At 33.3% G+C, this 66,591-nt stretch overlaps 1 protein-coding gene and 2 long non-coding RNA genes across 7 annotated transcripts; 1 reads left to right on the top strand and 2 right to left on the bottom strand.

The window, feature by feature from the left end:
* Positions 1-11,570: 11,570 nt before the first annotated feature.
* On the top strand, positions 11,571-16,275 carry LOC112280993 (tRNA-specific adenosine deaminase TAD1). 4 transcript variants are annotated; one of them, XM_024517022.3, is made up of 11 exons: positions 11,571-11,940; positions 12,330-12,514; positions 12,731-12,853; positions 13,039-13,140; positions 13,531-13,728; positions 13,969-14,267; positions 14,418-14,490; positions 14,711-14,830; positions 15,134-15,221; positions 15,427-15,615; positions 15,804-16,275. In XM_024517022.3, the coding sequence occupies exons 1-8, from the start codon at positions 11,642-11,644 to the stop codon at positions 14,755-14,757; spliced, it is 1,326 nt and encodes a 441-aa protein (XP_024372790.1). In that variant the 5' UTR covers positions 11,571-11,641; the 3' UTR covers positions 14,758-14,830; positions 15,134-15,221; positions 15,427-15,615; positions 15,804-16,275. The 4 variants fall into 4 exon arrangements, with proteins under 4 accessions (XP_024372790.1, XP_024372789.1, XP_024372787.1 ...); XM_024517021.3 differs by having other exon boundaries at positions 11,572-11,940; positions 13,969-14,258; positions 14,418-14,494; XM_024517019.3 differs by having other exon boundaries at positions 11,573-11,940; positions 14,418-14,494.
* Positions 16,276-20,622: 4,347 nt separating this feature from the next.
* LOC149989392 (uncharacterized) lies at positions 20,623-21,512 on the bottom strand. The gene is made up of 2 exons (XR_016502606.1): positions 21,365-21,512; positions 20,623-21,161 (listed from the first exon to the last, which is right to left on the bottom strand). It is a non-coding gene; the product is annotated as an uncharacterized LOC149989392 (long non-coding RNA).
* A 165-nt stretch (positions 21,513-21,677) lies between these two features.
* On the bottom strand, positions 21,678-24,549 carry LOC149989391 (uncharacterized). 2 transcript variants are annotated; one of them, XR_016502605.1, is made up of 4 exons: positions 24,318-24,448; positions 23,554-23,975; positions 22,922-23,379; positions 21,678-22,706 (listed from the first exon to the last, which is right to left on the bottom strand). It is a non-coding gene; the product is annotated as an uncharacterized LOC149989391 (long non-coding RNA). The 2 variants fall into 2 exon arrangements; XR_016502604.1 differs by having other exon boundaries at positions 21,987-23,379; positions 23,554-23,832; positions 24,318-24,549.
* Between the last annotated feature and the right edge of the window lie 42,042 nt (positions 24,550-66,591).

Genomic DNA, 66,591 nt, shown 5'->3' with positions numbered 1-66,591 from the left:
CGATTCCAATATATGCTCCTATTTAGGAAGCTTCTCAAGTAACTTCTATCAACTAAAAAGCTTCTAGAAGGTTCCAGAGACTTGCTTCTAGAAGGTTCTAGAAACTTGTCTCAAGAAGGTTCTAAGGACTATGTTCCTAACATCTTCTACCAACTAACAAGCTTCTAGAAGGTTTTAGAGACTTGCTTTTAGAAGGTTTTAGAAACTTGTTTCTAGAAGATTCTAAGGACTATGTTCCTAATAAGTTTGTCTTTACAAGTCAAATGTGTAAGTAGAGCTATAATTCAAGAAAAGTCCTTGATGAAGATTCGATAGTAATTGGTAAATTCCAAAAAAATATTGGACATCTCAAACCATTTTTAGAATCTTTCAATCCATAATAGTTTGAACTTTTTTAGGATCTATCATAAGTCCATTGTTTGAAATGATGTACCTTAAGAAGTCAACTTTGGTAGTGTGGAATACACACTTTTCTATCTTAGTATAAATTCTTGCATCTCTTAATTTTTGTAATACATGGTGAACATGAAATTCATGTTTTTTTGTATTCTTAGAATAGATTAAGATTTTGTTTAGATAATAGATAACAAAATCGTCAAAAAACTCTCAAAAAACATCACTCATAAGATGCTGAAAAGTTGATGGTGCATTTGTAAGTTCAAAAGGCATGACATTATATTTAAAATGTTCGTACCTAGTTCAAAATATAGTCTTCCATTCATCTCTTTCTTTGATGCATATCAGATTGTATGCTCCTTATAGATCTATTTTTATATAGATCTTAACTTGATTCAATCGATCAAGAAGTCCAAATATTAAAGGTAGTGGGTACCTATTCTTAATGGTGATCTTATTGAGTTCTCGATAATCAACACACATTCATAATGATTCATTTTTTTCTTCATAAATAGAATTGAGGCTCCTACTAGAGATTTGGAATGGCGTATGAAGTTTTTGGCTAAATTCTCTTCAATATATTCCTTGAATTTTACCAACTCATTTTGTGATAAATTGTAGATTGATCCAAATAGCGGTCATGCTTCTTCTTGAAGATCAATTGAGTAGTCATAAAGACGATATTTTAGAAGAGTATCTATATTCTTTTTCTCAAATATATCTTAAAAATCTTGATATTGGCTTAGAATACCACTTGAAGTCTTTATACTATTAGAAATGGGTGTGGCATAAATGACACAAGGTGATTCTTTTTTTGTAGCATGTAAGAAAGTTCTTGCACCTACAAACATAGGTTTAATTGTACTAGACTTATAATTTTTTTCTTGATTAATTACACTCTTTATTATACTTTAAAAAAAAATTAAGAGTATGAGAAATTCAATCTAATTAAAGATTGTATTTTTCTAATCACAATAAACCTAAAATAATTAGATTAGAGAAAGATCTAATGATATTAAATACTACAAAGCTATTATGACCATTAGTTATTACTTTTATAGGAAGGATTTTATAAGTAACATCTTCAAAAGACAACGAACAATCATCCATGCCTTCTACATGAACAAATTTAGTTTTCTTTACTAAAGATATGTTAAGTCTTTTAGCAAATTCTTCATTTAAGAAACACATTGATGCTCTTGAATCTAAGAAGGCAGAAGATTTGTAATGTTTAGGTCTTAAAATAATATTTAATATAAAATAAGAAGATAGTTCTAAGGAGAGAATAAGACCTTCATTAGATATTGTATAAGGTTCTAATTGCATGGTCTCTATTGTAGCTTGAAAAATTTATTTTTTGATATATTTTTTTCTTTGACAATCATACTTCTTATTTTATGATTGCATTACTTTTTTAAATAGCATTGATGAATGTACTTAGGTTCTTCATAATATAAGCACAATCCTTCTTGATGGTAATAAGTTTTTTTTTTTGCTCAATAATAGTTTTTAAATGTACCACATCAATTTGCATATCCTCTACTTCTAAATGTATGTGTTGAAGAAGCATTGGTGTTGCCATTGAATTATAGTAATGTTGAGGCCTACTTATCTGACTCTCTAATCAAAATTTGAAAAGTCAATTGTCACACTTCACAACAAAGTCAATTGCTTGACTCAATGTTTGATAATTAAATAAGTTGAGCATCAATTTCTTTATCTCACATTGTAAACTATAGAAAAATTGGCTAATAAGTGTAGCATCATCTCACTTAATATCAGTTGCAAGTTGTCAAAATTGTAAAGTATTTAATATTACAGATCAATTGTCTTATCGTAAAATATGGATCTTATTGATTGCAACACAAGTTGCATCATGTTTTCTATGGATCAAAATTCTACTTAAAAAACCTTCAAATTATTCAATATTAGATCTCGTCCTTCAAAAAAAAAATAAAAACCATGATAATGTTGAATCTGAAAGAAGAGTACCAATGAATCTAACTTGTGATCCTAGAGTTGGATAGCTTTGGAATTGAAGTTCAATCATAAGTTGTAATTAATTGATAAATCTTCATAATTTGGATCTTCTGCCATCAAACTTCTCAACCAAGGCAACTCTTGGTTCTCTAGTACTGGAAGGATGTTCCACCATAAGAGAAGGGACATGATTGAATGTAGATGTTGAAGCAGCTCTAATCATATCTATATCTTCACTTCCTACCTTTCTTGTTGCTCCTTGTGGTGGTAAACTGAGTTGATGTATTATAAGCATTAACTCCCTCAATTGCTCTTGTATTTGTGCCACTGCACTCTTCATTTCAACAAGCTCTGCCATGATAATATTTAAAAAAAAATGTCTAATATTGCTCAAGAGAAGCAAAAGAGGGGACTTGAAAACAAAGAGGATACTAAGAATAATATTAATTTAGAAGAGGGTAATCTATAACTTCTAATATGCTTATATCTTATTAAAAAAAAGGATAATCCATTCTTAATTAAGAGAAGATAAAGTTCTAATATTATAAGTATATTCTTGTCAATTTGTCAATGATATGAATTAGAAGAAGATGCATAAACATGAAAAATCTATATTAAAAGAAAAGTGACAAAATAGCAGTAAAGTAGTATATATATATCACCTCCTTAAAGTGTGCAAAGAAGAGGTGACTCGCGTGGGGATTCCACCATGAGGGATGGAAGTAAGAAGCGAGTACCAAAAAGGAGAAGTCCTCCATGTAATACAAGGACAGAACTTGGGGACGATGACTTCTCAGGGAGGTCGTGGAAGACTAAGCCTTCAGAAACTCCCTCCGCCCCATCATGTTGCAATAGTGGCGTGGGATAGTCCGTTGGCCCGGGCTATGAAGGGAGACGCCAGCTTGAGGCAAAGGCCACAAGATTGCCTGGCGTTGAGAAGGTAACGAGCGGACTTATTTCTCACCAAAAAGAGGGGAATATAGTCCCGAATGACTAAACCCTGATGCCCCAAGATTTTTGCCGCGGGTTTGGACTGAAGTTGTAGTCTGCGATGGATAAAATAAGAGTTGGTCGGTAACTAATCAGAGGACTGGTTGGGTGCAGGTTGCAAGTGCTGCTGATTCCTGGTGAAGGATTGGAGCATTACATTGATATTAGAGTGGGACTAGTTGGCTTAAGGGGTGGTTAGACCAAGATCGAGTTGTAGTGACAAGACCTAAGCACAGACTTTAGCTATGGCTTGAGAAAAGAGAGCTACTTGGGGATCAAGTCAGCAATAGGTCGAAACCTAAGGAGTTGGAGTCCAAAAGGTGCCGCTTGTTCCTGAGCCACAGAAGACAAGTCATTCTCGTTTCAAAGAGAGTGCAGACTCCATATAATTGGAAGAAAGTGATAAAAGAAATCCAAGAGGGGAAGATTCCTTTAAGGGAGATAAAGTCGAGTCCTGAGGAAGAAACCCTATCAATATAGCCCAAACCTCAAAGGAAGGTGAAGCCAAAGTGATTGTATTACTTTCAGATTTCATGAAGCTTGTGAGGGAGGAAGTGACAAATGAATGGGAACTCTAGATGGAATCATAGGGAGTTGACAAGGGAACCTTACCAAAAATCCCAGCCCCAAAGAAGTGGAACGATGTAGAGGTAAGGCAACCTATGAGGAAATTTCTTAAAGAAGTTAAAGTTTGGTTTGATACAACCGATATTAATGGTGCTAGGAAAGTGAAAACTCTACCTACTCTGCTGAAAAGTACTGTGTTAGAGTGGTACTTGTCAAAAAAGAACAAGACATTTGATGGTATGGAAAATTCATGGAAAGAAGTTAAAGAAATGTCGTTGGCAAGATTTGTGCCAAGACATCAATACTTCATAGATGGCATTGCCATGGTCTACTTAAATTAGGGCTTGGGAAAAGGATCCCTTAAAAATTATGCTCGTGAATTTCAAGCTAAGATGGTGTTTTGTAAGAAAATGAATGAATATTCAAAGCTAGTGATCTTCTATGCAGAGCTAGAAGAAGCCACAAGACAAAAATACTTTGAAAGAGAAAGCATTATTGAAACATTAGATGAAGCATTGGCCTTAGCTAATCAGCTAATGGTAGAAAGCTCCTCAAGTGGAGTGAGCCGTAGTGCATGGAAGGAAAAAAGCTCCAACCAAAGCAAAGGCAAGCCGAACAAAAACAAAACCTTCAAAAGAAAATTTGAAACAGAAGATCACAAAGCCAAGAAAGACTAAAGTCGTAGGGATAAGAAATCTCACTATGATAATGACACTTATTATAGATGTCAACAAAGTGGTCATATGGCCAGAGATTGCATTAATGAACCCAAGGCTAATTCTTCAAAGGATAAGAAGGTATTGAATACCATAAGAGAGGTTATACCTAAAAACCCTATTTTGCCTATAAGGTCTAAGGCCATGTTTAAAGAATTATATGTGCAATCGTCGCTGAAGCAAGGTGTAAAGATTAAGGAGAGTCTTCATCTTCGAGCTAGGGCACTTGAAGGAGGATTCGAAGAAAAGTTAAATGTATTAAGTCATTAGAAAGGGTTAGTCTACTTAAAAGGTAAGTGGAAGGATACTAATATTTCACTGTTGCTTGATTTAGGAGCCACAAACTCGTTCGTGAGTTCAAGATATGTCGCACGCTTAAGGTTGAAGATGGAGCCAACCAAAGAAGTGATGAAGGTGGTGTTTGCACAAAGAAGCAGTCTGGCAACACAAGTAGTTGCAAGCTTAAGTTTTGAAGTAGGAGACATCCAAGTAGTGGAGGATTTCATAGTATGTGACCTCAGTGGTGTTGATTTTATATTAGATAATATGTTTCTTGACTTTTATGGAATTGAGATTAGGAGAAGACCTAAACTAGAAGTTGTGATAGTTGGGATAGATAGAAAGCCAACTATCCTATCCCATATAAGAGAATCTAGTTTAGAAGGTCTAGACATCAACTTGGTTAGTTAGAGAAAATTAAATGGTGATACGTTCTATTTATTGCTTCAAGCATATGTAATGAATAAAGAAAGTTTAACACAAAATTTAAAGTGCCTATCTCAAAATATTCTAAGTGTACTTGAAAAATTCAAGGACGTGGTAACTAATGACTTGCCAAAGGAACTGCTACCAAGAATGGTGGTAGATCATAAGATAGACTTGGTACCAGGCTCAATACCGCCTAGTAAAGCCCCTTATAGACTCAACCAAAGAGAGTTGGAAGAATTGAAGAGAGAACTTACAAAGTTGTTGGCAAAAGGATACATTAGACCAAGCAAGTTATCATTTGGAGCTCCAATTCTGTTTGTAAGCAAAAAAGACGAGAAGTTTCAAATGTGTATAGACTACAAAGCCCTCAACAAGATCACTGTGAAAAACAACTATCCTCTGCCAAGGGTAGACGACCTAATGGATAGGTTGAAAATAGCCAAATTCTCTACAAGAATAGACCTTAAGTCAAGTTACTATCAAATAAGAGTGGCTAGTGAAGATGTAGAGAAACAGCTTGTAGGATAAAGTATGGATCATATGAGTTCGTGGTAATGCCTTTTGGATTATGCAATGCATCTGCCACATTTATGACAATGATGAACTCAATATTCTATAAAGAAACAGATGAATATATAATCATCTATATTGATGATATTTTGATATACTCTAAGACTAAAGAAGAACATGCAAAGCATATAGAAATTGTGCTTGGTAAGCTAAGAGACAATTAGCTTTATGCTAATATAGAAAAAAGTGAATTTGTACTCCGAGAAATTGAGTTCCTGGATCATGTTTGTAAAATGAAGGGATTAAAGCTGATCCTAGAAAGTTGAAGGCAATCAAAGAGTGGAAAGTGCTTCTAACTCAAAGGAGAGTGAGAGCCTTTTTAAGACTAGCAAACTACTATAGAAAGTTTATAAGGAACTTTTCTAAGATTGCTAGACCCCTCTCTGATTTATTGACCAAAGACAATAAGAGATTTCAATAGAATAACAAATGCAAAGAAGCATTTGATACACTCAAAAAGGCCTTAGGTACTTCTGGAGTACTCAAGTATCCAGAATTCAATAAAAAATTTGAGGTGCATATGGATGCAAGTGAATTTGCCATAAGAGGAGTATTAATGCAAGAGAGAAGGTCCATTGCATTTGAAAGCAGAAAACTCATGGAAAGCCAATTGAGATGGCCTACCCACGAAAAAGAATTCTTTGCCATTGTGCATTGCCTCAAGACTTGGAGACATTATTTGGAAAATTTGGAAACAAAGGTTTTCACTGATAACATCTCATTAAAGTATCTTGAGACCAAGGTACAAGCCAGTCCTAAAAAATTGAGGTAGTATGATGTAATCGCTTCCATGAATGTAACCCTCATTCATAAGCATGGATGTGAAAATTGAATGCCAGATGCATTAAGTAGAAGAGAGGAACTCATGACTATATTGACCATGGTGATGAACCAAAACGATACACCGTTGGAGGTGGAAGTTAAGGAAGGTTACAAAGAATATGAAGAAGCTAAGAAATTGAATAAGATCTTTGACTACAAATCGATTCCAAAGAAAGGCTTATCTTCGAAGTTCCCTAGACTTAAGATCGTTAAGAGAGTCAATGGATTAATCTGCTATAAGCAAAATAGACTCTATTTGCCAAAAGGACATTTGAGAAAGAAAATCATGTGTGAGTTCCACAATACGCCAGAAGTGGGACATCGTGAAGTACTAGTGACAATGAAAGAATTGTCCAAGAAATACTACTTGCCTAATCTCAAAGAAGATGTAGAAAAGTATGTCGCTTCTTATGCCAAATGCCAAATAAATAAGGCAAGTATTCAAAAGACAATGGATTTGCTAAATCCCTTGCTCATACCAAAGATACCATATAAAAGTTTGTCAATGGATTTCATGACATCTTTGCCCATGGTGCAAGGTTATGATTCCATTTTTGTAGTGGTGGATAGGTTTAGTAAATATACAAAGTTCATTCCAACTAAGTGGGGTGATGGTGCTGAAAGAACAACACAACTCTTCTATGATCATTGGATTTGCCAAAAACGGTATCCAAAGGATATAGTAAGTGATAGAGATGCACAGTTTTTAACGGCCTTTTGGCAACACTTAATGAGGAGGTCAGGGACCAAATTCACCTTGACTACTATATTTCACCCTCAATGAGATGGTCAAATTGAAAGGATCAATGCAATCCTTAATATGTATTTGAGAAATCATATAGCAGCTGACCATAGTGATTGGATACAAATGTTACCACAAGCTCAGTTTTATTATAACATCAGTCATTCCACAAATATTGGAATAAGCCCATTTAAGGTAGTTCATGGGTTTGATGCATACAAACCTATTGACCTAGTGTTAGCAAAAAAATATGAGGATTCTCCATCCACATTCTTTTATGAGGAAGCAAGAATGTGGATCTCTAGAAGAGAGCACATTTGAAAAATGGCCACCCATTTTCTGGAGCAAGCTCAGAAGAAATACAAAAGAGCGGTTGATAAGCATTGTCGTGAAGTTGTGCATCAAGTTGGATAGTTGGTTTGGGTAGACACCACCAACTTGTCCATTCCCAATTCATTGTCACACAAGTTGATGCAAAGATGGATTGGACCTTACGAAGTTTTAAAGGTAATACATAAAGATGTAAACCTCATTGATATTCCAAAGAAAGGCAAGTTTTACCTTGTATTCTATGTCTCAATATTGAAGAAATTTATTCCAAATGAAAAAGGATTTCACCCTGAACAAATATTGAGGCCAAAGCCTTCATATGGTGTGTGGGATAAGACACTAGGACAAGTAAATGGAATAGTAGGGAAGAAAAGACTAAGCCAAGGCTTAGTGTATCAATGTACTTTTAAAGGATTCCCAATAACAAAATATCAATGGATTTCTGCAAACTATCTAAAGCATGTTAAACCACTCATTGATGCTTATGAAGCAAGAATGGAAAGTGTGAACAAAGAAAAGAGGAGTATCAAGAAAAAGACTCCAAAACGATGAAGACATTGTTCCCTCAAAAGTAAGGGAGGAAACTTGAAAAGCAAATACAAAAAAAATAAAATAAATAAATAAATAAATAACAATGCGAAACTAAAATCCCAGTTAGAAATGAGGGTGAGTAGAAGAGTTAAGTAGTGGACTTACTAGAAAGAGGGGTGCCGCTAAGCTAGCTCTTGAAGCAAAGTAAGAAAAGCTCACTCGAGACGGGGATGAGGCCGTTAATTTGGCCTTGTATAGATTGGTTTTTATTTTTTGCAAAAGAAAAATGTGAGAGTTGCTCCTCATATCCATAAGGGATACAAAAGCTAAGGCAGGGTGAGTCTTAGTATGGATCTAGCAATCAAGCAATCACCCATTGCACACCTGGTTGGAACGCGACTTTGGAAAGGAAACAAAACTATGGAAACTAAAATGAAGGGGAGAGGGGTGACAAAAGAAAACCCTCCCCAAAAATAAGTAATAAGTGCTAGATAAGGAGTAGTGACCTTATCATCTTAAAAAGAAAAAATCCAGTGAGAAGGACTATAAAAGTAGGCACATGACACGAAGGTTAATGCGGACATTAACGCTGAAAGTGGGAGAGAATGTCACCTTCCTAAAGTATGCAAAAAAGAGGTGACTCGTATGGGGATTCCACCATGAAGGATGGAAGAAAGAAGCGAGTACCAAAAGGGAGAAGTTCTCCATGTAATGCAAGGGCAGAACTTGGAGATGATGACTTCTCAGGGAGGTCGCAGAGGACTAAGCCTTCGGGAACTCCCTCAGCCCTATCATGTTGTAATAGTGGCATGGGATAGTCCATTGGCCCGGGCTATGAAGGGGAACACGAGCCTGAGACAAAGGCCATAGGACTGCCTGGCGTTGAGAAGGTAACGGATAGAGTCATTTTTCATCGAAAAGAGGGGAATCTAGTTCTGGGTGACTAAACCTTGATGCCCCAAGATTACCGCCGCGGGTCTGGATTGAAGTTGCAGTCTGGGACGGACAAAGTAAGGATTGGCCGATAACTAAGCAGAGGGCTAGTTGGATGCAGGTAGTGAGTACTACTGATTCTCGGTGAAGAATTAGAGCATTACATGTATATTCAAAAGAAACTGGAATGACTATTGCCAAAAAAAAAGAAAACTATAGACTCTTGAATCTAGACTAAAATCAAGAAAGGAGTTGACAAAAGTGAAGAGGGCTTCACTCTTGCCTTTATATATACCATCTAATTAGGAGCTACATGATGATATTCTATAGGACCTCTAATATGTGTTGATTTTACAAGACACATGTCTTAGCTTTATAAGACAAGTTTTTTATATATGAGCCATATAATTAGCTTGTTCTTCAAGCTATCAACATATGTTGCACATGGCCAACTTGTTGACTACGTTTCTATCCTAAAAAGTCAATTAAAGACACGTGTAAAGTCAAAACAACATCTATAAAGCTTCTAGGAAGATTCTATAGAAGATATTAGAGAATTAACCTATTTTTATTTATATTTATCTAATCATATAGGTAATTATTGGTTTATATGTATATGTCCGTAACACAATCCTAAGTCATGTAATGACTTCATATATGACATAATGTATTGGCTTTATAATTTTTAGTCTTGTTGTAATCATGTGTTTCACTTTTTGACTTTGTTTTGTGAATGTGACCAGTTGAATTTATTCCATTGGTATGAAAAATATGTAAAAAATTAATTAAAATTATTTAAAGAATTATTCCTAAAGTTTAATTAAAAAAAAAAAATTGTGCTAAGTTATTCAAGCATTGTCTTTCTTTCTCCATAGCTAGTTTTTTAGAGTCTTTGGTAGTAAGTAGATGGCAAGAAGTAGACTTATAGCCTCTTTGAAGCTCAAGTTTTTGGGCTTTTGTATAAGAAATTTGTAATTGCAAGTTTTGTAGGATGCTAGAGTTTGCCATTGCTTGGGATACATAACATGAGATTTAGAAGTCATATACGATGTTGTATACTTTGAACTAAGAGGCTTAATTGTCTAATTTTATTACTATTCCAATATAGTCATAATTTGATATCATGTAAGATTCTAATATAGATAACAAAGAATTCGATTAGTATACTTATAAGCTATATAATAGACCTAATTTACTTTCCATGAAATCTCTTTATCTCTTCTTTTATCATATAATCTTCTTTAGAATGTACATACCATGATTGGAGGTGCTTTCAACTTCAACTTATTAATCAATATGACAATTCCTAAAAATTTTCTACATTGAATAAAAAATTATTGCATAGTTATATAATACCAAAAATAAAAAATTATTATTCTCAAAGTAGCTAATTTGGCCCTTGTAGTTGACATAATTGATAAACTCCATTTAAACTCAATTTAAACTCATATTTAATTTCTTATACTAAACTTATTTTAACCTTGAATTGGTTGCATTATTTTCATTAAAACATTCTTTTGATCACAACTTTTACTTTATTATAAAATTTTGATGAAAACAATGATGATTAAGTGATGCAACCAATTAAAAGGCCAATTTATCTCCCTAGTTCATCTCTATGATTAATACTCTCTTTGATATATTTTATAATAGAGATTCCTTAAGATATTACACTAATGTAGAGTAAAATTGTATAGCAATGTATAAAGCCACAACCTCTTCTTCTACTTTTTACCTTCTCTATGTTGTTGTTTCTTAAGGTAATAAATGTATGCAATGTTTTTGTATAGCAATCTACAATCATCAAAGTCATATTGTGTAGAGATGCAACTTTGCTATGATATAACTATTTAACTAAGTGCAATTTAATGTTGCATATATATTACAATTAGCTAATATACTATGATTTGACATTGCAATTAGTCATAAATGACAACTATATTATATATATTTATATTACAATTATTATCATATAAATTTGACTTGCGTTGAAAATACAAAGTCACTTTCTCAATTCTAGAATTTGATGCAAAACCCACTTTTAAGTATATCAACCCTTGCCTTGTGTTCTCTCACATTCCATAATTCTATCCTCTGTGCTTCAAGTCGTAAGAATTAAATCGTGCTCTTTGGACGACAACTCTCCTCTGTCGTCAACGAACGTTCTAATGAACGAGAGAGTAACTTTTTCGTTCGTTCGTTCCTTCACTATCGTCGGCGTCGACGAGCAGCGACGGACGCAGGGCAAGGCGAAGGCAGCGAAGGTGGTGAGAATCGATGACATTGCAGAGTGAGTGCCACTGTGGCGATTTGTGTTCTATTGTGTTGTATTGTGCTGTGCTGGGTTGTTGCAGCGATGGGTGACGCACACGCGAATTGGGGCTATGAGGATGCAATTGGGAGGGACAAGGATTTGTGGGGTCGCAGAATGGCAGAGCTGGTGGAGGCCAAGTACGAGAAGCTGCCCAAGCAAGGAAAGCCACAGGGGCGCGAGAGGACTGTGCTGGCGGGCTTCGTCCTCACCGAAGGCGAGGATGCGAGGGTATTGGCGCTCGGCACTGGCACCAAGTGCATTGGGCGCTCTCGGATGAGCCCCGAAGGCGACGTTGTGAATGACGCACATGCGGAAGTCATTGCGCGAAGGGCTCTTCTCAGGTATGGGGTTGGAATCGGTCTGGGTCCAGGGTTTAGTCTATGACATTTGTATTTGCTAGTGGAAGCTGCATTTCTGCATGTTCTTTGTGAGACGACATAACGTGGCTTGCAGTAACACTTGAGGTTCAGCCAATTTTAGATGAATTGATCCTGGAAAATTGAAAATTTCTTGTTCCAGTACATGATGTTATCTGTTGTCTTATGGTACGCATGATTGCGCATGAATCGAAATGAATTATTTCAGATGATGTCTCTCTAAGTTCAAAGAGTCGGAGCTAGGAAATTTAATGTGCCTTAGTCGTTTTGGCTGTTAAAGTAGAACCATCCATACTTTGCTTCTCGACTTCTTTGGACGCTGTGCAAAGACTCAATTAATCATGGTTCAGCAGATTTTTTTATGCAGAAGTTGGACGTTTATGTGAGAATGCCAGCTCAGAGAAAATGGTGAAACTTAGTAAGGGAGGTCAAGTCCCTCCTGCAATTTTTGAATGGACAGGAGACAGTAGAGAGAAGTGTCGCAGATGCCAATTACGGTCGGGTTTGAAGATCCATTTATACATCAGCCAACCACCGTGTGAATACCTGACACCCTTTCACATCGTTGTTATTCATTTGAGAGCAGCTGTCATAAGGTTATTCGTGCACGCTCAGCCAATCTTGCTACCCACATGTAGTCGAAACCGGAAAGTTATAAAAAATTTATCGACGATTGAGATGTATGATGTGCACATTAATGAATGAATATAGTTGAAAGTGTTGGATCAATGTCGACTTACGTGATGACATTCAGGTGGAGATGCATGCATCTTTCCTTATTCGGTGGCAGCACCTTCCGAAGGCTTGGCACAAGAGAAGGACTCCTCTTCTGTTGTGATGGATGGACAATGTGGGAAGAGACGTGTGAAACGTTCAGGTATTTCTTATGGACTCCAACTGATCTTGTTAATGCGTGTTACTGCTGAGAACTAATTAAGAGTGTTAATGACAATCTTTTGAGAATTGCCGGTGGCAGCGAACGGTTGCTGATTCTCAAATGATTCTCGGGTGGATAAACTGTGAGTTGCCTTGGCCTGAAACTTGATATTCTCGTACGTGCAGGAAAACAAACAGGCGCGAAGCTTGCTAGAATAGATGTCAGCGTTGTTGGCAAAGACGCTCAGCTTGCAGAGCAGGAAGCCAGATTTTTAAGCTGGACTAATGGTGTGATTTCTATCTCTAACGATTTTTTCTTGTGAGTTGGTTCCGTACCTTCAGACCCAGGCAGAAGGTTAGATGTGACGATGTTAAGTGCTTTTCCGGGAAATCTCGGTCAAACCGTCTCTTGTTTCTTGTTGATGTGAATGTGTGGATATCTTCGTTGATTCATGTAGTAGTGATTACTTAGGTGAATCTGAAAGACATTAGAATATATTTGGGACCTCTTATACATATGTAGCATACGTATGAGGAGTTCACGTCTTTTCGCTCTGGGCCACTTAAATAATCACCCACATAGGGACTCAATCACCATCTTTTCTGACAACGCACTTTTAACAAGTAAACTCCTTACATTAGTCAACTTCTTCAATTACTTTTGTTGAATGTGTGCAGCTAGCTCTATTGAAGGTAAAACGACCAATGGTGCCTGTTCCTTGGAACCGGAGACTGGTAAAATCTGCAGTATTGGGGAACTAGGTGGTAATGTTCAAGCACCAGGAGTGGCAAGAAGGAAGCCTGGCCGGGGAGATCCTACCATGTCCATGAGCTGCAGTGATAAAATTGCTCGTTGGAATGTGGTTGGCCTTCAAGGTCGTTGTTCTGCACTTTATATTTACCTTGTTGTTGGCCATCGTAAACCTAGCATAAATTCTTCATAGTTGTCCAGCGTCTACTTAGCTGCGACTGGAGATTCAAGGAAAAGGTGTCTAATGTACTTGCTAGTAATGTTCGTTTACTCTCTATTTTTTTTTCTCTGTACCCTACTAATGATTTATTCTTGTCTTTTCTTTTCGAAATTCTAACATCTTTCCATGCTTTATCTCGTTGCAGGAGCTCTTCTTTCTCACTTTCTTGCAGGTCCAATCTACTTGTCATCCGTCACAGTGGCTAGTGATTCGACTATTTTTGAGAGTTGCAGATTAGGTCAAGATACAACAGATCAACCATCCGCTATCTGGACCGACACGGAGCAGGGCTATGGAGCTCCAGCTTGGACCCCAATGGGTCAATCGCTGACGCCATTTCCGTCAGAGGAGGAAGGCTCCATTTTTGAAGCATTAAAAAGAGCTATCTCTAGCCGGTTGATACCACTTGGCGAGCTTCTTTCTCTACCATATACGGTGAATGAAGTAGGTGGAGGTTCTTATTTTATTTTGGAAGTTGTAAATGGATTGTTCCTATGCCTTTGTTACTCTAGGGCGTTGATTCTGGCCAGCATCACTTTTAGGATACTTGAGAGTGGTACTGAATTTTGACGTCGTATTTTTGTTTGACCACAGCCAGTGATTTTTATTACTTCAGCTCCACCAGAGAGGTTTAGACGTCCCGAGCATAGCTCTGCCCTCTTGGCTTGTGGGTTGTTAATCTGGCCCACCTCTTCACTGTTTCTTAGTATAGACCTGTGAATGCTTGAATGAAATTATTTTATTTTGTGGAAAATGTGTGCTAGCTAATGCTGTGGAGCGGATATCGTGGAGTTTTTTTCTCTGAGAATCAGAATATGACAGAGGAATGTGTTTTGTAAGCTCATGTTTTTAGAAAATCCTCAGTGGGCTTGCGACTGCTATTACAGGTACTCAATTAATTGGGACTCTTCACCATGGCATGAAGTCATCCTAGGCACAATAGGGCGCAAACAGGGTGCATCTGCAAAGGGGCCTCTCTCTCCAGCCACCCAATCCTCTTTATGCAAGTAAGCAAGAGTACATTATAGTCTCTCCATCTTCACATTTTGTTAAGCTTCAAGCAATTGAAATGGTGATTCTTATTTTTCTAAAATTCCTTTCTTAATGAACGCGGGGAGTTTGATTCTTCCCAGTACTTTATTTCTGATGCATTAATTCCTGACTCTATTCGAAGAGACTGTATATCATTTATTTGTCCTTGCTATTGGACTCTAGGATTAAACAAGTTACAGCTTTATCTTGTTTCTTTCACTTCCTATAGCTAAAACGAATATTTTGTGTAACGTTCTGCTCTTTTATCTGTATTGCAGGAGGGCATTATTTTCACGTTTTTTTTCACTCCTTAAACATTTTCCATCGTTGTCATACATGGCGGAACTGCCTTACCTCGACTGTAAGGTAAATCTTTCATACTTGGTATCACCGTGTCATCTCAATATTTCCGAGCATGGCATAAATTTGTCCTTATTTGTGGCAGTTGCAAGCGTAACGAACTCATCATTTCCATGTAAAGCTTTTCTGAACGTGCTGGACTCGGTTGGTGATCTATTGAAAGGTATTGAGGGCCATGTTTTAAAAACGCCGTGGTGTTATTACTGTTCAGATTGCTTCTGAAGTTTACGATAAGTCCAAGCAAATAGTTTTTACTGGTCCCTCGCCTCTACAAGACTGGCTTCAAAAGCCTGTATGTCTGCAAAAATTCGCCTTAGCCACCTGAAATCACTCCCATTGGACAGACGATGCAATTTGCCAACGAGCACTGGATTCTTCATGCTCAGCCTATAGTCGACAGGTAGCTCAACCTCTCTCTTGGTTGTACTGCTGACGGTCCTTGGTATTGGACAGCTGATTTCAATTAATATTTGCAATTTCATCAGTTCTACCTTGGTATTGCTGGTTGATTATGCTAGGATAAGTAGTGGGCAACTGAAATTTGACCGTAACGTGTTGCTAATTGAAAAATTGTTGGGTGATACGCAGGAAGGTCGCTGCCCACCTCGAGTGTTACCTTAATCTATAGGTAGGCACTGATGATGTACTCGTCCTTGCGGACGACAGTACTTGTGGACCTGCAGTCAGTCGACTTTGACCTCTACTGTGTCTAAAAGTGAAACTAGTACAAGTGCAATTTATCATTGTTTCTCTCTCTGGATTTATACATATATATATATATATATATATATATATATAGAGGGAGAGAGAGAGAGAGAGAGAGAGAGAGAGAGAGAGAATCTGCACATGAATTATGTGTTCTATGTGTTTCGTTTATGTGCTCGGGTACCACGTCAAACCACTCCCAATTGACAGATGGTGCTACTGGTTGATATATGACAGCAATTGCTTTCTGACAGACCTGGCTCTGCGATCGTAGCATATGATCAAACTAGTCGATACATTGATCTTTGATGCTCTACGATATTGTTTATTCTGAATACGAACAACAATTGTGCAATTGCTTGCACCAAGCTGTTTGTTTGTTTGTTTTCTTTCTTTTGACGGGGTAGACCCATGGCATTGTTGGAAATGGGTATGTGACAACCATCTTAGGTCCTAATACCCATATTGCTGGACGGGCCTAAGAGGACAAAAATTGGGGAATATTTGTACAACTTACCCATCTAGTATATCTGCATCTGGTGTGTGAATGACTAAGCCGCCATGGGGCACCAAGCTGTTTTAGTCAGCGATTTTGGACCTCTGTGTAATAACTTTTAATCGAGCTACCTGGTTGGACAATAAAATCCCTGAATTTGTACTTGTCATTGCCCAACGCAGATTCTTTACTTTTCCAAATCCTCAAGGGTGATGCCTACTGCATTTTGAAGTGTGTGCTTGTCGGTTGATTTAGTTTGGAGTAAAATAATCTCACCTCTATTTTTAAATGTGAGTATTTTCCCTGCTACTATTTTAATCAAACACGCTTCAACATGTCCTGGCTGCTTTTTTCCTTGCCACAAGTGGAATTTACAATTATTTTGAGCTGACGTATTTTTATTCACTGACTTGTGTGTAAGCCAAGGATAGTTCTTAGTTGAACTCTCATTACATCACAAGATAAAATTTTCATTAGTTGATATCTAAACACTTTCTGGACTGAAAATTGATTGAGCTTGTCTAGCTAATAGTACAAAACCCCTTTTCATACCAACAAATAATTAATGTAGAAACAACAGCTTATCAGTATTGATATATACATCAAAGTAATGCTAATGAAGTTTTATGAGGTGGAAACAAATAGGATGTGTGTATTGAGTGCATTATTCACATGTAACTAATGTAATCTAATGCATACTTGATCATAAGACAAATTTAAACAGATACTATAAAAAGAAAATTAAAATTGTAATGCTAGTTACTAAACTTCATCACATACATGTTCTGGTGTTAATGATATAGAATCTCACTTTCATATGTATCAAACTATTCAAACTGAGATTCAGTTTTAGGATTGTCCAACAAAAGAATGGGTAAGTTGTGCAAATATTCCCAAAAATATAATTAGGTTGATGTAAGGCCCTCTTCTCCAGGTTTTGTTGTAAACTTATATCACTCCTTCAAGCATATGCATCAAGTAGGGTAGCAGTGACTTATTTTTCCCCAAATTGTTGACACAAACTCTTTGACATGAGGTTTCCAGACCAAAAGTTACAGTAGGTTAAAAACCCACAAAACCAAGACAAGAACTGGATCCTAAGATCACAAAACAATGCAGGAGGAAATGTTGGTCACATGCCATTCAGCTGGTTTTGCTGATTGCACAAATAGTGCTCTCAGAATACTATTGTGATGACATGTAATTTCAAGTGCTCAGAACCTGGAAAATACAGTCAATGTGGAAGCCTTTGGTGAAGAGCTTACAGACTCTTGAAGAACCTGTCAATGAGCTGTTTCCAATAAGTAAATAAACCCATGCTGAGAAAAGTACATGATCTTGCATGATGATCCTTACAACACATTCTACAAACACAACCATCAGAGTTTTTAAAAAGATTGATGGATGTTTATGCATTGATAGTTAATTTTGTTGTACAATGCAGGATGATTTCAACACTAGTACTCAAGTATTGCAATTGCACAAAGCATCCAGAAAATTAATGGGTAAATCAAGGGAACCACATTTCTTCTTATAAATGATGGATCACAATTAAAAAAAAAAATAGTTTAGTCCAAAAAGAATAAATTGTTCAAAGAGCCCTTGATTAGATAGTGTAATCATTCATATTTACTTGCAAAAGTACATACAAAACATTTACATGCATGTATACATGTAAATAAATAAATAAAAAAAGGTGCTGCTTATACCACCACAATTTGCCATTTACCACATATCATAGTTTTAGCTAATGTCATCACAAGTTCTTATAAACTTGCATTACACACTATAATGCACTTTAGGGAATATTCTAATGCACTTCACAATGAATAAAGTGAAAATTCTTTATGAATGGAAATTTTAGTATTATATGAAGTGCAATGTGATGTGCAATGTAAGTTTATGGCGATTTGTTGTGACATTAGCAAAAATTGTGATGACATGTGGTGGATGACAAATTGTAACAACAATAGCAAAAATTGTGGTGACATTAGCAACACCATATATATAGGGGAATGTTAAATAGATCCAAGCTTTTACTAAATCAATCCACCCATCCTTACCATCATGAAAGAAAAAAATGACAACTACATTCATTTCTTTGCTATTGAATCTATAACCAACAAAAACCAACCACACTCATTATGATTATAATATTCTTTATCAAGATTGGGTCTATTTAACATTCCCCCATACATACATACATACATTGACAATGTTGTGAAAAGTACCACCTTCAATGGTGATAGCATAATCAATTCCAGCCGTCCCACAAAAATAAATAAATAAATACACTGTAATGTCGACAAGCTTGGCATGTGAAGTCGACCTTGCTGAAGGGGCGTTCATCCATCCATCCATCCATCCTAGGTGGCTTCATCCCTGCTGGAGGATGTCTATTTCCGTGAGGTACATCCGTCGTAAGTAATTTCATCCATAAAAGTTCATACATTACAATGATTTCTTCCAATAAAGGTCACCAATTCGTCCGTCCGTCCGTCGTGGATGACCACACATAAGGCTTTGAAGGGAGGGGGTGAGTGTCACGAAGCGCGGGGACGGGGGGGGGAGTGGGAGAAAGTATGCGAGAAAGGGATGGATGAATTGATGAAAGTAGAGATGGGATGGGATGGATGCAGCTCTCACTTACTTACACACTCACTCTGCGTTGTGTTGGGTTGGGTTGCCCTGTGGTCCAGCTCCGGGCGTGGTGGCCGACCTGGGGGAGGAGATGGAGGAGGGAGGAGGGGTAGTAGTAGGACTGTGGACTGCGTGGCAAGCATATGCGATCATCATCATAACCATCATCCAGTGACCACACACCACACCTGTATTTCTACAGGAGGAGGGAGGAAGACTGAATCGACGATGGACCTGACTGTATCACACCCGTATCTAGTAGTAGCAGTAGTAGTCAGTCAATTGTCGTAGCGCCCCAGACATCGATGCCGTCGCGGCTAGCTCCCCTTTCTCGTAGCCCCCCCCCCCCCTCCCCTTTGGTACGTATAAATGTGTGTCCTGGATCTCCTCTCTCAATAATATGGCCTCCAGAACCTGATGGCCCCTTCATCGCTCCTTTTCCTGTTTGTTGCCCCCCCTCCCCCCGTTCTGTCGCACTGGTGAGAGTTTGGCTGTATCTCCTCCTCGATCTCTTCCTCTCTCGCCAGCGCAGTCTTCCCTGCTGCTTGTGACGACGGCGACGACTCGTCTGCAGGGTGGACTTACCAGGAGTGCGCACAGCTTGTTGTAGCTAGCTGCTGTGCACTTCGGGTCCCTCTTGCGCTATTCTTGTCATCACATGTGGGTGCTGCTAACGAAAGGGAGCTTCATAGCGATGGAATCGAGCAGGTTGATCACACACGACATAGCTGGTTGTTGTGGGCATTCTTGTGCTAGTAAACTCCTTCATGCAGAAGTGCGCTTCTAGCACCTGCTTGAAGGAGTTCATTGGTATATAAATGCCCACAACATGATGACCGATTAACGTGAGCGACGCTACGCGAACTGGTGATCGGTGCTCGATGCGAGTATATTGTGTGTACCTTCTTTGATAGTGAGTTATGGTGTATGCAGCTCGCCTTCCAGCTTTGGATACATTACTGCAATCGTGTCTTTCTGAACCTTATGTTTTTTTCGTTAACACACATCGAACCCATGGTGGTGCTCGTGGTACAGTTGAAGTTTGCAGTATATTTCATCAATCTATGCTTTTGTTCGTTTGGAGGATCTTGACTGCGTGATTTGAAGTTCCCTCTGGCAAACAGCCATGGGATAGACTGTTTAGGTACATCCTTAGGGTTTTCTTGGGAAGTTCTGATGCATGTGCAGTTTCCATTCGAAGTAGTGCTCCAGCTTTAGATTTTCCGGATTACAGAAGAATTAAGTGTCCTCGAAATCTACGGGTCAGTTTGGCAAGGCGACTGCTCTGGATTTTGCATGAATATAGACTGTGAAAGCTATCTTACACATGCTTCTTGTCACTGCAAGCTTACGAATGATATATGCTGCTGCTGCTTCTGTCCCCATTCTGACTCATACTATTTTGTACAGGGAAAGTCACGTGCTCTAACGCGATGTGTCCATCGCAAAGTTGCCAACATGCTACACGCAGCAGCCACGTTGAAATGATTCTTACATATAAAATATGGCAACTCATCGGTGCAGTTGTACTAGGTTTTAAACACTCTCCAGTGAGAAATCTACAAGTTCCTCCCATTCAAACTTCATGTTTGATGTAATCTTTCCAATTAACATGTGTCATCCTCATTCCAATGATTACGTCTATGAGATCAGAAGCTAGCATATTGTCTTTCAGGTTAGTCCTGATGAATTCTGCTCAGTCGTTTAAACCGTTCCAGCTCATGACATTTGAAATACATCTTATTGTTTGATCTGCACGTGCTCACTTTGCAATGCAACACCCAACAAACTGTCATAACTTGTCAATACGGACCAGAATCTCCACATAATGCGTTTGACGATGTTGCAGCTACACGCTTCTCCAGAAAAAAAAAAGTGTGTATGTAGGGATGGGTATTCCCAATACTGATATCTCAGGATAGTCCATAATTGCCGACTTATTAAATGCCGATAAGGACGGAGCGGGAAACTGTTGGTCTTATGGGAGGGGTTTGATTCTGCCCGCATGTCCTCGTCCTAGTCCATCGTTTCTGTGTTGGTCCTCGACTCATGTTTTCCTTCATGATAAATCGTAAGTTGTATCCTCCACGATTAACCGCTTCCACCTGTGACAACTGTAGTTAGTGCCTCTTTACCCACCAATTCTGCGGCCATTGTAATCATGAACCTGTCCTGCATAACACTAACTTGATTCTCCATAGAAATAGTGCTTTTAAAAGTAACTATTTTTTTTGTAGACATAGCTTGCCAGCAATTATTACTCATAGCCAAAGGAAGAGCCAAAAAAACTGTTCACCACATCTCATACTTGGTTTGCTTTCTTATCTGGAAGGTGGTTTGATGGTCCTCTTGAACTTTTTGTACTTGAACAGAATTGTTTGCACTCTTTTCAATGTGTTTCTCGTAATAGAACGATAGATGATTACAATCATGTGGTAGAAGAACGAAATGTTTCACTGAAACAACATTCTAGTTAATTCATGTTCATGTCCATTTTTGATATGACCAACTTTTTCTCACATATTCACTGATTATGATATTCTGTTTTGAAAATGAAATCATTAATGTATATATTTGGTAACTATTATCTCAACAATGAATTATGTTCCAAAATAGAAGTGTCTACAAACGTATCCTCCTTGTTTCAGATAAGAGTTCAACAAATCTACCGGAATTAGTATTCTACTCCGAAACATCTGTCCAACCAGACAGATAAAAGAAAACCGTTAAAAAGTAAACTCGTACTTAATTCTCCCTTTCGCAATCCAATGAGCACTTAACAGAACCCTCATGTCTTGCTCTTGACAAAGAGAAATAAGAACAAGGAATGACTTCAAAAAACATATATCGAAATATGAAACAACGTAATCTTAATATCATACAGAACAACTTCAGCCAACACCACTGATGTCTCAATGCAATTGCATAAATTTGACAAACCTCCACGTGAAATCAAGAGACAAATTATATGACCCGGTACCCAACAGCGTATCGACTTTCTGTGCAGCGTTTGTCGGATTCTGAGATCCACTTGCTTTCGCGCAGCAGTGGTATGCATTCTTTTCCGATCTGATTTTAAGGGAAAAAATAAAAATAAAAATAAAAAATAAAAAGTGTCTGGCGGTGCAAAGCTGCTCCGTGCAATCTCCTGCTGACTCGTGTGGACAATTGGCTGTAGGCCACCGAATTCACTTTCTGCCCCAAATATTCTCACCACAGCTGTCACGAAATTCAACCTTATCGATTTCTGTCGGAAAGGCTGTGAGGTTTGTGCGCTGAGACAGGCACCCGAGGAACCCGAAGCGTCATCTTGTTGCCATAAGGCATGTGTGTTCCTGAAGCTACAGATCCGATAAAGCCCTTCGCCACAAATATTTTGTCGCAAGGGACCCGTAGAGACCAGGTCCATCGTTTTTTAATATTTTATTTCATTTTTTTTCTCGGTGCTCGCTCTCAAAGATCCAGGACCCGAAAAAAATCAAGAATTATCGCCAGGAAAGCCGGGGTAATCATGAACGAGGGTCGTTGGCCAATGTTGGGAAAAAGATTTACGGCGATCTGGGCGTGTGATGTCACCCACATCAAGGTGCCCTGTCTGGTTGCCACTTTCGCAGTTTCACGATTGATCCTCACTCATGCCTCCGGGAGCCCTGAAGAAATTCCACACACAAGGGTGGGGTATTTCCTTCAAAAACAAATCTATGACGGCGATTTTCTTACCGCATCGCCACTGGTGAGCGCACGAGGTTACGACGTGACAGATGTAAAACTTTCGCACTCAATTCCCAAAGAAAAGCAGGAAATAACCCTATTCTGTCTACTTGCATCCGCTGACATTCCCACACATTGTAGATGGGATGAGCACCTGAACCATATTCGCGGTCCGACTGAGACACTGTGTAGTGGGGTCGATGACATAGCACTGACTCGTGAAGTTGCCCAGACGAAGAGGGGATTATAATAAGCTTTCTTTAGTACGACTGTTCAACTGACTGTTCAACGTGCGACTGTAGAGAAATCGTCCCTCCACGATGCTTCTGATGATTGATGCTCTTCACCTGACAGACTATGGGACTGAATCTTGGTTGCAAGTTCTTTCGACTCTTCAGCTTCTGTGACCGACGTGATGAGCTTGGATGTGGTTATCTGCACAGGTGTACCATGATCCCTCTCTCCGATACAACTATAGCTCGTACATTTACCTGACGGCTACGAAAATATTCCTAGGGTTGACGTTTCGACGATGCAACTTGTCGGTGAAGGGTGCGTGAATTCTGGCTCTTACCATCAGGCTCTGATTCCTGTATTTCTTGTCTGCGAAAGCTGCACATATCAACAAGACGCGTAAATATCGAAGGCAGTGAAGTAGCCAGAATTATGTGATTTCGAGTCGTGCACAATCACCCTTTGCAGCATCAGAAATATATATATATATATATATATTCAAGGTGACGCCTGACGCACTGCGGTAGAACTGTTCTAGGATTGCGAACTTACTCTGAGTAGATATGAAATAGCAGCACAGGGCGATTTCAGTCTACTAATCCTTGGCATGCATCCAGAATTTCTCGGAGATAGGTCAAAATTTCACGTCACAGAGAACGGCAGTCTAAGTTCTGCTGAGGAGATCTTCCTCGAAGTGACGTCCTGCAAGTTACGCTCGAGCAAAGATGGATTTCAGAATGGTGGGCGGTTCCGCTTTAGCTATTACCGCGACGGAAAAGACTGAATCTCGTGGGAGCAGCTCATTCTGCTCTCGGAACATGGTCACCTGGCCTGATTGACGACATTGAGTACACGACGGTGAGCAACTGCGTAGAAGGGTTTCGCTGAAGAAGAATTGTGCAAGTACTGCCTCGCCAGAACAAACTTCATTTTTTACCGTCGGACTGGGACAAACATCGATGCAGACGTATAAACTGAGGTAAACAGAGGCCATACCCCAAAGTTAGACACGACCCCACCATGCAGTCCTTGAGCAACAATACTGAAGGTGACAAAGACGGAGAAGCAAAAGCACCAGAACGAGAATACTATCAGAAAGAATACAAGTGAATCGTAAAGCATGCAACATGTTTCTCTTTACAGCACTTTCAAAAACGATCAACAGAGGGGCACGCTCAATGGCAGAAAGCGTCGACCACAATCAACTACGATCCAGGTGAAACTCCCGAGTAATGTAACACCGCACACAGAGCAGGATCCTTGCAACACAACTGATTGACTACTTTAGCAAAACCAAAGCATATGAATTCTCTTACCTATCTGAACAGAACTGGTAAAGTCAGGAAAGCTTGGAAGGGTCGATCCTGCAGACAATTGAGGCTGTGGTGGGGGTTTTAACCCAGATTGGTATGCTATGTTCACAATCCACAACAACATCATGTCTCTCATCTTCTGCTTCTTTCAAGTCATGAATCATCGGGGCCACCAGCATCGACAACAGATTCCTGCGGCCCTCGAGCTGTGTCTATGGAGCCACGTCTGCCCGTAACGATGACACAGAGATCCAAGCATACAAATAAAGAAAGAATCTGAGGTGAAAGCGTTCGGCCTTTTTCTCACTTTTTGTATATGCATAAATATACTTATATATATATATATATATATATATATATAGTGTTCAGTGGGTTTTAAAGTGCATGACTTAAAGCGCATGATTTTTTGCATTCCATTTTGGTCTTGTCCATGAACTTTGTTGTGGACCCTTTGATTGTAGCTCTTCTTGGGTTGTTAAAGTGGCTACTGCAAATTACAAGCTTGCTCAACACAATCTTTTCTCTATTCAGTATGTTTTTTCTTCTTAATTTTGATTCATCTCATATATATTTCAACTTGTGATTTTTATTTAATCTTCTGTATGATACTGTTTCAATATTTCAACATTGACTTCAGAAGTAAGTTCATGTGGTTCTTTTCAGTCACAATCTATCTCATACATATTGTTGGCTATGGATTAACAACTTAATAAATATTTTTGTATCTATTTTATGGCTTGGAGCTTCAAACTGCAATGCAATGCAAACATTTATGTTTTAGTAAATTGTAGCTAATTAACGATACATTCTAATTTTTCCAGTACATGGTGAAATAAAAATAATTCTAATTCAAACTTTTCTAAAGTTAATATTTCTTAAACCTTTGAGTTGCAAAAGCAAGTCAAACTTATAAATTAGATGGTAGATTCAATTTTTTATAGTTTAATTAGAAATATATTACGATTAGAATTAGTTTAGTATTATATTATAGCAACCAATGTTAAATAATTAATGACATGTTCATTCTATGTGACAAATATTTATACTATTTAGGTCAATAGAAGTAAGTAGCAGTTAATAGGAATAAGTAGAAATAAATAAAAATATATTAAGTTGGTAATATGTTTCTTAAAAATTATCAAAGACTACTATTGGAAAATCTAATTGTTTGAACACTTGGCTCTTAAGACTTGTTGTTTTGAACAACACTTTTATGTGACCTTTTTTATTTGCTGTTATGTGCAAAGGCATTTTCAATCTTGTTAACAATCTTTCTTAAGAAAATTGTAGTCATTTTAAATTTATTTAAAAAAAATTATATTAAAGTAATATTAATGTATTTTTAAATTTTAAATATTTTAAATATTTATTTTTTAAAATTTATTTTCTTTTATATAAATATTTATATTATATATATATATATATATATATATATATTTTTTTTTTAAAATAAAAATATTTTTATAATAAAAAATACCTACATATTTTGAAAAAAAAATTAAGATTAAATGATAAATAAATAATTTAAATTCATTAATTTTTTTATAATTACAACTAAAATTTAGCATAATAAGTTGCAAAGAAAATTAAAGATTTTATGAATAATAAAGATTGTATGAGTTTCTTTTGACAATTGTAATACTCCAAGTAATTTTTAATATTAAAAATTATTAAAAGAGTATAGTGAAATTTATTTAAAAATATATTTTTTTTTCTTTTTAAGAATTTGATAATTTTTCAAGGATAAAATTATTAATTGAATTAAACAAAGATCTATATAAAAATGGATTTAAAAAGATTATATACTTTAATATGCATCAAAAAAAGAACTGAATAGAAGATTAAAAATTAAACCAAGTATGGGCATTTTGAATATAATATCATGTTGTTTAACTTAAAAATGTATTGATGTGTTTTTAATATCTAATGAATAATATTTTTTAAGAATTTTTAAATGATTTTATTATTAATTATCTATACTAGATTTTAATCTAATCTAAGAATATAAAAGATGATAAAATTTATGTTTGTTATGTATTATAAAAAATTAGAGATACAAGATTCTATACCAAGATGGAGAAGTGTGTATTTTAGACTACTCAATCTGACTTCTTCAGATATATCATTTGAAATGATCATCTTATGATGGATCTTAAAAAAGCTTATACTATCATAAATTAAAAGATTTCAAATGCAATTGATAATGTTTAATGCTTATTAAAATTTGGTAGTTATTATTTGATTTTTATTTAGAGTTATTTTCAACTTGCAGCTTTACTTATATATTTGGCTTGTAAAGACAAACTTAAGTGTAATAAAAAAATTGAAGCAACATTTGAAGCTTAAAAAAAAGCTTTTATTTTTGCACCAATCTTGTATAATGTTAATTTTTTTGAAGCAATTTTTGTAGAAACAAATGTATTAAAATTTGCTTTGAATACAATATTGTTTCAAAAAGAAATAAATAAAAATTTTCATTTAATAGCTTTTTATTCAAGAAATTTTTTACCACCCAAAATTAATTATCAGATCTATAAGAAAGAACTTGCAATAATAGATTTATTTTAAAAATAGAGCCATTATCTAGATAGTACTTAGGATCTATTGATAATTTATATAAATAATAAGAATAACAAATATTTTATATTAGCACATATTTTGAATTATTACAAAGCATATTAGAGCATGTTTTTGTTAATATTTAAATTAAAAAATACATATCAACCAAAAGAGTAAGAAGATGTATCAAACATCATTTCTAAATAATCTTATCTTGTGCTAAAAAATAAAAATATAAATTTTGATGAATAAAATATAATTCTTTTGAATCAAGAAAAATTTATAGCTATAAAATCAATATTAGTTATTGATTCAACTCTTCTTAAGCAAATTCAATCAAGTATGTCCTCAATTTTGTTTTATTTGTGATATTAAGAATAATCTATCAAAATGCAATGATACTTTTAGATTTGAATTTAAGAATAATATATTTTTTATTTTGCTAGATGCTTATATGTATTATAAAAATACATATTTATTCTAATAATCACCTAGATATTATGAATAGATAGAACTAGATTAAATTAAATAAATTTAATAATATCTTATAAAGAAGCTTATTAAAAGCTTCATAGATACAACTTTTATTTTACATGTGTTTGTAGTTAATTAGTAGATTAAAAACTTAGCCAATAAATTAGCCACATATTGCATATTTTGGTAGCTTATGATATAAGCTTACTATGTAGTGCTTATATGAAAAACCTACCTTGTAAGTTGAGATATGTGTCTCACAAGTTGGACATTTTTTGGAGGTCTTATAGAATATTGTCATGTACCTTCTAATTAGATAGTATATATAGAGGCAAGAGAGAAATATACTTCACTCTTATCAATACGTTTTTCATCTTTAGTTTTATTTTAAGAATTTTTAATTTTCTTGTCTTTGTTAATAGCCATTCTAATTTCAATACTATATTAGTTTGAATAAGTATCTATTCTTTTCAAGTGACATAAGAGTATATTAAATTTTTGGTTCTTTAAAATTCATGTCCTTGACAATTTGACAAAAGTAAATATATATATTTATTTTAATATTTATCTATATAATTAAGTAGATAAAATAAATTTATTTTATAATATCTTCTAGAATAGCTTCTTAGAAGCAACATAGATGATGCTTTGACTTTACATGTGTTTATAATTGATTGATAGGTTAAAAACTTAATCAATAAGTTATTCACATATTGATAGTTTATAAAACAAGTTAATTATGTAGTGCATATAGAGAAATCTTGCCTTATAAGTTAAGATATGTGACTTACAAAGTCAACACATTTTAGAGGTCTTATAGGACATTGCCACATAGCTCTTAGTTAAAAGTATATATGGAGACAAGAGTGAAGCCTTCTCCACTCTTGTCAACACCTTTTTAGTCTTTAGTCTTGTTTCAAGACTTTTTAATCTTCTCGTCTTTAGTAATAGCCATTCTAATTTAATACTATATCATCTTTGAATGATTTTTTAGCCTTTTTGAATAACACAAGAATGTATTGGCATTTTATTTCTTTGAGGTTTATGTTCTTCACAATTTTTCAAGAATTCTGATTCATTGTTCTTATTTTATTTTAGAAGTGAGTGGATTATCCAACTTCTATTATTGTATTTTGAAGGTTTTATATTATCTACTTTTAAACAAATTATTTAGTTTTATAATATTGATATTATATTTAAAGACAATAGATTAGTCTTTTTTATAAAAAAAAATTATTTCATATTAAAGGTTATAGATTATCTTTTTTTAAATTTGACTTGTGGATTTGTCAAGTTGTTTGAAATGGAATGAAAAATTATGTATTATACATTGGGCAAAAGTGAGAATAAATTTGCAACTATTGCAGATCTTCACAAACTTGTCAACTCTCTTAGGATGGAAATTTCACGAATTACTAGTAGCAACTAAGGAAATACTAATCTTATACCTATAGAAGAAGTTCACAGTTTACATAAAGAAGTTGTATAGTTGAAAGTTGCTTTTATAAATATAATGAGAACAAGGATTAGTATACCCCAAAAGTTTGACGAAACAAGATTAAAATTTTGAGGATTTCTACAACAAGTCAAATTCTTTCTAAGGCTACATCCCTTCCAATATTATGATGAATTTACTCAACTTGGATTCATAGGCAGACTTACATCTAAAAGTGTTCTTTCTTGGTTTGCATCTTTGATAGAAAAGAATTCACAATTCTTTTATGATTTGAATTCATTCCTAGAAGTGTTTATGACCATATTTGAAGAAAATAATTAAAAAAGAATAGCAGAGATTAAGCTCTTATCTTTACGACAAGGATCACAATCAACTACCATATATATTGCTGAATTCCAAAACCTTACTTACGATGTGGATTAAAATGACAAAGTCTTTATCAATCAATTTTAACATAGGTTGAAGGATAATATTAAAGATTTGTTATTGACAATGCTAAAAGTAGAATCTTAGGAATAGTTTATTATTCAAGCTATTGTATGTAATAATTAATTATTTAAAAAACATCAAGAACAAAGATTTGGATAGAGAGGAATAAGTTAAGTAATGATGGCAATTTCCAAGTTTTCAAAAACTTATTCATCAAGTCCAGAACTAATGCAAATTGATTAGGTACATTTTAAACCTCTTATTGAATAAAAAAAGATTTTTTATTGTAAAGAAGGTTTGTGCTTATATTATAGAGAATCCAAATATATTGCTCAATATTGTACAAAAAAGCAATGCAATCACAAAATGAGGAGTATGGTTGCAAAATAAGACAATGTATCAAAAAATAAGTCTCTTCAGCTACAATAGAAACCATATGGTTGGAATCTTATGCAACTCCTAATAAAGGTCAAATTTTTTCTTCAAATCTCTTAATTTATTTTATAATAGAATTTTATTTAAGACCAAAAAATAAAAAAATCTTAGTCTAGTAGGAATTAGAAGCCTTAGTTTATTTTATAATTAAAGACTTTGTCAAAAAATAAGATATATTTTTAATTATGAAAATCAAATCTATACATGTAGAAGTAATAAATAGTCATTTATTATCTTTTGGGGATGTTAAATATAAAATTATTCTTATAAAAGTAGCAAATAGGGATTATAATAGTTTAATAATATTTAATGTAATTAAATCTCTTTTTAATCCAATCATTTTAGGATTATTGTGGTTAGAAAGGTATAACTCTTACAGTGGATTTCTTTTAATCTTAATTTTTTTATAGTTTAGTCCAAGATTTTACTAAGCAAATAAAAATCTATAAGACTATTTCATTCAAACTATTATTAATATATGCAAGAACTTTTATGCACATTGTAAAAGAAGGATTAACTTTTATTATATATGCTTCACCTATTGTTGATGGAAAAAAGATTTCAAATAACATTTCAAGTCAATACCAAGATTATCAAAACATCTTTGAAAAAAAAAAATACAGATATTTTTTCAAAGCATCATCCTTATGATTGTTCCATCGATCTTCAAGAAGGAGCTCAACCAGCATTTGGACTAATCTATAGCCTATTACAAAATGAGTTGGCTGCATTTAAGGAATATATTGATGAAAATTTGGCTAAAAACATCACATGCCATTTTAAATCTCTAAGTAAGGCTCCTAATAGGTGATCACCATCAAGAATAGGTACCTTCTACTTTTGATTTTAAGTTTTTTAATTAATTGAAATAAAAAAAATCTATACAAAAATAGATCTATGAATAGCATAAAATCTAGTTAACATTAAAAAAGAAGATAAATAAAAAATTACATTTCAAATTAGGTATAGACATCTTAAATATAATGTCATGCATTTTAGATTCACAAATGTACAAACTACTTTTGAACATCTAATAAATAATGTCTTTTATGAATTTCTTGATGATTTTTTTGTTTATTATTTAGACAATATTATGAATACTAAAGAACATAAAATTCATTTTTGTTATGTATTATAAAAATTAAGAAATACAAAATTATATACTAAGATAAAAAAAAGTGTATATTTCATACTATTAAAGTTGACTTCCTAGAATACATCATTTAAAAGGATGGTCTTATGATAGATCCTAAAATGGTCTAAATTATTATAAATTAAAAGATTCAAAAAATAATCAGAGATGTGTAATATTTTTCGGAATTTACCAATTATTATCAAATCTTCATCAAGAACTTTTCTCAAGTTTTGGCTCTTCCTATACACTTCACATGTAAAGACAAATTTAAGTGGAGCAAAGAAACTGAAGCATCTTTTGAAGCCTTGGAGAAAACATTTATTTCTATATCAATCTTGTATTGCATCAACTTTTTGAAGGCATTTTTTATGGAAATAAATGCATGAGACTTTACTATAGGTGTTGTTTTGTCACAAATAGAAGTAGATAAAAAACTCTATTTAATAGCTTTTTATTCTAAAAATATTTCAGCAACCAAGATTAACTATGAAATCTATGACAATGAACTTCTTACAATCATGGATTCATTTTAAGAATAGTGTCATTATCTAAAAGGCGCTTTTAGTCTAGTCACTATATATGCAAATCACAAAATTTTAAATATTTCATGTTAGTACAGGTTTTGAATTGTTACTAAGCCTGCTAGAGAATGAATTTATCAAGATTTGATTTTAAGATTATTTATTGATTCAAAAAATAAAAAAGTTTATAAGATATTTTTTCTAAATATTTTTATCTTATACTAAAAGAAAGAAATAAAATTTTTGATTAACAAAGAATAATTCTCTTGAAGCTAAAGCATTTTCATCTTTAAGCAATAAATTCAACATTAACTATTGATTGAATTTTTTACAAGCAAATTCAATCAAGTATGTCTTCTAATCCTCTTGTTCATGATATTAAGAAAAACTATTTTAAGTTTCATGATACTTATAAGTTTAAATTCAAAAATAATCTATTTTATTTTGATGAACAATTATATATTCTAAAAAATGAAGTATAATTTTGTATTATTCAAATTTATCATGACTTTCTAATTAGTGAAGATTTTGAATACAACAAAACTTTGGAGTTAATATCAAGAGATTTTTGGTGGCCTCAAATATAGAAGGTAGTCAAAGATTTTGTACAATCATATGATATTTGTTTAAGATCAAAAACTTCTTATTATCGATCTTATGAACTTTTTCAGCCATTATCTATTCTGAAATAATTATGGTCTTTTGTTTCTATGGATTTTATCATAGATCTTATAGTCTCAAATTCATGTGATTCTATATTTGTGATAATAGATTGATTTACCAAGATGGCACATTTTGTAGCATGTACAAAATCTATCACGGATAAAAAAAAAATGGCTAAGCTTTTTTTTGATAATATTTATCGCTATCATGGATTATCTTAAAATATTATATTAGATAAGAGGACTCAATTTGTATCAAGATTTTGGAGACCCCTTTTTAAGATTCTAAAGATTGATATAAAGCTCTCTTTGGCTTTTCATCTTCAAATTGATGGAGAAATGAAATAGATGAATCAAGTTTTGGAGCAGTATTTGAGATATATCATTAACGATCATCAAGATGATTGGACAACTCTTTTGCCATTTGATAAAATTTGCATAGAATAATTTGATACATTTTTTTATTCAATAAATATCTCTTTTTGTCAATTACGGTTATTATCTATAACTTGATATTTTTGACTTTTTACATAATTAACTTATCCTAAAAACTACCAATAAATATAATATTTGATTAACTTGTTGACCAAATTTTCAACCTACTAATCAACTACAAATATATATAAATTTGAAATTACAGCTATAAAGCTTTTGAAAAGCTTTTCTAGAAGATATTATGAAATTAATTTATTTTTATTTATTTCTATCTAATCATATAGATAATTATTAGAATAAATATGTATATTTTTGATATTATTTCTTCTTCTAGAAATAAGTTCTACAAGCACTAATCATCATCTTTAATAGATCTTAGTTTTTTTCATCTTAATTTTGATAGATATTATCAATGTAAAGCCTCAATATTCTTTATTATAATTGGAAGATTTTTTTATTGGTTCCCATGTGCATTCACTAATATCATATTTATGCCAATGAACAAGATATTCCAACCTATTTTGGTGCCGCTTTCAATCTATAACTTCTTCTATCTTGAACTCTTGATTATTTTCTATTTGTATAGGAAGAAGTGGCATTTGTCTTCTTCTTGAAATATTCATTGTCTTATATGGCTCAAGAAGAGACATATAGAATATAAGATAGATTTTTATAGAATCTGATAGATGTAATCAATAAGCAATAAAATTGACTTATTTACAAATAGGAAAAGATCCAAGTCTAGAATAGTCCAACTTGTCACAACAACAAATAGTCTTAATACTGCAAAAAAGTAATTATATTTTATCATCCACATTGAATTGTGGTTGTTTCTTGCCATAAGCATCTACATTGGTCTTTTTTTGTTCTTGAGATTCTTTTAATTATATCTTTGAATTATGTCAAATATAACAAAGAATGTTGAGGCTTTACATTGTTACATTTAGTTTTGAAAAATGATTAGTTAAATCTTTTGTTGCATGATTATTAACTTTTGAAAAATATCAAGTTATAGATGATAACTATAATTAATAAAAAATGGTATTTTTGAATAGAAGAATGTATCAAATTATTATATGTAAACTATATAAATGGCATAAAATGATAGTTGATGGTACACCTCAAATACTACTCCAGAACTAGATTTACTTATTTTATTTGTCTATTAGTTTGAAAATGAAAATTCAAAGAGAATTTTATATCTATCTTTAAAAACTTGAAAAGGGTTCTTTAAAATCTTGATACAAATTGAATCTTCCAATTTGATATAATATCTTTGAATAATCCATCACAATAATAGATATTGTTAAGAAAAAACTTAATTTTTTTTCTTTTTTTACCTATGATAGATTTTCCATATTGTACAAAATGTGCCAATTTAGTAAATTGATCTACTATCAAAAATATAGAATCATATGAACTTAAGATTATAAGTTCTATGATAAAATCTATAGAAATAAAAGACCATAATTGTTCTATAATATGTAATGGTTGAAAAAGTCCATAATATCAATAATAAGTAATTTTTGAACTTAAAAAAATATCACATGATTATACAAAGTCTTTGACTGCCTTCCACATTTGAGGCTATCAAAAATCTCTTGATATTAGCTCCAAAGTCTTGTTGTATTCAAAATGTTTGACTGTTAAAAAGTCATAATAAGCTTGAAGAATATGTCACCATATATACAAATCACAAGAACCTTGAGTACTTTATATCAATACATATTTTTGAATTATTACTAAACTCGTTGGAGTATGTCTTTATTAAAATTTGATTTTAAGTTTACTTGTTGACTCAAAAAACAACAAGGTTTATTAAACACCCTTTTTAAATATTCTTATGTTATATCAAAAGAAAGAGATGCATCATTTGATCAACAAAGAATAATTTCTCTTGAAGCCAAAGCACTTTTACCTTTGAGTAATAAAATTAGCATTGCCTATTAATTCAACCTTTTTCAAGCAAATTCAATCAAGTATGTCTTTTGATCTTCTTATTCATGATACCAAGGTGCTTCAAGCCTTCTAAATAATGATGCCATTCTTGGAATGAATCCATGATTGCAAGAAGCTCTTTATTATGGATCTCAAAATTAATTTTGATTTCTAAAAATAGACTAAAAAGCTATTAAATGGAGTTTATCATCTACTCTCATCTATGATAAAACCACACCTATAATAAATTTTGATGCATCTATTTTTATAAAAAATTTCCTAAAAAGATCAATATAATACAAAATTGGTACAAAAATAAATATTGTCTTCAAGGCTTCAAAAGGTGCTTTAGCTTCTTTGTTCCACTCAAGTTTGTCTTTATATGTGAGATGTGTAAGAAAAGTCATAACTTAAATTTTTTTTAGTAAAGATCTTATAATAATTGATGAATTTTAAGAAATATTATATATCTTTGCCTATTTTTAGAATTTTCTAATTTATGATAGTCTGGATTTTTTTTGAATCTATCATTAGTCCATTGTTGGAAATGATATATCCTAAGAAGTCAACTTGAGTATTGTAAAATATGCACTTTTCTATCTTGGCATATAATCTTGCATCTCTAAGTTTTTGTAATACATGACAAATATAAAGTTCATATTTTTTTTATATTCTTAGAATAGATTAGAATGTCATCTAAATAATACATGACAAAATCATTAAGAAACTCAAAAAAAAAATCATTTGTGAGATGTTGAAAAGTAATTGGTGCGTTTGTGAATCTCAAAGGTATGATATTATATTCAAAATTTCCAAACCTAGTTTAAAAAATAATCTTCTATTTATTTCTTTTTTTAATATAGACCACATTGTATCCTCCTTGTAAATTTATTTTTGTATAAATCTTTGCTTAATTGAATTAGTTATGAATTTTTAAAATTAGAAATAAAAAATACCTATTGTTGATGGTGATCTTATTAAATCTTCAATGTTCTATATACATCTGCAGAGATTCATCTTTTTTCTTTATAAATTTGATAAGAGTTCTTACTAGATATTTTGAATATCATATGGAGTTTATAACCAAGTTTTTGTTAATATATTCTTTCACTATAGCCAATTCATTTTATAATAAGTTGTAGATTGATCGGAATGGTGGTTGAGCTCTTTCTTACACATCAATTGAACAATTATAGAATTAATGTTCTATCAAAATATTTACATTCTTCTTTTTAAAAATATCTTGAAAATCTTAGTATTAGCTAAAAATATCACTTGATATCTTTATATTATTAAAAATAGACATGATATATATAACAAATGATAATCCTTCTTTTGCCACATGTATGAAAGCTTTTGCATCTATTTGTAAGAATTTGGATGTATTAGACTTATATATTTTTACTTGATTAAAAAAATTTTGGATTAAAATATAAAAAAAATTAAGGTTATGAGAAATCCAATCTAATTGAAGGTTATACTTTTCTAACCACAATAATCCTTAAATAATCAAATTGAAAGAAGATCTTATCACATTAAGTATTACTACGCTATAATGATCTTTAATTACTACATATAAAGGAAAATTTTAAGGATAACATCTCCAAAAGATAATGAATGATCATTTATGACTTCTACATGTACGGATTTAATTTTCTTGATAAAAAATATCTCTTATTTTTTGAAAAAGACTTTGTCTATGAAACAGGCTAAGTCTCTTGAATCTAATAAGGCTAAGACTTTGTGATTTTTTGGTGCTAAATAAGCTTCTATTGTGAAACAAGGTAAAGAATTTAAGGAGAAAATAAGACCTTTACTAGTTGTTAGATAAGATTCGAATTGTATAGTCTCTATTGTAGCTGAAAAAACTTATTTTTTCAATACATTGTCTTCTTTGGCAACCATGCTTGTCATTTTGTGATTTTGTTGCTTCTTTGGATAATTTTTGGTAATGTGCTTAAGCTTTTTATAATGTAAGCTTAAACCTTCTTCATGACAATAAGTCTTTTTCTTACTTAAGTAGAAATTTAAAATGTATTTTATCAATTTATATAGATTCTAGCCTAAACAAGTAAGCTTCCAAAAACTTAGAAGGTGTTGCTAAGGCTTGAATTGCACTTCTCTAATCAAATATTTATTTTTGATATCTTTTATAGAATTGATTGTAATATGCAATGGCTTAAGTAATAAATTATTTTAATAAATCTTTGATATTATCTTTTAATTCATATAAAAATTGATTGATAAGGGGTTTGTCATTTTAATTCATGTTGCAAGCAAGATTTTGGAATTCATCAGCATATATGATGGCTAAACATGATCTTTGTCATAGCAATACAAGCTAGATCACTATTATCCTTTCTTCATCATTTTTTCCAAATATAGCTATATGTACTTCTTAAAATGAATTCAATTTATAGAATAATTATGAATTTTTTTCATCAAAAGTGCAAAAAAAAAAAAAAAAAAAAAAAAAAAACTTTCTAATAGAAAGGCACCTATGAATCTAACTTAAGTAAATCCATCAAGGTATTGAAAAAAATGCAACCTTAAATGAAGCTTAATTTGTTATAAAAATCTCTAAAATTTTGATCTAATTTCCATCTAATTTCTTGGACATACTAATCTATGCCTCTCTTGTGCTTGTAGAAGCAAGATTTCTTAAATTTGGTTGTGAGGCTAATCTACTTGCTTCTTTTAATTACATAACTTCTTTGCATAGACTTTGAACATCTTCCATATGTGTAGGAATAATACCTCCATAATTCAAATTATTAAAAATATAAATCTAAAAAAAAAAGAATCTCAATACATTCATGTATCATGAAAACAAATTAAAGAATCACTTAAAAATATATCAAAATAGAATGGCTATTGCCAAAAATAAAAAGACTAAAAAGTCTTGAAATAAGATTAAGAATTATAAAAGCATTGATAAGAATAAAGAAGGCTTCATTCTTACTTCTATATATACTATTTAACTAGGAGATATGTAGCAATATTCTATACGACCTCCAATATGTGTTGACTTTACAAGACATGTATTTTAACTTGCAAGATAAGTTTTTTTATATATGTGACACATAGTTAACTTATTCTACAAGGTACCAACATATGTAATACATGGTTAACTTATTGATAAAGTTTTTAACCTACCAATTAACTATAAATATATATAAAGTCAAAATTACATCTATGAAGCTTCTAAGAAGCTAGTCTAGAAGTTTTTATGAAATTAATCTACTTTTATCTATTTCTACCTAATCATATAAGTAATTATTGAAATAAATATGTATGTCTGTAACATTTCATCCTCTTATTTATGATATTAAATATAATTTTTTAAAGTCTCATATTACTTACAAGTTTGAATATAAAAATAATCTATTCTATTTCAAAAGATGATTATATATTCTTAAAAATGATGCACAATTATGTGTTCCTTAAAGTCGTGACAACTTTTTAGTTGTTGAACATTTTAGATACAATAAGATTTTAGAACTAGTATCGAGAGATTTTTTGTAGTATCAAATTTGGAGTGAAATCAAAGACTTTGTACAATAATATTTTTTTGAAATTATAAATTCTTTGTCATTGATTTTATAGACTTCTTGAGCTATTACCTAATTTAAAATAATTATGGTCTTTTGTTTCTATAGATTATATTAAGGATCTTTTAATCTCAAATTCTTATGATTCTATATTTATAAGAATAGATCATTTTATCGAGATAGTATATTTTATATCATGCACAAAAAATATTTTAGATAAAAAAATAATAAATTCTTTCCTCGACAACATCTATGATTATTATGGATTGCTCAAAGTTATTATATCAAACAATGGGATACAATTTTTATTAAGATTTTGAAATATTCTTTTAAAGATTCTAAAGATGGGCATAAAACTATCTTCGACTTTTATCTTCAAACTGATGGACAAATGGAGCAATGTCATATTACATGTATTCTTGCTTAAGAATGCAACAGATATTTAGCTATAGAAGATAAGTAAAAATACAAAAACAATTCTATTAAGTCTAATAGAGCCTTAAATAAACTTCAAATAATCTCTAATAAATCCAATCAAATTTTAACCTATCAAAATACTTTAAAACAAAGTCACAAAAGAAATACAAAGAAGTAATGATTTAGTTTCAAAAAAAATTAATAATAATATTTTAAAAATAATAAAAATAAAAAATTTAAAGAAATAAAAAATCTTTTTAAAATACTCAAAATAAAAACCTAAATATAATCCTAATTAAAATCTTAATCAAATCTTAATCAAATCTTAGATCAAATCCTAATTAAAATTCTATTTGAACCTTAATCAAGTTTTAGATTAAATCTTAATAAAATCTTAGATAAATCCTAATCAAATCTTAGTTAAATTCTAAGTCAAATCCTAATTCTAATCAAATCCTAGACCAAATCCTAAGCCCTAATCAAAATATAGACAAACCCTAAAGCAAAGTAAAATCTCAACAATAGATGATTGAACAGTTGATATCAACTCAAAATTTATACTTCTTAATATTTTAGTTAGGAATAAGTACAAGAAAATAGAAATTGATTGCACTTTCCAATTAAAAGAAATGCAAGATAATCCAATCATGTATTAAGTGGCTTCCTACTCCAACCTAAATTCTGAATTTTAGTGCCAATATTTCCTTCTTAAATCATTGAATTGCTTTCAAATTTCATCCAAATATTGAAAATCAAGTCTAATATCCATATAAAAAAATTTCACTTCAATCCAATAGACACATTGCTAAAGATCTTAAAAACACTCACCGACATTTAAACTTCAATTTTTGAAATTTCAACCAACAAAATCCTCATATATTTTAATCAAATTGTTCAATTGACCTCAAATTTGCATACACATTTTTAACTATATACTAACGCTTTATCCAAATTTCATTTTTATGGACATCATAAAAATTAAGAAACCTTCAAATTTTTAAATATTTTTTTATTTCTAAAATTCTAATCCCACCAAAAATATCACTAACTTTGAAAATTTCTTAAAATCTCAATATTAATCTAAATGACATAAAATCAATTTTTAAAAATATCTTCTTAAGTTTGCTCTCAAATTCCATTCTTTAAACTACAAAAGAACTCTGGAACTATTATAGGTGTGCGGATTTATGCCTTGAGATTTGATTTCAATCCAAGTTGACAACTGGTCCTCTTTGGATATCAATTCTTAATTTCTTGAGATATATTTTATTAAGAAATCTTTTTAATTTTCTCCTATATATGCTTATATTATTTAACTTTCCAATATACTTTATTTTGCATTATTTATGGCCTTAAAAATAAGTAGAAGTTTATTTTGTAAAAATTTAGTATGAATACTTTTTAATTTTACTATCTTTTTGATTATTAACTACACTTTAAAGATAATTTGCTACAATATTTTAAAACAAGATCTTTTATAATAATAATGTTTTCTTCTCTTTTATAATAATAATATTTTCTTCTCTTTTTCATTCATTAGCCATGTTATATCAAGATAGTAGATGAATCAAGTTCTAAAATAATATTTGAGATATACCATCAATTATCAATAAGATGATTAGATAATTCTTTTATTATTGAAAAATTTTGCTTATAATTATACAATACATTCTTTTATATAATAAATATTTTTTTTTTTTATTAATTATGATTATCATCCACAACTTGATGCTTTTGATTTCTCAAAAGTTGATAATCTTCCAACAAAAGATTCAATGAATTATTTATCTAAGCTACATACAACAATAAATTCAAAATTAAAAAGAGCTTAAAAATGACAAAAGACCAACGTGGATGCATAATACAAGTAATAACTTCAATTCCATATTAGCAACAAGGTATAGTTGCTTCATTGCAATATTAAGATTAGCCATCTTTGTGACAAGTTGGATTAACATAGATTTACACTATTTTTTCTTTATAAATAAATCAATTCAATTGCTTAATGATTACATCTATTAGAGTCTATAAAGATCTATCTTATATTCTATGTATCTCTTTTTGAATTATATAAGATAGTGAATATCTTTTAAAATAGATAAATGCCACTTCTTATAAAAATATATAATAATCAAGAATTCAAGGTAGAAGAAGTCTTAGACTCAAAGCAATACCAAAATAGATTGAAATATCTTATTTATTAAGATGGATATTATATTAGTAAACACACATGGAAGCTTGCTAATTTTTTTATAAATATAGTAAAAAATATTAATACTTTTCATTGATGATATCTAAAAAAATTAAGATGAAGAATAAAAAATCTTTGATACAAAAGAAATAAATGGCAAGATACAACATATTTTATATCACAACCTTGGAAGAGACTCTCAATATTTGGTGATTTCATTAGAAGTAGGAACAACTCTTGATAGTGTTACAAATATTTTGTTTAAAAGAAGTTACAAAGGCCTCAACATTGCTCAAATAATAAAGTGGTCTTCTTCTCTTATAATAGAATATTTTCAATGGCTAAGAGGATATATCAACTATCTTTGAAAGAAATAAAGAATAAAATATATAACAAATATAATTTGTTGCATCTTGGACTTCATCAATATGTACATACCACTCTTTATAGAACTTATTTCTAAAAAGGAAAATAACATTATGGATCTATATATTTACTTCAATAATTAATTAGATAATATAAATATGTAAAAGTATATTAAAATAAATAACTTAGATAATATCTTATAAAAAAACTTTCTAAAAGCTTTATAGATGCAACTTTGATTTTACATGTATTTTTAGTTGATTAGTAGGTTAGCAACTTAGTCAATAAGTTAGTAATGTATTGCATGTATTAATAGCTTATAGTACAAGCTTACTATGTAGCATACATATAGAGAACTTGCCTTGTAAATTAAGACACATGTCTTACAAGTTGGATATTTGTTGGAAGTCTTATAGAATTTTTTCATGTAGCTCTTAGTTAGATAGTATATATGGAAGCAAGAGTAAAGCTTTTTTTATTCTTTTTAATATTTTTCTAATCTTTAGTCTTATTTCAAGACTTTTTAGTCTTTTTGGCTTTAGCAATAGCTATTCCAATTTTAATACTATATTAATTTAAGTGAATATATTTTCTTTCTAAGTGATATAAGAGTGTAATGAATTTTTAGTTCTTTGAGGTTCATATCCTCAACAATATGTTGTAAAAAATGAAGTATAACTATGTACTTTTAATGCTTATTACAATTTTTTAGTTCCAAAATATTTTGGATATAATAAGACTTTGGAGTTAATATTAAGAGATTTTTATTGGATCTAAATATGAAAGTCATTTAAAGACTTTATATAATCATAAAATATTTATTTAAGATAAAAAAATTTCCTTATTATCTGCATTATAGACTTTTTTAACTACTACCTATATTAGAACAATTATGGTCTTTTATTTTTATAGATTTCATCATGGATCTTTTAATCTTACGTTCATATGACTTTATATTTGTGATAATAGATTTTTTTTACTAAAATGGAATATTTTTTATTTTATTTAAAAACTATCAAAAATAAAAAATATCTAATTTTTTTTGGCAATATTTATTGCTATCATAGGTTTTTAAAAAATATTTTATTAAATAAAAGAACTAAATTTGTATCAAGGTTTTAGAGAATCCTTTTTAAAATATTTAAGTTTTATATAAAAGTATCTTCTATTTTTTTTTTAAATTAATATACATATAAAACAAGTGAATTAAGTTTTAAAAGAATATTTAAAATCTACTCTCAACTATCACTAAGATGATTGGATAATTCTTTTGTCATTAGCAAAGTTTACCTACAATAATATAATAAATTATTCTACTTAATAAGCATATTTTAATACTAATTATGGTTATTATTTACAACTTGATATTTTTGACATCTCAAAAGTTAATAATCTTATAACAAAAGATTTGGCAAATCATTTCTATAGCTATATACAAGAATAAAGATACAATTAAATAAATTTTAAGAACGAATTATCAATTTCTTTCAAAAAGAACAAAGTTTAGAATATGTCACAAATATAATTTATTGCATTTTGGACTTTTTCAACATGTGATCATTATTCTTTGAAGAACTTATCTTTAAAAGAGGAAATTATATTACAAACATAATCTATACATATAATTATTTAAATAAATTTAATTAGATAGAAGTAAGTTAAAGTAGATATTTTTTAATATTAAATAGATAAGCTTTTTAGAAGCTTGATAGATATAGACTTGACTTTATAAAATCTATAAGTGATTGTTTGGTTGAAAAATTAGCCAACAAAGGTACCAAATGTTGCACATATTACCTTCTCATAGTATAACTTAGCCATGTGGCAGACATATAAAAAATTTGCCTTGCAAGTTAGACTTGTGTCAAAGATTGTATAAAATATTGTCTTATAGCTCTTAGTTAGATAGTATATATGAGAGAAAAAATAAAGAATTTTTTCATTTTTAGCAATGCCTATTTTATTATTACTCTTATTTCAAGAGTCTTTAGTCATCTTAATTTTGACAATAGCTATTCTAATTTCAATACTAAACTATATTTAAATTATATATATATATATATATATATATATATATATATATATTTTATATCATAGAAGAATAAATTGATGTTTTAATTATTTGTAATTCATGTTCTTGACAATTTGTTGAAAAGATGTTGGTATTACCATTAAATTGAGAAAGTGTTGAAGGATACTTATGTAGTTTTTAGATCAAAAGTTAAATAATCGATTATCATATTTTATAAAAAAAATCAATTGCATAATTTAATTTCTAAGACTTTAGTAAGTTAAGCATCAATTTTTTTATCTTATATTATAATCCATAAAAAAATTGAATGATAATTGAAACAACATTCTACTTAATATCAATAGTAAGTTATTAAAATTGTGAAGCATACAATATTATTACTTTATTGCCATGATAAAAAATTTAAATCTTATTGGTTGTAATATATATTGCATCATATTTAATATACATAAATTAAAACCTTATTAAAAAAAACCTCCAAGTTATTCTCTTATTATCTATAATTAAATTGTTCTATTACATCGAAATTAAAAGATGTAAATTTTTTTATTAGTTTTATTATTTCACTAAGAAAAAAGACAAAAAGTTATTATAAAATTACTAAAAAAATTTCTAAACAAGTTTAAATAACTTTATCAATAATTAAATAGAGCCTTTCAAGTAAATTTATATAAAAAAATATATCATTTTGAAATATTTGACATTGATGGTATTTTTGGCTTTCTTAAAATATGTTATCTTATTCTATAAGAAGAAAAAGTTTTTGGTTACACTATCAATGATACTCAACAAATTATGTTACTTCTTTTTGCACTTCCAAATTTTTAGAATATATTTTTTATAATATAAAGAAAAAATTCTAATCTAATTTTTATTGATATTTTCATATATATTCTCTAATAAAATTCCATAAATAATTTTGAAGTTAATTCTTTTCAAAAAAATATTTTTTGTATTGAAAAAATTATTCAAAGCTTTTAAATTTTACAAATTTTGTGATAGAAGTTCAAAATTTTCAAGAAATTTAAAAATCCAAGAAATAAATAAATCACAATTCTCTATAATTTCAATTAAATTATTAATTTTTAAAAATTAATTATTTTTATTCTTCTATTTTTTGTCATTATTGTTGCAAGCTACATCATAAGACTCTTAAGTACAAGAAAAAGAAGTGTCTTAAAGAATAAAAGACATATGGAAATATTTTTATTATAAATAAAATTATACATCTATTTTTGATCTTTATTAAAACTTCTATAGTATAAAATTTATAATATTTAGATCTTGGTGTAAATCAATATATGTTACTTCTTTATACTTTATTCTTTAATTATATAGAATTACTTAATTCAAAGATTATTTTATTAGATGATAGTAGTTCTTTCAATATATTTAGCTTTAGTTTAGTGCTTCTAAAACATCATTCTTGTAAATCTTTACTAATTCAAAATATCCTTAATTTTTTTAATTTTATTAAATATATATTCTTAGTTGCTCAAGTTATGAGTACTAGAAATATAATTGTTAACTTTTCTTATAATTAATATTTTATCTAAAATATATCATTGATCAATCATAAATACAAGATCTTTTAAATTCAAAAGATCAATTTTTTTTTAAATGTTGGAATTAATCTTCTTATATAAAATTATTTTGCTACAATACATTCAAATATTCATACTTTAAAGTGATATTATCACTTGAATCACATCAACTTACAATCATTAAGTAACTTGCAAATTTATAACTTGATTACTTATTTTTTTACCCTTTCAAATCCTTTGTGCTACTATGTACCAATTGAACCTCTAGAAAAAATCATCAAACATCTTATCTTCATAATCTTGCTACTTAAGCCTTGATACTTTATTTTCTTTTGTACAAACTTATGGTATCCAATGCACACTCTTTCACATAGTAATACTTTATATTTTTTTGTATGTATAAATAATTATATTCAATATACATATACATATTTTTTAAAAAAAGTTTCAAAGATTTTTTCTAATTTATTTAATATAAGACTTTAGCAAAGAAACAAATAGATCAATCAATATTGATTTTTGTTTTTTTTAAAAAAAAAAAAAAAAAAAAAATACTTCTTACAAATTTAATCAAACATTTAAAGACAATGTTAATCAATAATAACTTTTAAAATCAATGCAATACAAAATAATATCATTGAATATAAAAAATACGATATTAATTAATTTTCTTACAATATAATATATATAGCTAAGATTTTTAATGCATATAAGATTTGAATCTTTTATACTATGGCTATATATAAAACATTTCTTTCAACTTTGACTTTGATACAACTACATTTTTTGAACTCTAGATTAGTCTCATCTTTAATTTTAGTTACTTTTATATTTTTGGTTATTAGATTTTTTTCATATTTCAAATAAAAATTACATCAAAATATAAAATATATTTAATGTGTATTTTAATCCATAAATACCCTTAAGAAATAAAATGATATTATTTACATAATTTATTCAAAGATTTTACAAGCCAAGATGTTATTTTTAAAGAACAATATTTATTATATAGAAAAGGCTTTTTAATTTACCATCCATTAATTATATCCTTTAGTAATTTTTAATTTTATTTTTAATTAAATTATTATATTTGAATTTCATAATTTTATATTTGGATCATCTTTATTATCTCATTAAGCTTTAAATCCTTCTGTTGTTCTTTCCATCATTGATAAGTAATTTCTTTCAATAGTAATCTCTCTTATGATTTATAAATAAATTTATCTCGAAAATATCCATACCTAGTTTGAAAAGCAGTCTTTCATTCATCTCATTCTTTAATATGGATGAAATTGTATGCTCTTCATAGATCTATTTTTGTGTAGATCTGTGCTTGATTGAATTGATCAAGAAGTCCTGAAATCAAAGGTAAAGGATACCTATTTTTGATGGTGATCTTGTTAAGGCCCTAATAGTCTACGCACATCTATAGAGATCCATCTTTTTTCTTCACAAATAAGATCGACGTTCCTGTTGGAGATTTTGAATGGCATGTGAAGTTTTTAGCCAAATTCTCGTCAATATAGTCTTTTAGTACAAGCAACTTGTTTTATGATAAGCTATAGATTGGTCTAAATGGTGGTTGAGCTCCTTCTTGAAGATCAATTGAACAATCATAAGGTCAATGTTCTGGAAGAATATCTGCATTTTTCTTTTCAAAAATATCTTAGAATTCTTGATATTGACTAGGAATATCACTTGACATCTTTTCACTATCTGAAATGTGCATGGTATATATAACAAAAGATGACCTCTCTTTGGCTACATGCATGAAAGCTCTTGCCCCTACTAGTAAGGGCTTAGATATACTAGACTTATGTATTTCCTCTTGATTAAAAGAATTTCGAAATAAACTACTAAGAAAGTTAAGGTTACGATGTCGTATTACGTGCTATCTTGCTTGAGAATATGTCGGACGTCTGGTTGTACGAGGTAGTATGGAGATTCGCTAATATTCAAGCAGTATATCGATTTTTGATTGTTGGAATATAAACGATTATAAGAATATACCATAAATCTATACGGATGTCCTTCGACTGCTCGCCAAAATCCTTTTTGCCCCAGTCTGTAGGTCTCTAGACATTACAGAGAACCCCGAACAATCCAATCTGCTAATCTTCGATATCGCTGTCGTGTTGTAACACGAATATACAGTGAAAATAAAAAGAAAGGGGAATTTTATTAATATTCAGTTACCTCGAATATTGGGAGCATCGACCAACTCCAGTACAAATACTGAGTGGTCAGGTTCAGTCACTCCGTTACAGTCAGTCGGGGCATACTGAAATGCTCCGTTCGATTCCAATAACGAGAGTCAGCAGGAAGAGAAGGATCAATTCACATGACGGATTCGAGGAGCCAATAGGATCCAATTTCGATAATCCAATCCGGGTCCTCTTATCCAATATGAGACCTGAATTGGCCGGTCAACCCAATGCAGTCTAATTACGGGAAATCCAGGTCTTACTACGGGTCTTAGCCAATCTGACACGAGGACCAATTTGACCCAATTACGGGAACATCCAGGTTACTACGGGCATCTTTCCCAATATAGGACCTGAATTGGTCGGGCGACTCAATGTGGTCCCGATTACGGGGTTCGATTCTGTTTCAGGCTGTCCCGTTCTCTGTGCCGTTTCAGGGAACGTTGTTTTTCGGTAAATGGATTTCTTAAAGGTAAAAACGGAGGAGAAAGCTTGACGGCGAGAGCCAATTTCAGATCCAAGCTTGAGGTGGGAGCCAATTCCAGATCTAAGACGGAAGATTGAAGAAATTCAGAGGATAAGGTTAGGGGGGATATAGTTTTGAGGGGGGGGTTTTTTTTTCAGGGGAATCGGGGAGGGAGCGAGTTTTCAAGCTTTTGCAAGGTTACCAGTTCGGTTTTCATTGGAGGTTTTTTTTGAAGATCAAGGGAATTAGAGAGAGAGGAGCTTCATGCTTCAGGTCGGGGAAGGAAAGACATAGAATTTGGATTTTTCTTCTTCGTGGAGTTTTGGGAAGACTGAGGCAATCGCTGCTGAAGTCAGTGTTGTAATGGTGAATCGGGATTTTTAAATGAAGTGGGTTTGAATACTCTTGACTGTTTTGTGAAATCGAGTTACGTCTGTGATTGAAGGATTAAAAGGGTGTCTATAGGATTGAGTATGCAGAGTGAATGAAATTTATTGGGTTAATCTAACAAGACAGTCAGTGGATACGAGATCGTAAGTACAAAGCAGTATTGAAGGTTAACAGTTTGGGTTGTACGGGGTTCTCTGTAACGTCAAGAGACCTATCGGCTGGGGCAAAAAAAAAAGACTTTGACAAGCAGTCGAAGAGCATCCGTATAGATTTACGGTACATTGTTGCAGTCGTTTATATTCCAGCAGTCAAAAATTGATAGACTACTTGACTATCGGCGAATCTCCATACTACCTTCTACAGCCAGATGCCCGGCGCGTTCTCGAGCAGGAAAGCACGTAATACGACATAAGTAGTGAACCCGACGTGAAAGCTTGAGGTAGAAGGTATTGGATTTCGGTTGATTTTATCTTTATTTTTATGGGAAACGAAAATAAAAATTTTGAAGGATTTTTGGGAGAAGTTTTTGGTGGGGAGTCTTCTAAAGGACAAGGTATGCACATGGATCCATCTATTGCTAGTTTGTTTCAAGCCTTCTCATTGTGAATGCAGCAACAACAAAGCAATGATCAAAAGAAAGCTTTGGCAACCAAAGCATTGCAAGCAGTGGTCAATAAAATTGATCAATTTGATGGGAGGAATATTTCAAGGTATTTAAGATGTTATGTTTGTGAAATGGAATTAAATCGGGTTTCTGAGAAGAAAATGGTTGCACTATTTGGACTTGCCACGATACCGGAGATAAGGGACCACATTACATCGATTACGGATCGTTGTGGGAATTCATGGGAGGATTTTTCACATGCATTGAAAGACGAATATTTCTTGGAAGATGCTGATCGCGTTACTAAGAAGCTGTTTCTGGGATGGATTGAATGGCCCAATAAGAATTTGCAAGCATCAGAGCTACTAAGGGAATTTGAGAGGCAGTACTCTCAATTGTCGAAGGTAGAAAAATTGACATTGGAGCCGAACAAAGTTGATCTATTTCTTCAAGCTGCTGATGGAGAATTGCAAGAGAAATTAGAACCCCTTCTTGAAGACAAAGAAGAAGATGAAGGATTGACAACGAAGTGGAAGAACGTTGAAGATGCGGTGGGGTTGCTTACAAAAAAAGAAAAGAGGAAGGATAGGAGCAATATTCCGAAAACAGTACAAGCACCCAAAGCTCCAGTACGTACAACACCACCGACAATGCCTACAGTTCAACCTTCGACATCCTTGTCAAAGAAAGCAGATATGGGTATGGAAGAAATGATATGAGGAATGCGAGATCTTCAAATCAAATTGGTAAGACTTGAAGAGAATACTTCTATAAACAATTCGAAGAATGTTTCAAAACAAGGATATGTACAAAGATGCATTTGGTGTGATGATGCTTCACACACTAGAAAAGATTGCAATGAATTTAATAATATGATACGGCAGGGAATTATTTGCTGGAAAGATGGGAAGATAACATTGAAAGATAGGAAGGATCTTCTTCAAACCAATTTTGGCAAGGGAGGAATGAGAGCATTGATTCAAGATTACTTAAAAGAGCATGAAACAGTAGTACGAGAAAGTGCAAGTTATGGTGCTAGAGTAGATGATGAAATTGGTGGAAGTACGGAAACTAGTGAGTTTTGAGCTTCTGCCGTTTCTACAATGCAAGAAGGGAAATTACCTCTAGAAGTGTTATTGAGAATTGTAGCTACAATACGAGGAAGAACAGGTTGGGAGGATCCTGTTGAGTCTCTCTCAGTTCATGCATATATTGCTAAGAGCCAACATGAAGCTTTGATGGAAGAAAAAAGACGAGGAAATTTTGATGATACTAGAGAAGGAAATTCTTCTAAAAGGCAAACTCGAGGAGACAAGGCTCGGGAGGCAGCTTCACAAGAATTGCCTGTAAAGGATACCTCAGCATCATTGGGAGAAAAAACAACGGAGACAAAAGATAAGGGCAAATCAATTGCTTATAAGCTACTTTCTGACATTGAAGCGGCAACAAATTTGAAAGGGGTGTTGGAAGAACGTATATTAAATGCTAAGGTGGAATTCACATTGAAAGAAGTCTTGGGAATTGCAAAGAAGGAGTTTCATGATGTTATCATTGACAGCATTAAGCGAAAGAGGTAATTAATGAGCGAAACTGGAATGAGTCATGCTATTGATGCAAGAATATGTAGAGATGAAGAAGAGGTTGATATTGGTTACAAGCAACCAACAAATGAAAAGAATGGGTATAATCAGCGAGTACGTTTTGAAGATTCTAGTGACAAGGAAATGGAAACTTTGAGCCATTATACTCGAAAGCATTGGGCAAGGGCAACTACTGAGGTATTAGTGAAGGTAGGAGATATAGAAGAACCAATAGTTGCCTTGGTGGACCATGGTTCTGAAATAAATCTCATGTCTAAAGATCTTTATAAGAAGCAAAAATGGCCAATTGATATGGAACATGGATGGGCAATACGAGCAGCTAATAACACATGAGGCGAATTATATGGAGCTTGTCCAGATGTCAAAATTCGGATTGGAGATGTTGCGACGGAGCAACATTTCTTCGTTCAAGATACAACGTCTTATCCATTGATTTTAGGACAACCTTATATTACGGCAACACGGATGGAAACAAAAGTACTTGACGATGGTTCTGCTTATGCAAGGGTACGGAGCGAAGATGGGAGGAAAGCTGTACAATTTCTAACAGTACCTCCTAACCATGAATGGAATCGAGATAGGTTGAGGGAGAAACCATTGCCAAAGATTGTTGAAGGATTTAAGGATTTTGGGGAGGTACCACTGTAAAGCGAGATTATGGAGGTACAAAAGAGGAGGTACTCTCGCGAGATGAAGGTGCCTTTGATGCGAGTTTTATTGGTATATTGGAGAATGGAAATATTATGTATAAGAAAGTTGATGATTTTAAAAGAAAAGAAATAAAAAGATTATATGATATTGAAGGACAGTTACGCAAGATAGGTACATTGTAAGATGATGAGAGGATTTTGGGTGTTTATGAAGAAAATGGACTGGAAGATTCATTGGAATTGATTACATCTATTGGGTTAGGAGATAATGATAAGATTGTTGAGATTCATTCGAGAGAGGTTTATACCATGCTTGAATCTTTTCAAGCACCAGAAGTCATAGTAGAGACGAGATATAAAACGGCAGATAAGAAGGTAAAGCCTATTGCCGGACCATTACCAGAGGATTCTAAAGAACAAATGGGAGAAGCACCAAAATGAGCAAGTTTAAGAGATCCAATGAGTATTGGACATCAGTTTACTGAAGAGACTTTTGAAGAATTGAAGATTGGTTCTGATGGTTCTTTATTGCCGGAGGAAATTACTTGCTTCAAAAAGATGTTGGCTAAACAAGGTAGATCGTTTGCCTTCGAATCTCATGAAATTGGGTGTGTGGATCCAAATATTATAACACCTATGGTTATCTTCACTGTACCGCATGTACCTTGGAATCTAAGACCGATTCCAATACCGAGGACACATTTACCTAAATTGGTGGAACTATTGAAAGAAAAGATAAAGATGAAAATATTAGAACCTTCATTTGCGCCGTATTCTAGTCGATGGTTTACGGTACCTAAGAAGAATGGGTCACTACGGTTTATTCAAGATATGCAGCCGGTGAATGCTGTAACTGTCAGGAATGCAGGAATTGGACCTATTGTGGATGAATTTGCTGAGGCGTTTGCTGGAAGGGCGATCTATTCAATGGGTGATTTGTATTCAGGTTATGATCAATTTCAACTTGCCGAAGGAAGTAGAGATATGACAACGATGAGGACACCGCTTGGATTGGTTAGAATGTGCATTCTTCCTCAAGGCGCGACCAACTCAATTGCGCATATGATGAATGGGATGAATAAGGTATTGAGGGATTTTATTCCGGAAAAGACTATGCCTTTTCTGGATGATGTTCCTATAAAAGGGTGCAGAGAAGGAGACAAGGATGAAACTTTAGATACGAGGGGGTGTCGCAGATATGTTGTTGATCATATACAAGATTGTGAAAAGATTTTAACTCGGCTTGGAGAAGTTCATCTTACATTATCGGGTATGAAGTCCGTATTTGGAGTGCGAGAGGTTGTAATTGTTGGACATTTATGCGGATCTTACGGAAGAAAACCAGATCCGACTAAAGTTGATGCAATTGGAAGGATGAAAGAGGATTGTGGTTCTTTAACAGAGGTTCGCAGGTTTTTGGGTGCATGTGTATTTTATCGAATCTGGATCCCTCATTTTGCTCACATAGCGGATCCATTATATGAACTGTTACGCAAGGGTTATCGATTTGAATGGAAAGAAAGGCATATTCAGGTAATGCAAAGATTGAAGAAATTATTGATGTCACCTCCAATATTGAAGAAGGTTGATTATAAGTGCAATAGACCAGTGATTCTTACTATAGACACTAGTCCAATTGCCGTTGGATGGGCTGTGGATCAAGATGATTCGAATGGGAGTAGATTTGCAGTTCGATTTGGGGCTAAAGTTTTAAGTATTCGTCAGCGTGCATATTCGCAAGTCAAAAGAGAACTTTGGGGAGTTGTTTCGGCTATGAAAGCTGAAAAGGACTATTTGATTGGGGCAGTAGTAGTAATTGAAACAGATTGCTTGCCATTGCTTGGAATGATTATTAACTGTTCAACGCCAGATATTGCAATATTGAGATGGATTGCTTATATTAAGTCACTAAATCCAGAATTTAAGCATATCACTGGAAAGGACAATTTAGTAGCAGACATGCTATCTCGAGCAAGATACGAGAGGGAGGACGAAATGGTTGAAGACATTGATGATGTCGGATTGAAATTCTATTCAATATCAAATCTCAACAGAGAAGACAAGCTATTTCTTGAAGAATCTTATGAAGGAGAATTATTGGATATTGGTCATTATTTGAATACCTTGTCTAAGCAAAGGAATTGGTCTACAGAAAAATTCAAACAAATAAGAAAAAAAGCATATGGATTTTTACTTCGAGATGGATTCTTATGGAAGAGACCGAAGAAAGGAATTGGGATGCCACAACGAGTGATAGGCAAAAGAGAAGAAAAACTAAAATTATTAAAGGAGTTTCATGATAGTTTATGGGCAGGGCATAGAGAAATCTGGGCTACTTTTGCTAAACTCAAGGAACGATATTGGTGGAAAAATATGTATCGAGATGTGCTCTCATTTGTAGAGTCATGTGAAATCTGTCAATCGTATTCTAATATCCGACATCGAGATGGTCTTCATCCTACGTATCCTCTGGCTATTCATTTTAAATGGGTTGTTGATTTGGTTATTATGCCGGTTGGGTTATGGCAGATGAGATATTTGGTTTTAGCTCGTGAAGATTTATCAAATCAAGTAGAAGGAAGAGCATTGAGGACAAAATCTACAGAGGGGATTTGTAGGTTTTTGCTTGAAGATGTCATTTGCCGTTACGGGTGCGTAGGAAAAATCACTGCAGATCGTGGAGAATTAAATGCACAAGAAGCTCGTAAGTTCTTTGAAAGATGTGGAGTTAAACTATCACTGACTACTGCTTATAATCCAGAAGGGAATGCAAAAAGCGAACGTGGTCACCCGCCGATTGTGAAAGCATTGGTTAAAGCTTGTAATGGGAAGGTTATAGAGTGGCCACGGCTTTTGTCATTTGCATTATGGGCTGATCGAACAACACATAGTTCGGTGATAGGATATATGCCAGTAGAACTTATGACAGGTCAAAAATCAATTATGCCGATTGAAGAAAAGGTACTTACTTGGAGTATGCTACCATGGAAAGATGGATTGACAAGAGAAGAACTTCTGGCTATTAGGATTCGACAATTGGAGCAAAGAACGGAAGATGTCCAGATAGCATTGGAAAGGTTAAAAAGAGCAAGGTTACAAAACAAGGCGCGATTCGATAAGCAACATCGATTGAGACCAAAAGCAATCGAGGAAGGTGACTGGATACTTGTTTATGACAATAGTCTGGATAATCAACATAGTACTTTGCGGAAATTTTCAAAATGTTGGTTTGGACCATATGTTGTAACAACTGTTCATGATAATGCGACTTACTCATTACGGGAGTTAGATGGTACAAAATTAAAAATACCAATTGTAGGGAAGCGAGTAAAAATATTTAAACGAAGACACGCAGAGATGAATATGGAAGACCTTAATGAAGGTACAGAGATTCCGCAGCAAGAAGATGAAAGTGATATGGATAATGAAGGTGACGAAGACGAACTGGATAAAGACGTAGGAGATATATTCTGAATCAAACAGCAATTGGGTAAATTGGTGCATACCGGAGGATGCACAGGTTCAGAGGGGGTGGATGTCGTGTTGTAATACGAGTATACAATGAAAATAAAAAGAAAGGGGAATTTTATTAATATTCAGTTACCTCGAATATTGGGAGCATCGACCAACTCCAGTACAAATACTGAGTGGTCAGGTTCAGTCACTCCGTTACATTCAGTCGGGGCATACTGAAATGCTCCGTTCGATTCCAATAACGGGAGTCAGCAGGAAGAGAAGGATCAATTCACACGACGGGTTCGAGGAGCCAATTGGATCCAATTTCGATAATCCAATCCGGGTCCTCTTATCTAATATGAGACCTGAATTGGCCGGTCAACCCAATGCAGTGTAATTACGGAAAATCCAGGTCTTACTACGGGTCTTAGCCAAACTGACACGAGGACCAATTTGACCCAATTACGGGAACATCCAGGTTACTACGGGCATCTTTCCCAATATAGGACCTGAATTGGTCGGGCGACTCAATGTGGTCCGGATTACGGGGTTCGATTCTGTTTCAGGCTGTCCTGTTCTCTGTGCCATTTCAAGGAACGTTGTTTTTCGGTAAATGGATTTCTTAAAGGTAAAAACGGAGGAGAAAGCTTGACGGCGAGAGCCAATTTCGGATCCAAGCTTGAGGTGGAAGCCAATTCCGGATCTAAGAGGGAAGATTGAAGAAATTCAGAGGATAAGGTTAGGGGGGATATAGTTTTGAGGGGGGGGTTTTTTTTTCAGGGGAATCGGGGAGGGAGCGAGTTTTCAAGCTTTTGCAAGGTTACCAGTTCGGTTTTTATTGGAGGTTTTTTTTTGAAGATCAAGGGAATTAGAGAGAGAGGAGCTTCATGCTTCAGGTCGGGGAAGGAAAGACATAGAATTTGGATTTTTCTTCTTTGTGGAGTTTTGGGAAGACTGAGGCAATCGCTGCTGAAGTCAGTGTTGTAATGGTGAATCGGGATTTTTAAATGAAGTGGGTTTGAATACTCTTGACTGTTTTGTAAAATCGAGTTACGTCTGTGATTGAAGGATTAAAGGGGTGTCTATAGGATTGAGTATGCAGAGTGAATGAAATTTATTGGGTTAATCTAACAGGACAGTCAGTGGATACAAGATCGTAAGTACAAAGGGGTATTGAAGATTAACAGTTTGGGTTGTTCGGGGTTCTCTGTAACGTCTAGAGACCTATCGGCTGGGGCAAAAAAAAAAGACTTCGACAAGCAGTCAAAGAGCATCCGTATAGATTTACGGTACATTGTTGCAGTCGTTTATATTCCAGCAGTCAAAAACTGATAGACTGCTTGACTATCGGCGAATCTCCATACTACCTTCTACAGCCAGATGCCTGGCGCGTTCTCGAGCAGGAAAGCATGTAATACGACACCGCTTTATACTCACGACCTTGTATCTACTGACTGTCTTGTTAGATTAACGCAAAAAATTTCATTCATTCCGCATACTCAATCCTATAGACACCTTTTTAATTCTTCAATCACAGATGTAACTTCAATTTCACAAAACAATCAAGAGTAATCACACCCACTTCATTAAAACCCCAATTCACCAGTACAACACGTCGATCTTTCAGCATTGATCGCCAAAAATCTTCCCAAAATCCTATGAAGAAAAAAAAATCCCAAATCTCTGTTTTCCCCCCCCCCCCCCCTCCCCCCCCCCCTCTGAAGTATGAAGCTAGCTCTCCGCCCCTTAAAACCCTAATTCTCCCCTTTAACCCTAGTCTCTGCATTTCTTCAATTTTCCGTCTTGCATCCGGAATTGGCTCCACCGTCAGAGCTTTCTCCTCCATTTTTTTTGCCCTTTAAAAGGTTCTTTTTATAAAAACAATGTTCACTGAAACGGCTTAGAGAACAGGACAGCCTGAAATAGAATCAAAACCCCTGTAATCGGGACCACATTGAGTCGTCCAACCAATTCAGGTCTCATATTAGCAAAGAAGCCCGTAATAAGACCTGGATGTTCCCGTAATTGGGTCAAATTGGTCCTTCGCGTCACGCTTGCTCAATCATCGATTTAGTCCTTTCGATTCTGTTGACTCCCACTATTGAACTCGAACGAAGCATTTCGTTACTGGTAAGTATGCCCTGACTGACTGTGATGGAGTCTCTAAACTGGCCCCTCAATATTGGCACTGGAATCGGTCGTTGCTCCCAATATTCGAGGTAACTGAACATTGATAAAAGTCCCCTTTCTTTATATTTTCACCGTGTACTTGTGTTACAACACGACAACAGGAAATCTAATTTATCTGAGGATTGTACTTTTCTAATCAAGTGTCACAGACATAATCATATAAGCTAGTAATAACATATACAAATAGGTAGAAGTAAGTAAAAGTAGGTAATACTAAGTTAATTCTATAGTATGTAATATGGAAGCTTCCTAAAAGCTTCATAGATGCTGCTTTGACTTCATAGCTGTCTTTAATTGACTTTTTGGATTAGAAACGTGGTCAACAAGTTGGCCATGTGCCACACATGTTGTTAGCTTGAAGATCAACCTAACTATGTGGCCCACACGTAGAAAAACTTACCTTGTAAGTCAAAGCATGTGTTCTACAAAGTCAACACATATTGGAGGTCCTATAGAACGTCGCCACATAGCCCCTAGTTAGATAGTATATAAAGAGACAAGAGTGAAGGCTTCTTCACTCTTGTCAACTCTTTTCTTGCTTCTAGTCTAGTTTCAAGGGTCTCTAGTTTTCTTGTCTTTTGGCAATAGCCACTCTAGTTTCTCTTTCAATATACATACTTATTTATTTATACCTTTCTTTGAGTGAAGGCTCACTTGTCTGAATTATTTTTTCATCGAGTTCTTATCCTTGACAGATTAAGAAGAGTACACCTATAATATCAGAGCTTTGTCTAATCTTGATTAAGAGTAGATTACTCCTTTTTCTTGATAAGATATAAGCATATTAGAAGTTACGGATTACCCTCTTCTAAATTGATATTGTCCTTAGTATTTTCTTCGTTCTCAAGTCCTCTCTTCTATTTGTCTTGAGCGATATTAGACATCTTCTCTTTTCTAAGTGTTATCATGGCAGAACTTGTTGAAATGAAAAGAGCAATGGTACAAATGCAAGAGCAATTGAGGGAGTAAATGCTTGCGATGCATCAATTCAATTTACCACCACATGGAGCAACAAGATTGGTAGGAAGTGAAGATATAGAAATGGTTAGGCTGCTTCAATATCTGCACCAAACTATGTCCTTTCTCCTATGCTGGAATGTCCTTCCAATGTTAGAGAACCAAGAATTTTCCTACTCGAGAAGTTAGATGGTACCAAATCCAAGTTTTGAGGATTTATCAATCAAGTGCAACTTGTGATTGAACTTCAATCCCAAAGCTATCCAACTCCAGGATTGCAAGTTAGATTCATTCGTACGCTTCTTTCAGGTTCAGCACTATTGTAGTTTTCATCTTTTCTTGAACGACGAGATCCAATATTGGATAATCTAGAAGCCTTTTTGGCAAAGTTTTGATCCATGTATGGAGAACATGATGCAATTCGTGTTGCAACCAATAAGATCTATATTTTACGACAAGGTAATCGATCAGTAACGTTATATGCTTCATAATTTCGATAACTTGCAACTGATTTCAAGTGGGATGATGCTGCATTTATTAGCCAATTTCTCTACGGATTACAATATGAGGTAAAAAAATTAATGCTCAACTTACCTGATCCTCAAACATTGAATTAAGCAATTGACTTTGTTGTGAAGTGCGACAATCGCCTTTTTGAATTTCTATCTGAGAATTATACAAGTAGACCTCAACGTTACTATAATTCAATGGCAACACCAACACCTCTTCCACACATACATTCGGAAGTAGAGGATATGTAAATTGATGGAGTATGTTTCAAACTTCTTACTAAGCAAGAAAAGACTCATCATTGTCAAGAAGGATTATGTTTATATTATGGAGAACCAAAGCACACTGCTCAACATTGTCCAAAGAAATGATGCAATCACAAAATGAGGAGTATGGCTATAAAAGAAGACAATATGTTAGAAAACGAGTTTGTCCAGCTACAATAGGGACCATGTGGCTGGAACCTTGCACAACATCTAGTAAAGGTCCTATTCTCTCCTTAGAGCACTCTCCTTATTTTACATTAAATATTATTTTAGGACCTAAATATTACAAAGTCTCTGCCTTGTTAGATTCAGGAGCCTCAGCATGTTTTTTAGATGAAGAATTTACTAAAAGATATAGCATGTCTTTAGTAAAGAAAACTAAACCTGTTCATGTAGAAGTCATAGATGGTCGTCCATTGTCTTTTGGAGATATTATTCACAAAGCCCTTCTTATAGAAGTAATAATCAATGGTCATAATAGCTTTGTAGTATTTAATATCATTAGATCTCCCTCTAATCTAGTCATTTTAGGTTTATCATTGTTAGAAAAATACAACCCTCAAATAGATTGGATTTCCCAAACTCTTACTTTCTCTAAAAGTATAACTAATAGTGTAGTTAATCAAGTAGAGAGTCATAAGTCCAGTTCAATTAAACTCGTATTTATAGGTACAAAAGCTTTTTTGCATGTTGCTATGAAAGAATCACCATATATTATTTATGCCACACCTGTTTCTACTCGTGGAAAGACTTCAAGTGGCATTCCAAGCCAATATCAAGAATTTTAAGATGTATTTGAAAAAAAGAATGCGGATACACTCCTAAAACATCGTCCCTATGATTATTCAATTGATCTTCAAGAAGGAGCACAACCGCCATTCGGACCAATCTACAGTTTATCACAAAATGAGTTGGCTGAATTCAAAGAGTATATTAAAGAAAATCTAGCCAAGAATTTCATATGCCATTCTAAATCTCCGGCAGGAACTCCAATTCTATTTGTGAAGAAAAAAGATGGATCATTGCGGATGTGTGTTGATTATCGAGGACTCAATAAGATTACCATCAAGAATAGGTATCCACTATCTTTAATATCTAGACTTCTTGATTAGCTGAATCAAGCTAAAATCTATACAAAAATAGATTTCTAGGGAGCATACAATCTAGTACGCATCAAAGAAGGAGATGAATGGAAGACTACGTTTCGAACTAGGTATGGACATTTTGAATACAACGTCATGCCTTTTGGACTTACAAATGCACCAATAGCTTTTCAACATCTAATGAATGATGTTTTTTGAGAGTTTTTAGATGATTTTGTAGTTTGTTATCTAGACGACATCTTGATCTATTCTAAGAATTTAGAAGAACATGAACTTCATGTTTGTCATGTGTTACAAAAATTAAGAGATGCAAGACTCTATGCCAAGATAGAAAAGTGTGTATTCTACACTACTCAAGTCGATTTCTTAGGTTACATCATTTCAAATGATAGACGTGTGATGTATCTTAAGAAAGTTCAAACTATTATAGATTGGAAGATCCCAAAAATGGTGAGAGATGTCCAATGCTTTTTGGAATTTACCAACTACTATCGGATCTTCATCAAAGACTTCTCTCGAGTTGCAGCTCCACTTACATGTTTGACTTGTAAAGACAAACTCCAATGGAATCAAGAAGCGGAAGTTGCTTTTGAATCTTTGAAGACAGCGTTTGTTTCTACACCAATCTTGTATCATTTTGATTTTTCCAAAACATTCTTTATGGAAACAAATGCATCGGACTTTGCTTTGAGTGCGGTTTTATTACAAATGGGAATAGATGACAAACTTCATCTAGTAGCCTTTCATTCAAGAAAATTTTTAGCAGTAGAAATCAATTATGAGATCCATGACAAAGAACTTCTTGCAAATATGGATTCTTTTCAAGAATGGCATCATTATCTAGAAGGCGCTTCCAGTCCAGTCACCATGTGTACGGATCACAAGAACCTCGAATATTTTATGTCAACACGCATATTAAATCATCGCCAAGCTTGTTAGAGCATGTCTTTATCAAAATTCGAATTCGTCATCACTTATCAGCTAGAAAAACAATAAGGTTTGTCCAATGCCTTGTCTAGCCGATTTTATCTTGCACCAAAAGAAGGAGATGCGGCTTTTGAGCAACAAAGAACGGTTCTCTTGAAGCTAGAGCAATTTCATCTTCGAGCAATAAAATCAACATTGATTGTTGTTTTAACTTTTCTAAAGCAAGTCTAGTTAAGTATATCTTTAGACCCTCTTGTTTATGATATCAAGAATAATTCTTCTAAATCTCATGATCCCTCTAAATTTGAATTCAAGAACAACCTACTCTATTTCGAAGAATGCCTATATGTTCTAGAAAGAGGAGCACATTTACGTATTCTTCAAGCTCGTCACGACTTCCCAACAGCAGGACATTTGGGATATAATAAGACTTTGGAGGTGATATCTAGAGATTTTTGGTGGCCTCAAATGTAGAAGGCAGTTAAAGACTTTGTACAATCATGTGATGTTTGCTCAAGATCGAAAACTCCTCATCATTGACCTTTTGAACTTCTTCAGCCATGAACCCATTCCAGAACAATCATAGTCTTCTGTTTCTGTGGACTTCATCACGGATCTTCCAATCTCAAGTTCTTTTGACTCTATATTCGTGATAGTAGATCATTTTACCAAGACAGTGGACATACAAGACAGTGGACATACCAAAAAGACGACAAGCTCCACCTCCTCCTATAGAAGTAGACAATAATGAAGAGTTTGAAGTAGAAGAAGTCTTAGATTTTAGGGGGCGCCGAAATAAATTAGAATATCTTGTCAATTGGTACGGATATGGTATTAGTGAATGCACATGGGAGCCAATAAAGAATCTTATAAATGCAACAAAGGCGGTGGAGGCTTTTCATCGACAACATCTATCCAAATCAAGATGAAAACCTTCTTTATAAAAGAAACAACATCTCGACAAGATAACATTCTACTTTCAATTCTTGTTCGTAGCCTTTTTGTAGTAGTGATGCTCAGGAGATGGAGAACCAACAACCAGCGGATTTGACTCAAGAGCCTTCATTTGCTGACCTGTCAGATGAGGCATTACGATTGTCACAACCTTCAAGACGATGCAATCAAAATGAAGATCTTCAAGAATGTCATGTTCTTCCTCGAATAGATGGCAAAATGCAACGCTATCGTATTACGTACTTTTCTGCTCGAGAACGCACTGGGTATCTGACTGTAGAAGGTAGTATAGAAATTCGCTAATATTCAAGCAATCTATCGATTTTTGACTGTTTGAATATAAATGATTCTAAGAATATATTGTGAATCTATATGGATGTCCTTCGACTGCTCGTCGAAATCCTTTTTGTCCCAGCCGATAGATCTCTAGACGTTACAGAGAACCCCGAACAACTCAATTTGCTAATCTTTGATATCGCTTTATACTCAGGATCTTGTATCCACTGATTGTCTTATTAAATTAATCCAAAAATTTTCATTCACTCCGCATACTCAATCCTATAGACATCCTTTTAATTCTTCAATGACAGACTTAACTTCAATTTCACAAAACAATCAAGAGTAATCACACCCACTTCATTAAAACCCCGATTCACTAGTACAACACTAACTTTTAGCAACGATTGCCTCAGTCTTCCCAAAATCCTATGAAAAAAATCCCAATTCTTTGTCTTTTCCACCCCTCCCTACCCGAAGCATAAAGCTAACTCTCCGACCCTTAAAACCCTAATTCTCCCCTTTAACTCTAGCCTCTGAATTTCTTCAATCTTTCGTCTTGGATCCAGAATTGGCTCTGCCGTCAGAGCTTTCTCCTCCATTTTTTTTACCTTTTAAAAGGTTCTTTTTTCAAAAACAACATTCCCTAAAACAGCACAGAGAACAGGACAGCCTGAAACGGAATCGAAACTCCTGTAATCGGGACCACATTGAGTCGCCCGACCAATTCACGTCTCATATTGGCTAAGAGGCCCGTAGTAAGACCTGGATGTAAGACCAAAATTGGTTTGAAGAAGATCCTCTCTATCTTTTAATGCTATCTTTCTATCTTTTCAACAAATAATTCCTTGTTGTATCATATTATTAAATTCATTGCAATCTTTCCTAGTGTGTGAAGCATCATCACACCAAATGCATCTTTGTACATATCCTTGTATTGAAACATTCTTCAAATTGTTTGTAGAAGTATTCTCTTCAAGTCTTGCCAATTTGATTTGAAGATCTTGCATTCCTCGTATAATTTCTTTCATCTCCATATCTGCTTTTTTTGATAAGGATGTCGAAGGTTGAATTGTAGGCATTGTTAGTGGTGTTGTACATACTGGAGCTTTGGGTGCTTGTATTGTTTTCGGAATATTGCTCCTATCCTTCCTCTTTTCTCTTTTTGTAAGCAACCCCACCGCATCTTCAAGGTTCTTCCACTTTGTTGTCAATCCTTCATCTTCTTCTTTGTCTTCAAGAAGGAGTTCTAATTTTCCTTGTAATTCTCGATCAGCAGCTTGAAGAAATAGATCAACTTTGTTTGGCTCCAATGTCAATTTTTCTACCTTCGATAATTGAGAGTACTGCCTCTCAAATTCCCTTAGTAGCTCTGTTGCTTGCAAATTCTTATTAGGCCGTTCAATCCATTCCAGAAACAACTTCTTAGTAATACAATCAGCATCTTCCAAGAAATATTTGTCTTTCAATGCATGTGAAAAAACCTCCCATGAATTTCCATAACGATCCGTAATCAATATAATATAGTCTCTTATCTCCGGTATCGTGGCAAGTCCAAATAATTCAACCATTTTCTTCTCAAAAATCCAAATTAATTCTATTTCACGAACATAACATCTTAAATACCTTGAAATATTCCTTCCATCAAATTGATCAATTTTATTGACCACTGCTTACAATGCTTTCATTACCAAAGCTTCCTTTCGATCATTGCTTTGTTGTTGCTGCATTGATAATGAGAAGGCTTGAAACATACTAGCAATAGATGGATCCATGTGCATACCTTGTCCTTTAGAAGAACCTCTACTAGAAACTCCTCCCAAAGATCCTTCAAAATTCTTGTTTTCGTTCTCCATAAAAATAAAAATAAAATCAAACGAAATCCAATACCTTCCACCTCAAGCTTTCACATTGGGTTCACCACTTATGTCGTATTACGTACTATCTTGCTTGAAAACATGTCGGACATCTGGCTGTAGGAGGTAGTATGGAGATTCGCTAACATTCAAGAAGTCTATCAGTTTTTGATTGTTGGAATATAAACGATTACAAGAATATATCATAAATCTATACGGATGTCCTTCGACTGCTCGTCAAAATCCTTTTTGCCCCAGTCGATAGGTTTCTAGACGTTACAGAGAACCCCGAACAACCTAATCTGCTAATCTCCGATATCGCTTTATACTCACGACCTTGTATCCATTGACTGTCTTGTTAGATTAACCCAAAAAATTTCATTCACTTTCCATACTCAATCCTATAGACATCCTTTTAATTCTTCAATCACAAATGTAACTTCAATTTCACAAAACAGTCAAGAGTAATCACACCCACTTCATTAAAACCCCGATTCACTAGTACAACACTGACTTTCAGCAATGATTGCCTCAGTCTTCCCAAAATCCTATGAAAAAAACTCCAATTCTCTGTCTTTTTTTCCCCCCCTCCTAAAGCATGAAGCTAGCTCTCCGACCCTTAAAACCCTAATTCTCCCCTTTAACCCTAGCTTTTGAATTTCTTCAATCTTCCGTCTTGAATCCGGAATTGGCTCCGCCGTCAACGCTTTCTCTTCCATTTTTTTTTGCCTTTTAAAAGGTTCTTTTTCTGAAAACAACGTTCCCTGAAACGGCACAGAGAATAGGACAGCTTGAAACGGAATCAAAACTCCCATAATCGGGACCACATTGAGTCGCCCGACCAATTCAGGTCTCATATTGGCTAAGAGGCCCGTAGTAAGACCTGGATGTTCCCGTAATTGGGTCAAATTGGTCCTTCCCGTCAGGCTCGCTTAGTCATCCATTTAATCCTTTTAATTTTGTTGACTCCCACTATTGGACTCAAATAGAGCATTTAGTTACTAGTAAGTATGCCCTGACCGACTATGATGGAGTCTCTGAACTGGCCCCTGAATATCAAGCTAACTATGTGGCCCACACGTAGAAAAACTTGCCGTCTAAGTCAAGACATGTCTCCTACAAAGTCAGCACATATTGGAGGTCCTATAGAACGTCGCCACATAGCCCCTAATTAGATAGTATATAAAGAGACAAGAGTGAAGGCTTCTTCACTCTTGTCAACTCTTTTCTTGCTTCTAGTCTAGTTTCAAGGGTCTCTAGTTTTCTTGTCTTTTGGCAATAGCCACTCTAGTTTCTCTTTCAATATACATACTTATTTATTTATACCTTTCTTTGAGTGAAGGCTCACTTGTCTGAATTATTTTTTCATCGAGTTCTTATCCTTGACAGATTAAGAAGAGTACACCTATAATATCAGAGCTTTGTCTAATCTTGATTAAGAGTAGATTACCCCTTTTTCTTGATAAGATATAAGCATATTAGAAGTTACGGATTACCCTCTTCTAAATTGATATTGTCCTTAGTATTTTCTTCGTTCTCAAGTCCTCTCTTCTATTTGTCTTGAGCGATATTAGACATCTTCTCTTTTCTAAGTGTTATCATGGCAGAACTTGTTGAAATGAAAAGTGCAATGGTACAAATGCAAGAGCAATTGAGGGAGTAAATGCTTGCGATGCATCAATTCAATTTACCACCACATGGAGCAACAAGATTGGTAGGAAGTGAAGATATAGAAATGGTTAGGCTGCTTCAATATCTGCACCAAACTATGTCCTTTCTCCTATGCTGGAATGTCCTTCCAATGTTAGAGAACCAAGAATTTTCCTACTCGAGAAGTTAGATGGTACCAAATCCAAGTTTTGAGGATTTATCAATCAAGTGCAACTTGTGATTGAACTTCAATCCCAAAGCTATCCAACTCCAGGATTGCAAGTTAGATTCATTCGTACGCTTCTTTCAGGTTCAGCACTATTGTAGTTTTCATCTTTTCTTGAACGACGAGATCCAATATTGGATAATCTAGAAGCCTTTTTGGCAAAGTTTTGATCCATGTATGGAGAACATGATGCAATTCGTGTTGCAACCAATAAGATCTATATTTTACGACAAGGTAATCGATCAGTAACGTTATATGCTTCATAATTTCGATAACTTGCAACTGATTTCAAGTGGGATGATGCTGCATTTATTAGCCAATTTCTCTACGGATTACAATATGAGGTAAAAAAATTAATGCTCAACTTACCTGATCCTCAAACATTGAATTAAGCAATTGACTTTGTTGTGAAGTGCGACAATCGCCTTTTTGAATTTCTATCTGAGAATTATACAAGTAGACCTCAACGTTACTATAATTCAATGGCAACACCAACACCTCTTCCACACATACATTCGGAAGTAGAGGATATGTAAATTGATGGAGTATGTTTCAAACTTCTTACTAAGCAAGAAAAGACTCATCATTGTCAAGAAGGATTATGTTTATATTATGGAGAACCAAAGCACACTGCTCAACATTGTCCAAAGAAATGATGCAATCACAAAATGAGGAGTATGGCTATAAAAGAAGACAATATGTTAGAAAACGAGTTTGTCCAGCTACAATAGGGACCATGTGGCTGGAACCTTGCACAACATCTAGTAAAGGTCCTATTCTCTCCTTAGAGCACTCTCCTTATTTTACATTAAATATTATTTTAGGACCTAAATATTACAAAGTCTCTGCCTTGTTAGATTCAGGAGCCTCAGCATGTTTTTTAGATGAAGAATTTACTAAAAGATATAGCATGTCTTTAGTAAAGAAAACTAAACCTGTTCATGTAGAAGTCATAGATGGTCGTCCATTGTCTTTTGGAGATATTATTCACAAAGCCCTTCTTATAGAAGTAATAATCAATGGTCATAATAGCTTTGTAGTATTTAATATCATTAGATCTCCCTCTAATCCAGTCATTTTAGGTTTATCATTGTTAGAAAAATACAACCCTCAAATAGATTGGATTTCCCAAACTCTTACTTTCTCTAAAAGTATAACTAATAGTGTAGTTAATCAAGTAGAGAGTCATAAGTCCAGTTCAATTAAACTCGTATTTATAGGTACAAAAGCTTTTTTGCATGTTGCTATGAAAGAATCACCATATATTATTTATGCCACACCTGTTTCTACTCGTGGAAAGACTTCAAGTGGCATTCCAAGCCAATATCAAGAATTTTAAGATGTATTTGAAAAAAAGAATGCGGATACACTCCTAAAACATCGTCCCTATGATTATTCAATTGATCTTCAAGAAGGAGCACAACCGCCATTCGGACCAATCTACAGTTTATCACAAAATGAGTTGGCTGAATTCAAAGAGTATATTAAAGAAAATCTAGCCAAGAATTTCATATGCCATTCTAAATCTCCGGTAGGAACTCCAATTCTATTTGTGAAGAAAAAAGATGGATCATTGCGGATGTGTGTTGATTATCGAGGACTCAATAAGATTACCATCAAGAATAGGTATCCACTATCTTTAATATCTAGACTTCTTGATTAGCTGAATCAAGCTAAAATCTATACAAAAATAGATTTCTAGGGAGCATACAATCTAGTATGCATCAAAGAAGGAGATGAATGGAAGACTACGTTTCGAACTAGGTATGGACATTTTGAATACAACGTCATGCCTTTTGGACTTACAAATGCACCAATAGCTTTTCAACATCTAATGAATGATGTT

The sequence above is a fragment of the Physcomitrium patens genome, chromosome 4, assembly GCF_059467195.1.
Source record: "Physcomitrium patens ecotype Gransden chromosome 4, ASM5946719v1, whole genome shotgun sequence".
NCBI lineage: Eukaryota > Viridiplantae > Streptophyta > Bryopsida > Funariales > Funariaceae > Physcomitrium > Physcomitrium patens.
Note: the sequence above shows the minus strand (reverse complement) of the source record. Positions and strands in the feature narration are given on the sequence as shown.

Bases quoted from the DNA above. Each gene is read 5' to 3' on its own strand.
- LOC112280993 (XM_024517019.3), top strand. From the start codon at position 11,642: ATGGGTGACGCACACGCGAATTGGGGCTATGAGGATGCAATTGGGAGG. The intron at 12,854-13,038 runs GTATTTCTTATG...TCGTACGTGCAG, and splicing joins GAGACGTGTGAAACGTTCAG to GAAAACAAACAGGCGCGAAG. The intron at 14,268-14,417 runs GTAGGTGGAGGT...GTTTGACCACAG, and splicing joins TACCATATACGGTGAATGAA to CCAGTGATTTTTATTACTTC.